General features: G+C 39.7%; 2 protein-coding genes across 2 annotated transcripts; one reads left to right on the top strand and one right to left on the bottom strand.

Annotated features, from left to right (window-relative positions):
* The first annotated feature begins 15,756 nt into the window (after window positions 1-15,756).
* hey1.S (hes related family bHLH transcription factor with YRPW motif 1 S homeolog) lies at window positions 15,757-19,944 on the top strand. The gene is given in 5 exon segments (NM_001090457.1): window positions 15,757-16,030; window positions 16,352-16,415; window positions 16,581-16,664; window positions 17,128-17,209; window positions 18,467-19,944. Coding segments are annotated over 5 exon segments (885 nt in total). The 5' UTR covers window positions 15,757-15,944; the 3' UTR covers window positions 19,036-19,944.
* Window positions 19,945-45,876: 25,932 nt separating this feature from the next.
* stmn2.S (stathmin 2 S homeolog) lies at window positions 45,877-69,410 on the bottom strand. Its single transcript, NM_001096760.1, is given in 5 exon segments — window positions 45,877-47,118; window positions 49,960-50,151; window positions 51,823-51,995; window positions 55,093-55,188; window positions 69,339-69,410. Coding segments are annotated over 5 exon segments (537 nt in total). The 5' UTR covers window positions 69,358-69,410; the 3' UTR covers window positions 45,877-47,061.
* Window positions 69,411-72,089: the final 2,679 nt, after the last annotated feature.

The raw sequence follows: 72,089 nt of genomic DNA, 5'->3' as shown, positions 1-72,089 counted from the left end.
ATCTCAGATCATTCAACTCTTTAAAATAAACAGTAATTTAGTGCCTAATTGCAAAGGCATTTGGTGGAGTGTATAAATGGTGTTATTAGGAAAAAATGGGTCCAATGGAAACCTAGGGCCATCTCTATACTGTTCTACTGAAATCTTAGTTAACCAGTTAACCTCGGTTTATATGGGAGATAGAGGTAGCCTGAATGAGATGTGGAATCATCTTACCAAACTGTAGGTAAGGATGACATCAAACCTTGACATTTGTTTTCACCCCCTGCACACACCCACCTATGAAGCACCAGTTTATTTTGAAATCTACTGCATATTCCCTTGTTTGTTTTGAATGGGTATCCTACCCAAACTCTAGCCTCTGAAGATGTTCAACTTGGGTTTGTAGAGTATCACAGAGACCCGATGGATAGTCACACACAAAAGTCCAACAAACAAACTCAAATATTTTGTGGTTTATTAAGCCGTGATGCTACTAAAAGTCAAAATAGAAAAATACTCCATCTTAAACATGCCGAGGTCATGTAGAAGTCAATAGCCGATGTCCTGTTTACCATTGAAAGATATCATGATTTGCTCCAATCTCTGATTAATTTGTGGTTTACTGGAGATAATCCGAGAAAAACTGAATTTTCAGGTGTTAGAAAAAACGTATGCTTTGGGTTTTTACACAATTTTATTGTGTCTTTTCCCCCCCCACCAGTTTTTTTCGAGTTCATTTATTAAAAAATACAGTAAAAATGTGGGTGGTAATTTGGTCCAAGTGGTTTTAAGAAAATAGTGAGAAATTTTCAGATTTTAGCAAATAACCGCCCTAATCTTTCAAATAGCCATACAAAGGGGTTTGGCAAGGAGAATAATGTAAATGGAAAAACACATTAGTCTAAATGAAAATTTCACATATACTACACAAGTATTTTATGCTGCATTTATATTTATATGCTGCAGTAGGTTATGTAAAATATAAAACTCCCATAGAATTATGAAAGTTAAAGAATATGTATATCAAAGCATTATAAAACAATAAATCATACTGATAATTATAAATGTAAGATAAAATATACTAAAAATTTTAATTTTCAGATAATCCTTGTGCAGGCCAAGCGTTTGAACCTGCTTATTTCTCCTTCAAAAAGTAGAAATCACAGCAAAATACAATAATGTAGACCAATGCATGATAAACAAGCAAATATGAAGACTTTATTGTGGGCACATAAAAAAGCATGTAGACATTCGTTTGTTTATTTCAACCTGTGAAAGAAAATTCCTGTGTCCCTCACTTGAAAGTCTAACCCCAAGTTTGTAAACAATTTGCTTGTTTTGCATATGGTTGGACTTAAGCTTTGGTTTTCTCCTTAGGGATTGGCCAGTGCTTGTTTTGCTTTGGCCTTTCTCACTTCATAGGTCAAATTATACCCGGGGCTATAAAATGATGTTTCCTTTTTGGACTTGAGTGAATGTTAGCTGTCACTTTTTAGCAGTACTTTTGGGAGGTCTAAACGAGATCAGAAGGCATGAGCTCTCAGACAAGCCTACTTATGTGTTATATTATATACTTCTCTGATATCCAAGGTCCAAGGTGGTTTCCTCATAATGTGAGCTACATTATTTAGCAAATAAAAAAAAATGGACCAGTTTTAACATATTCCAGTTTTGCGTTAGATCAGGGCAAAACTAACCACAGTGTGACCAGTGAAATTGCATGTGGGTCTAGAAGATTTATGGGATCCATAGAGCATAAAGGTTTGGCATAATATAATGTTCTCTGTGAGTGAAGAAAGTGGGCTTGGACTACTCTATGGAACGTAAGGTCTACCAATATTTAAATCATTTTTTGGCCTTTTTTCCTTTGGGTTATGGCACATGTGGCTCTTCTCTGCCATCTTGCATTGGCATTACTGCCACCCAAATGTCAGTGCACACAAGGGGAGGATTTGGGCCTGAAAATGCTATTTTACTTAACCAAAGCTTTTCTCCCAAATCCCAAGTATGGGATTTCTTATCTGCAATCATGATATGCACAAAGCAGCAAATTGATAGATTGGGGCCATCTCCCATAGAATCCATTTTAAGCAAAATAAATAAATGTTTTAAAATTATTATATTTTATTATATTACAGGACCCTGTACTTGAGCCTAACTAAGCTACTTCAATCCATATGGATGGCAAATCCTTACAATTGGATCTAGTTAATGTTTTAATGTAAGGTGAAAATGTCCCAAGAATTCAAGATACTACAGACTACATATTACCACCCTACTGACCATATTCCATAACCCCCTTATTTGCCTCTAACGACCTCATCCTATCTATTGCACTAGTCTGGAATCAGGTTTGCTCCAGCATCAAAGATGGTGGTCTAATGTGTTTGCTGCTTACCTGCCAGAAAAGTAACCACCAGGAGAGTAAAGTATTTGTGCATTTTTGATAACAAAACTTGTGGCAACCAGTTGGAGGGAGAGTACAGAATATCTGCGAAATCTCCGCTGAAGTCCACGGCCAGAGACCATCAAGGGCCAACAGATGCCTTTCATTAACCAAACTGCTGACAAAGCTTGACTTGTCCAGCCTTGAGATTCAACAGATCTGAGGGCGTTGGTAATGTTCTCCTCTGCAGCAGTCTTGTGTATCTTAAATTACAATCCCTTACACCAGCCCTATACCTTAAAATAAGGTAAACAGTCTAATAAATGCAAGTTGCTGAGCTGCACTGATTATGTCTAAATTAAATGCAATTATTTAAGCCCCTCTAGCTGAATTTTCTAAAAGCAGCCCCAATTTTTCACACTGTTTGTTAATGTCCCCTATGGCAATATCCTTACCTACTGAGCACAAGTAGAGTAGAGAGTGGGGCAGGGTTGAAGGGCGCAATCCTACGCCACTTGCAGAATGCTGGCATAAAGTTCAGATAGGATACAACTTCTCTTACAGGAGAAGATTCAGCAGCGCAACATGGTGCTCTTCAACCCCACTGCACTACTCTGCTTGTTCTCAGTAGGAAAGGAAACAGGGCAGATTTTGGGGGGGCAAACTGGATTGGGTGGAGGGGTCACTCCAGAAATATTACCATCTGAGGCTTTCATTTTCCTTTAGGTGCATCTCATAAATGCTGTTCCATATCATTTCAATGTTTTGTTCCTTTCTTGAGATATAGGAAGAATTTAAGAAGAATTTAATTGACATAAATTCTTATCTCCCATGATCAGGAACCCCTATTTTCTCTGAAATGGCGTCACTGTAATAAAATAAAATAAACAAAAATGAGCTTACAGCACTGGGCTCCAAGGTCCTGTTTCTGTTTAGTTATAGGCGAATCTGACCTGTTTCTCTTCTGCAAAAAATCACTAACAGCAAAAAATTTGACAAACGCATTGAAGTCAACTGATCAAACCGTGCAACATTTCTTCAAACTACACAATCCATTAGAGTCTATGGGGGTTTTTTTCTTGGAAAAACTCTAGAATATTTCACTCATCCCTAACAGGACTCTATTCGCAAGTAGTTTTTAAGTTCTTCCTTTGCTTATGTAGGTTTCCTCCAGGTATTCCAGTTTCCTCCACAACTTCATAAACATACAGGCAGGTCCGGATTTACATAGTGGGCACCCCTAGGCCTGCTGCCGTTCGTGGCCCCCATCCCCTTCCTTTTATTTGCTCAAATTTTTATCATCGGGACCGGAGCAATGGGGATTGGCACATAGGAAATGTAAAAAAACTATTGTATCTCCCAGTATTTTTGAACCAATGTCGGTGTGATTGGGCAGCATGCCACCCTGGGCCCAGGTCCTGGGTGGCCTTTCCATAAATCCGGGCCTGCAGGCAGGTTAACTGGCTCCTAAAAAAAAATCAACCGGGGTGAGAGTGCTAGCTAACTTAAAGTAGAAGGAAAGTTGTTTAGCACTTGGGGGTGCCAAATGTTAGGCACCCCCAAGTGAATGTATTTACTTACCTGAAACCCTGGGCCAGTGTTCCTATCAGCAGAAAACTGCATTGGTGGTCTTTATACCACTGAGCACCACGGAGCGCTTCTCTTCCGGCCTCTTCTTTCTTCACGCTGCTGCGCATGTGCATTAAAGTACAAAGCCGAACTTTAACTAAAAATTCAGCTTTTTCATTCTAAAGAACATGCGTCTTCCCCAGGAAATTTGAAGAAAGAAGAAGCCGGAAGAGAAGCGCCCGTAGTGCTCGCTTGAATAACCCCGGGCCGGTGCAGTTTTCTGCTGATGGGAGCACCAGCTTGGGGTTTCAGGTTAGGGATGCACCAAATCCACTATTTTGGATTCGGCCGAACCCCCGAATCCTTTGTGAAAGATTCTGCCGAATACCGAACCGAATCTGAACCCTAATTTGCATATGCAAATTAGGGATGGGAAGGGGAAGCATTTATCTGACAAAAAGTCACGCGATTTCCCTCCCTGCCCCTAATTTGCATATGCAAATTCGGATTCGGTTCGGCTGGGCAGACGGATTCGGCTGAATCCTGCTGAAAAAGGCCGAATCCCGAACCGAATCCTGGATTCGGTGCATCCCTATTTCAGGTAAATAAATACTTTCGCTTGGGAGTGCCTAACATTTGGCACTCCCAAGTGCTAAATTGGGGCAGGGAATGATGTCAACCAAGTATAATATATAGGTTCATTATAAATCAAGTGCAGTAATCAGTAAATTACTGATATGTTGGAAAAGAAGGGTAATCATGCATGCAATGTTTGGGACATGCATGGAAGAGTCCTTCTGCATCAGTCAGTATATGATAAAAATCATAATTGAGCTTAAGGGCACGCAACAAGAGATTAAATAGACAGGTGGATAGATGGACAGACAGACGCAGAGCAATGACCATCTTGCTATTGTGCTGAATGCAACCTGACTTCTTTCAGGGCAGACACACGCCTCCCAGCCAGCCAGCAGCTCTAACTAATTAGCACACGTGATGGGAATAGGAACCACAGCAGCAAACAATGGTAGCGTGGGAACCCAGTGTAAACTGCAATTACAGAAACCCCCTTTGCAGAAAATAAACAAATAAATAAGAAAGCCTATCTGTGAGAGGACTGGCAGCATGAGAAAGTAGCCTGTGCTGGAATGTAGATGTTCCCTTATTCATCCAAGCACAAGCAGTTCCTTTTATCCTTACATTCAAGTGCCCCTGATTCCCACTTCTTTCCGTTTGCTGAAGTCCAGAAACTCAGGGGAGGGCGGTGGGACGTGTTTTGGGAATCTTAGCACTTGCCAGGTCATCGGGGAGGTCAGTTTACTTTTGTTGAGGAGACAGGGGTAAAGAGAATAAAAAAGGGGCAATGAAATATCCTGCCTGCGACAGCTTACAAGCACATGTCCCATGCTGTCAGCTCCATAGGCCGCCACTAATATTTGCAGCTTGTTGTCTCGTTGCCAAGCTGAACGGTTGGTGGGCATTACGTGTGTGAAAAGATTTATCCTCTTCCTTCCAAGCTGCCATTTGTGACTGAGCATAATAGGGCTATTGTGAGAGAGGTTTCCTTGTCGCTAGCTCAGCACCTCACCAGCGCAATTTCGGTGTAGGTAAAATTACATCATGTAAGTCAATGAATCTGCAGATCTTACACTCTCCTTTGAAATGCACAATCTCACTTGATTATTTAAATAAGGAGGTTAAATGAGCAGAAATGCAGCAGAATTAATCACTGCTTACATGTTGCCGAATATTATTATTATTATTATTATTAACGCATGTTTATAAAAAGCAAATATGTTCAGCAGCGTTGTAAAATAAATGAGTGTATACATTAAACATAAAAAAAAGGACAAAAACAACCCATAACCAAGGTAAAGAAGGCCCTGCCAAAAGAGCTTACAATCTGAATATACTCATTCCTTACCCCATTGGAGCTTACAATCTAAGGTCCCCATCATATTCACATACGCTACTCACAGTGGCTAAATGGGATGCTGGCCCCAGCTTGGCCCTATAATAAGTAGTCAGTAGTCTGCATAGGGAGCTCATCATTCAAGACTATGATCACTGTTATAGGCTGCATTGACACTATTGCAATCATGGGCCCCTAATGATGAGTGACAGATAGCTCAGTGTTTCGACTCAGACAAGTGAATGGCACTAGATGATGTTCCCACCAAGCTGTATCTTTGCACACTAACACATGGCACAGACAATACTGTAGGCACATATATTTTTATACATGTTGGGACCCACACACTGTTTGCCTGTCTTCTGCATTGTTGCAGACACAAGTAGAACCTGCAGCCTATTTCTGACGATTAATAGTGAAAAATGCCCTGTCTAGGGTTCAGCTTAAGCACCTTTACATGTATGATTGATTTCTAAAGCTACTAGTTACAGTCGCTTTATCCCTTTACAACTGCAGAACACGGAATTATGGTTCACATTTCAACCCTTAGAGCTATGGCACACATGCAGTTGTCTCTGCCAGTGTATTTCAGCTGGTGGAGAAGCTCCCGAGACTGCCCCTGCTGCCTTCTATTGACTTAACTGGGAATGGACTTGTATGTATCACAGCCCTTCACATTATACATGAAAAAAATGGTAATCTATTCCATAAAGCTTAAAGAGGTAGTCCACCTTTAAGTTAACTTTAAGTATGTTATAGAATGGCCTTTTCTTAGCCACTTTCCCATTGGTTTTATTTGTTATAGGTTTTGAATTATTTGCCTTCCTCTTCCAGTCTCTCATGCAAACCAATGCCTTGTTGCTAGAGTATACTGGGCCCTAGCAACCACATAGCTATTGACATTCCAAGATGGAGAGCTGCTGAATAAAACAATTAAAATTAAACAAATAAAGACCAATTGCAAATGGTCTTAGAATATCACAACAAAGAAATAGTTTTTAGGTCTCAAGGTCCTAACTCACCAAGTGTAGGAAGAGGTCCAAGTGCACCAGAATGAACCTTCAACCGAGGGAGCGGATCAAAACCATAATGTAGTAGAGCAGGCACTCAATGAGCAATCTTCCGGACGACGTGTAAAACGATTGTTATTTATTAGGTACACAAAGGTTGTCTGGAAGATTGCTCATTGAGTGGCTACTCTATTACATTATAGTTTAGAATATCGCTGTCTACATCTTTTAAAGGGGTCATTCATACAGAACCTTGCTAGTTGTTTAGAATAAAGATCAACTTGTAATTTCACCCTAATAACTAAAAATAGTATTTGAATATTAAATAATTACAACTGAAAGCAATGTTTACTGCTCTACTCTCTGGATCTGATTCATAAAATTATGTAACAGGAGTCCGAACTCATTGTCTCCTTGCAATATTGTTTCAGGAGTCAGAGCCAGGGGAGCAGAGAAAATGGGTGAACTACCCCTTTAACTTTATTTTATTTATTAGATTACCAACTAGCTGTTATATATTTAGCTGGGCTTTGATGCATAATTCCAAAAACTACCATGTATAGTTGCTTACACCCTGGCTTCTTATCCCACCAACATAGTGGGCCATTTATAATCAGCTGTTCCCTGAGTGACCTACAGGGAAGGTTTGAATTTAGTTAAAAAAGGGAAAGTGTCAGGGCTCCCTGGGTTTTATGGAATGCTTGGGTCATCACCTGTGCTGCATTGCCCCTTTGCTCATTGCTTAAGGCCCCCATACACTGGTCGACAAAAGCTGCCGACAGGCCGAGTCTGCAGCTTATTGGCCCGTGTGTGGGGCCATTCGTTGGGCGTCCCTGATCGATATCTTGCCGAAAATCCTGCAGATGCCAATCGGGCAGGTTAAAAAATCCCGTTGGATTGTGGCCGCATCTTTTCGTTGAAGTGGTCCCACAATCTGACCGCCCATTTGGCCTCCATTCTGATGTGGGCATATCAGGGAGAGATCCGCCTGTTTTTCCAAACGAGCGGATCTCCCTGTGTATAGCCACCTTTACTGAAGAACAATTGTGTGGCACTCTCTTTGCTGCAGTTAATAATTACTCCCTAACAAACATAGAATAAACAGATTAAGAGAGAGTCATGATGTTAATCCAGTTTAGTAAGAGAAATAATTAGAAAGTGCAATTTTTCATTGTAAGTTATACATTGTGTATAATATGTCATTGTATTAATCTTATTCTGCATACTATTTGTTATCATATTGATTTTTATGGTTTATTGTGAAAACCAAATAAAATATTTCAAACACCAGAAAGTGCAATTTATTGACAGTATCTCATACAGAGTCATCTCCATACAGTACCCTAAAGAATTAGTTGTCTCCTTGGCCGTACACTGGACATGTCATATGTTACCACCTCATTGCTAATGAGCAGGGCTTGTTGGGATACATAGCCCAGAAGTACTTGTGTGGAATGTGTAAGAAAGGGAACTACAGACAAAGTGTGTGTAAATATTTGTAAGAATGCAATTGGAAGAAAACTGATAGAATATGGGTGAAAAGTTAAACATCAGGGGTGTTTATATGGGGGAAAGAGGAGGCTGTTTCTAAACTTGTGAGGGGCAGAGAGGTGTTAATTAAGGTGAGAACCATAAGGGAATGGTAATGAGGCTAGAGCAATGTGTATGAAAGGAATGGAAAGTGCATATTGAGAAGAGCTGTGTACTAGACATGGATTGCAGAAGATTTAGCTGAGCAGTACAGTGCTGATCATAGTGTGGTAGTGTGTGAGGTTGATCGCTATGATCAAACCCGAAGCTTCAGGTCTGGAAACCTGTAAAAACAGAGACAGAAAGATATACGTGTCTACTGATGGTATGTTTGCACAGATATTTCTGTTAGAATTACTGCTAGCATGAAAACCACCTACACAGCGTTATCCAGGGTGGCTGCAACTGCACACCTGTTCTGGCCTCCCCATGTGTTGAAAGGATGGAATGTCCTATATCTAGCTAAGGATTCCTCCATGGCTCATACCGTCCCACTAATTGCAGAATGCACTCGGAAGCAATAGTTTAACAATGGGAAAAGCAACGAATTTCTAGAATATTTTATTTGAAGCTGTACTCATAATATACAGTACACCAAAGGGAAATACCAGATCTCTTGTTCTTAGAGATTAACTCTTACACATATGAACGTCAATCTACTTGTGGGTTGCTGCAATCAAAAGGTCCTCAAAATACCTTTCAAGTCGCCAGCCAGCCATTCCATTCCCACTAGCTCCTTTTCCAGTTCAGGAGAGGTGGAGGCATTTTGCATTGTAGGATGCCAACCAATCCCCATCTTGTTGGTGGGCAACAAGAAGCCTGGCACACTTGGCAAGGGACTGTAATATATTTTTTTTATTTGTGCATGCAATATATTTTAACCTGTGCTTCTGGGGAATTGGTGTTAGGCAATATTCATTTGTAACAGGAACCAGAGAAGGTCTATGGGGGGCTCGAATATAGGTGTATAGTATTTGTGTGCTGTTTTTGTTGAGCGAGGGAGTTGCCTTTCTGGTCTAAATGTGATAAAAACAGTAAATGACCCTTTAACATGAGGGGAAAAGTGTGATCATATTCCACAAGCTTAATTGTGTAAAGCAGGAGCGTGACTGAAATTTCCCAAACACGTTCTCTTTTTCCTAGAACTTATCACTAAAAATACAGCCCACACTCACTTCCTTTCTCACAGCAAGGAGCCCTGCACACTCCAAAATTATTTATGTTTAGGTTCTATAGAAAAGCCTTGACTGCTTCTTAAAATATGCATGCAATTTGGGTGGAGAATGGGAATGTTAGTTTTATATACATAACCTAAAAAGAACTCAACCTCACTCAACTGGACTTGTCCTGTTTTGGTACCCCACATCCAAAAGACTACAGGAAAAATTATGTAACCGGAGTCCGATCTCATGGTCTCCTTGGGTCAGGAAAAACTCAAATTGCATCTGACCCTAACCCACAAAATGTTGCCACTGTAGGACCCCTGCCCAACCTGTACCCATATCTTCTTGCTTGGTGCGCTACTTCTGTGTGCTCCTCTGGTTCAAACACAGGGAATCTTCAGGAGCGGCGGAAGAGTATAGTTCCCCAGTCTGACCTGAATCTGGCCAAATTTCAACCAAACCAGTAGTCAACCTGTGGGTCAGCGTGGGTTTTGGGTCAACCCATACATCACTACTACACTGGGTCAACAGGGATGAGGGCAATGCCCACACATGTTTTAGATATCAGACTACATGGCCTCTCAGTCATGATTAGACACTGAGGCTGATTTAAATGCCTCCATGGGTCCCCACTTAAGTTGGGCACGAAAGAAAATATCAGGACAAAACAGGCATGTCACAATTCTTGATGAATTCTGGGTGACCATCACTATGTGCCTACTGGGACTTATGCAAATCCCAGGACACAAATAGAAAAATTACCATATGTATCCAGAATTGTATCTCCCTATATGTATTAGTATAGTTAGTAGGAACATAGGGGCAAATTTACAAAAGGGCGAAGTGACCAAAGCTGGCGAAAATTCGCCAGTGTGACATCATTTTGGGACTTTGCCGATTTACTGACGGCCCGCTGGCATAACTTTGCTAGCGAAGTAGATGGAAGGAGATAGCGTTACTTCGCACTCAAACGCCAGGCGAATTTTCGATTTTGGAGAATGGACGTAACTCACTAAGATGCGGATTTTACTGAACGTTACCTCTTGCACCCGACTTGCCTTCACCACCTGAGACCAGGTGAAGTGCAATAGAGTAGATAGGACTTCCTCAAAATTGAGTCCCAAAAAACACTGGCGTATTTTCCTTTTTTCAGGGTGATAGGCTGCAAAAGTCTGTAAAAAATGTTTTGGGTACCCGGCTCCCCCCTACATTTCCTAACATATGGCACATAAACTATACACTGGGCACATGAGTAGGGCAATATAACAAATCTATTTTCTTTTATTAAGCTTCCCTGGGCTTGTGTAGTGTAATGTATTTGCTGCAACATATACATCCATTAAACTCTAACTTGCCATCAAATGCAAATTAGCCAATGCTAGCACAATTTCAGTTTGCTTGCCGAATTAACACTAGCGCAACTTCGCCAGCGTTCGGCGCCCTGGGTGCAACTTTGCATGTTAGAGAATTAGCATTGTTTGAGCAAATTTTCGCCCGGCGAAGTGTTGAGCTGCCTGAGAAGCCGTCGCTGGCGAATTTACGTCGCTTAGTAAATTTGCCCCATAATAAGGGAGAGCAAAACACATTCCTAGATGAGATAGATTTGAGCTATATCAATACCTGGTGCCTGCCTGCATCTGTGCTAGAGCTGAGTTTGCGTAAGCAACTGTTTACTCTACTTATTGTCCGTCCATTTTGGTTTTTTTGGAAAGTGAAGAGCACTTGTGATTCTGATATATATATGGGAAAGGACAACATTTTGCAGAGTGAATGACACTTGGCAACTCTGTGAAGCAGGATTAAGGAAGCGTGAGTGCGTGAAAGTTTGAAAACTACTTTTTATATATATTTATAAAAGTGACATTTAATATATTTCTTATAGTTATTTTCATCGCACTTTCTACCAGTCCCGACACTGGCATTTTATCAATACCAGAGGAATTAAGTGACAAACCTTACTGCCTCATTTATATACAGAAAATATTGCCTCCATCTGTTGCTGAGAACAGTTGAGATGGAGCGCAGGCTATATCCCAGATATCTTAGAGCGCTAGATTTTCTAAAACTGCATTCCTGGGGTAATTGCGAATCAGACGACTGAAGGTAAATGGGATACTTATTCCTAAAAGTTCATCATATTTGAAATAATTGAGTCAAATTAACCCCAGCTTAGGAAATCTATCTGGGATATGCCAAGGAATCATTTGGGATAGACCATTCTCCATCTGTAGTTGCCATTTCGGTAAAGGTCAGTGTGTTGTTCCAGACACGACAGCTCAGCAGTTCTTGTTTCTAGCGCACACTGTATATCATTTCTGCACTGGGACATTCGAGTCCTGCGAGTAAGACATTCCTTCACCCTTGTGACTATGGGCAGCAGCTGCCACTTGCCATAACTCTGTGCGCTGAGTGGGTCTCGTTGACTTGCAGGTAGAACACTCTCCCATGGACTCAACTGCTTATTTGTAATTTTAGGATGGCGGCAGCTGCAAGAAAGGAATTTCCATGCTCTGTAGGGCAGGCTAAGTGTTCTGTGTATCTCTTGTTGCGCCCACCCGGTTCCTCTGATCCTTTGTATGAAAGAAGCTGTGAGTACTTAGCAAATACCACCTTTATCTCATGCTGATTGGCTTCCAGCTGTTCTGCCACCTGCAGCTCCTGGCGCATTTCCAGCAGAGGGCAGCGCTAGGCCGGTGCAGTTAATAGTGGTTAATGTTTAATCATTCAAATCACATCGGCAGTCTGAATTCTTTGCTAGTTACTATTTCTGATTCCCAAAGATTGATTTTCATTGGGAAATTCCCTTTTTTTTTTGTTTGTACGAAACGTCTGCTTTATGAGAATGCTGGGTAACCTGCGAGTATGGAACATTATATTCTGATACAATTCATTTATTTGGGAATTTGCAAACGGGTGCTTAGATCAACAAGCATTTATTATAGGCACATTAATTCCAAGTGCTTTGCTACCAATGTCCTATCCCAGGCAAATGTTTAGTTAAAGGAACAGTAACACCAAAAAATGAAAGTGTTTTAAAGTAATGAAAATATCATGTAGTGTCGCCCTGCACTGGTAAAACTGATGTGTTTGCTTCAGAAACACTACTAAAGTTACTGTAAACAAGCTGCTGTGTAGCAATGGCAGAAATTGAAAAAAAGGCTTAGGGCAGAGACACACGGTAAGATTCGGGGAGGGTTTTGTCGTCCTGCGACAAATCTCTTCTTCTTCTGAGCGACTAATCTCCCCGAACTGCCTTCCCACCGACTAGAATGTAAATCGCCGGCAGGATGGCACTTGGAGCACTTTGTTTTACGAAGTCGCCCAAAGTTGCTTCACGAGGAAACTTCGGAAAAAGGAGCATCAAGTATAATTTTTATCAGCCTTGTGGCAATCAAACTAGCAATGCTCGGCCACTGGTGTGAGGTGAACGAGATTTTATGTAGAATGCCCAGTTTAATAACACTACTCATTCAAAGGGGTGATTCACCTTTAAGCTAATTTTTAGTATGGCTGATTCTAAGCAACTTTTTAACTGGCGTTCGTTTTTTCTAGTTTCTGAATTATTTGCTTTCTTCTTATGACTCTTTTCAGCTCTCAAATGGGGGTCACTGACCTCATCTAAAAAAAAACAAATGCTCTGTAAGGCTACAAATATATATTGTTATTGATACTTCGTGTTAGTCATATTTCTTTTCAGGACTCTCCTATTCATAGTCCAGTATCGTATTCAAATCAATGCATGGTTGCTAAGGCAATGTGGGTTATAGAAATGAAAAGAAGTAAAACCCCTCTCTATTCAATTGACCACCAATTAAAGAAAATTCAAATATTAGTGCAGCAGTGTCAGAGTTTATTAACAGTTTCGTTAACGGTTACTAACCCAGTGTTGCTTCAATTATTGGGCAGCCATTGCTGGGTTATCCAATAAATTGCTATGTGCTAGGTGCTAATAATTCATTAGCAATTAAAAATCATGTAACAGGATTAATTAATATTGTGCTATAAAGTGCTAGTGCTTCAAATAAAATTAAGAAGTTAACTTAAATAACCAGGATTAAAGGCAATGTGGGCCCTAGCAACCAGACTGCTGAAATTGCAAATTGGACAACTGCTGAATAAAAAGCTAAATAACTCAAAAACCACAAATAAAGACTGAAATGTAAATTGTCAAAGAATATCACTCTTTACATCATACTAAAAGTTAATTTAGGGGTGAACCATCCCTTTAATTAAATGGTGTCCCACTTTTCCTGTATGCAGCATAGTGAATAAGCCCCTTTTAGGTATTTCTTTTACTTGGTGTGAAGGTACCCCAGAGCCTGGGTGAAACTGGAACCCAAGACAAGCAGCAGGGCCAGCGAATAAATTTGTAAGAATCAAAGTTTCGGAAGATTTTTGGACCATGTGTGGATCGTCCGGACATTTTTCGTACCATGGTGATTGGTCAATCAGACAGTTTAAAGGATTTCTGTTGGCTAACAATATCTCTGCATGAATTATCAATGGGTGACTGTCACTAATATTTGTCGGACATAACTTTCATACACTTGCTGTAAAGACCAGAACATTGTCTGCTTTATTCTATTACTACTTTATTTAATGTGAATGGTTAGTGGCAAGTGGGAAAATTGGGACGTCCGATACAAGGGTTAAATCTGTAAGGTGGCCATACACAGAGAGATCCACTCGTTTGGTGACCCGATATGCCTACCTTGAGGTGGGCAATTTCGGGCTGATCCGATCGAGGTTCCTAGGACTCAACAATCGGATCATAACGAAGGGTAAAAGAGTGGTCGGATCGCAGGACCTCATCAACGAACAGTTGCCGTCTGCGAACTGACAGGATTTTTAGTCCTGTCCGATCGACAGATATCGATTGGGGAAGCCCATCGGAGGGCGCCATACACAGGCCAATAAGCTGCCGACTCGGTCTGTCGCCAGCTTTTATCGACTTTTTCTTACACATGTCCAGTAGCGTTCCTAGAGAGGGCGGGCCCTGGTGCGTGACGCACAGCCGGGCCCCGCCTCCTCCGTACGGCCCACATTTTTAGGGGTGCGGGCTGCCGGGGGGCCCTGAGGGGGTGCGGGCCCTGGCCCGCTCGCACCCCCGGTAGTTCCGCCACTGCACATGTCCAATGAACCTTAATAAAGACAAGAGAGTTAATATAATGCCCTACACATGAGCCCACTGTGAAATGAATGTTCCATATGTTATGAAATGTCTGGAGAAAACCGGTTACCCAAAAAAAAGTTTTTAAGGGCCGCCAAATCCTGCTTAAAAAAAAGGAAAAGTAGCCAGTGTTTATTTTTTTTAACTTTAATGTATTTTTGGCAAAGTCAACTCTGGCGAAAGAGTTAACGTTCAGTAAAATCTGCCCTTTGGTGAATTTGGGAGGAACAATCGTTCGCCTGGTGATAGAGTGAGAATGAACGCTAGTGACGGTCTCTTTCGCTAGCGAATTGGCGCCTATCCCTGCGGGTGGCAACTTTAGCGAATTTCGCTCTTTAAATCTGCCCCTATGGCTCCTGCCTCATGGCAACTGCCAGCTGAGCGTGTGAATGCCGCTTTCCTGCACAAGAGGTTCTGCAGCAGCTGGTAGGGCCGGAGTAAAAGAACAAGGGTCCAGGTATCACAGACACGGACTGAAACACCACCTGAGGGATAATAACAAAGGAAACTGAAGAACTAGGCAAAGGCTACGGCAGAACTGCAAGTCTCACCCCAGCCCCGGGTGCCACCGCATTACATGAAAACTGCCCTCTCGCCAGCAGCGGAGAAATGAAAGGCCCAGACTGGTGCCAGTCTCCCCCCGCGCTCCCCGGGGAAGCTCCGTAGCCAGAACACAGAGCCCAGACTCGTTCCTCCTCCCCCTCCCTGAGCCGAGCTTGGGTTACACGACAAACTCATACAGAGAAGCCGCAGACCGCCCGCCACCCCGACCAATCGCAGTCCGGATCACACAGCGCCGGCCGCAGGCTGTCACCGCCCGAACCAGTAACTTTCCCACGGCCCCGCGCGTGTGCTCACAGGCGGCACTGCAGACTCCGGCCTGGCCCGTCGCCCAGCCAATCAGAAGGAGAAGGAGGGCGGGTCCGTCCTCGCATGCACACTTGTCAATCACTGCCGAGCCTCTTTAGAAACTGGTGAAGAGAGAGCAGGTTCGAAGGCGCCGCTGTCAGGTGTGACGTCACGGAATGGGAGGAGTCTGGCTGGCTACAAGGAGGTGATTGTGTTCCAGGAGCAGGCGCCAGGCGAACCGTGGGAAAGGGATGGCTTAGCTTTTAACCAGAGGCAGAGGCAGCGCAGGGAGCACAGTGTCAGCAGCCAGTCACGGACACACAGCGGGAGCAGCAGACGCACGGACACACACGGACACACACACACAGCAGCCATGAAGCGGGGACACGACTACAGCTCCTCCGACAGTGAGTTGGACGAGAACATCGAGGTGGAGAAGGAGAGCGCGGATGAGAATGGGTAATGCCCGCACTGACACTACTTTCTGCTCATATCCAACTGCCACTGAGCAACTGCCACACAGTCACCTGGAGCTGACAGCCCTCTCTGTACCAGTCTCCTCTGTACCAGTCTCCTCTGTGCCAGTCCCTTCTGTGTCAGGCATTACTGAAAGCTCTTCAGCCACAGGCTCCACTGGGACTTGCAGTTCAGCAAGAGCTGGGGAGCTGTGCATAGCCATAGAGGTGCTGCCATGGGGCAGTGTGCCTGTCCTGTGTGTGTGGCTTTTGGAGAAGTTCCACATTGAGTCACTAACAGCAGCTTTTTATATATTTATTGCAGGAATCTGAGTTCCATGTCTCCATCCACTTCTTCCCAAATCCTGGCCAGGAAGAGACGCAGAGGGGTAAGTGTGCCACTGTCTGACATCCCCTATATGCCCAGCCTGTACCCCCCGCAGGAGGCTGAAGATCTAGTTCAGTGGAAGCTGGGGGGATGCAGTTTAGGATTCACCCATTGAGGAATGTGCTTTGCTTGTCTCTAACCCCCCGATCCTTCCTTTCCCCATCAGATTATTGAGAAGCGCCGCAGGGACAGGATTAATAACAGCCTATCAGAGCTGAGGAGACTGGTGCCCAGCGCCTTTGAGAAACAGGTAATTCAAGCCGACTCTCTTTTATTATATGGAATGGCCCAGCAATCAAAGCCTGGTGTGGGTTATGTTAGCAATGTACAAAATAGGGGGGTGTGGAAGCACTCTAAAGGCTAAGTTATAGTATATTTAAGTATAATGAAAGTTCTAGTTTTAATGCACATCCCCTGGTCTCCTGTCTCAAAAGTAAGTTTACAAAACAGGGTTTTTTTTTTTACAAAGTTATGATCATAAAGTTGAAAAGCCACCATACCACGTCTGGGTTATGTTACCAACCAGAAGGGCTCACTCAGCAACACTTTAACCTGATGAAGGCGTCAATATTTCAGTACTTCTTTATTGCAGCTGCGTAGCTCATCTCTAGACCTTGTATATACAGCTCACAAAATCTATAAAATGTTGCCTTGCTGCCTTTCTTTTCAAATTATGTCTTTTTTTTTTAATCTAAATTTTAATTTCTCTACAGGGATCAGCTAAACTAGAGAAAGCTGAGATTTTGCAGATGACAGTGGATCACCTTAAGATGCTTCACACTGCAGGAGGCAAAGGTGAGAGGGGCTCCATATATTCCACAGACTTCTCCTATGTATATATATAATATGATGGGATATAAAAAATAGGGGCACTACTCACTGTGTCTGTGCTACAGGGTTTATTACACATACAGTAATAATATTAAAGGGAAAGTTGACCATAGATTACATTTAAGTACACTGTATACAGAGTACACTGTATACACTTTGCTATTGGTCTTCTTTTATTCTGATTTCTAATGATATGCTTGCCCCATTGGTAACCTGAGGGAGAAAAAAAGGAGACTGTGAGGCTATATTTGTATCATGTCTTGTCTTTGTATTGGTTCTCCTAATTATGATCGATTCTTACTTTCAAACAAGTGCCTGGTTGCTAGGGTAAGTAAACCCTAGCAACTAAACAGTTAACATTCCAAACCAAAGAGATCAAAAGAAATAATGAAATGCTTAAAACCCCACCAAAGTAAAAAGATGAAGATCAGTTGCAAATTGAATTAGGATACCACTGTCTGTATCAGCTGACTGTATGGTGATCTGAAAACCTGTTTATACTGTCGTCTTTATTGGATTTAGCACTTGGCTCTCTCAGAACATTGTGTGGCTCTACAGCTGTCAGTGAAATACATGCTTTTGGGATTCTGTTGTAGTTCAGTCATAGCTGGAGATCCACTGGTTAAAGTTCTGGAGAATGTAGATTAAGGAGACAACTTTCTCCAGACCCTAAGGGCAGAGACACAAGCTGCTATTTTAGGGAGATTAGTCGCCCACTAATCACTTCTTCTTCGGGCAACTAATCTCCCCAAACTGCCGGCTAGAACGTAAATCGCCAGCGGGATGGCACTGGGAACGCTTCGTTTTCTGAAGACGACCGAAGTTGCCTCACAAGGAAACTTCAGGCGACCTTGGAAAGCCAAATCGATCTGAAGGCAGTTCGGGCAGATTAGTCGCCCGAAGAAGAAGTGATTTGTTGCTGGGCGACTAATCTCCCGAAAAAGCACCGTGTGTCTCTGTCCTAAAACCTTCATTCAAATTTTAGCTGCAAGACTGTAAGACAAGGCTTGATGTGCATATTAAACTCTATATAGAGCCTAGAGAGATGACCATTCACAGTGTGTAAAGTAAATAACTCCTTCAGCCCCTTAAAGTTTCGTTTGCAGAGTTCCCTAGTCTTTAGCTTCCTGTATCCCAGCTGACATTTGGGGAATGGAGGGGTTCTTGATTTGGAGATTTACCTAATGACATCATAACATTTGTAACTTCTTTCTGTTCTAGGCTACTTTGATGCTCATGCACTTGCCATGGACTACCGCAGCTTGGGATTCAGGGAATGCCTGGCAGAAGTAGCCCGGTATCTGAGTATAATAGAAGGAATGGAGACAGCAGACCCACTGCGAGTGCGGCTTGTGTCTCACCTCAATAACTATGCCTCTCAGCGAGAAGCAGCCAGCACAGCCCATACCAGCATCGGACACATTCCCTGGGGTGGAACCTTTGCTCACCATCCCCATCTTTCTCACCCACTGCTCCTGGCACAGACTGCCCATACAAACAGCACATCATCCTCCACAGAAGCTCATCACCACAACAGACTTCGTGGGTCCCCACATGCTGAATCCTCCTCCCTGAGAGTTGCTCCTAATGGGAATATTGCATCAGTGCTTCCAGTGGTTGCCTCTTCAAAACTCTCTCCTCCGCTGCTCTCCTCCATGGCCTCTCTGTCTGCATTCCCCTTCTCTTTTGGATCTTTCCATCTACTGTCACCCAACTCTCTCAGCCCTACAACACCCACTCCATCAGGCAAACCCTACAGGCCTTGGGGCACAGAAATCGGAGCCTTCTAAGACCCCAATGAGAACTAATTAGCTTTTTTTTTTAGAAAGAAAAGCCGTATAGGGTGTGGGGTGGGTTGTAATGTCCAGCTGTGCTGGCCTTTTATTAAAGACTTTTACAATGTATTTGCCAACCAGTGTGATCCAATGGTACCGTTGCAGATTATTATTATTTTTTTTAGACATAACATTTTTTTTACTAGTCTCCAAAAAAAAAAAAATCTGGTACATTAGCAGCGTAACACAGAACTGTTCCTAGATCTGCTCTAAATGTTTAACTTGCGTTGTAAAGTAACAATTCCACTTCCTCTGAAGTCTCTGGAACATTTAACTGATATTATCGTTTTTCCCTATCTTCCATCTGTAAACCTGTTTCCCAACATTGACATTTTTTGTTTTGTTTTTTTAAATCTTATTCTGAAATATCCTTCTGGTTTGCTAATATTTTCAGCTATAAAGCTATAGCTTACTTATGTTAACCTGTTTTTTTGAATTTTATATTTCCAAGCGTTGACAAATCAGATTTATCAGCTCTATACAAGAATCAACAGCAATGCCTTCAGTAAAGCTGTGCATGGAAGGGGTGTGTGCTGAAAAGTGGGGCCACAAGCATTCAGAGGGTTAAACATAACACTGAGTGCACATACAGTGGTATAATAGATGCCTATAGCACATGTATTTTGCACATGAACCCGGACTATACAACATTTCAACAGAGTTTCTATTGTCTAATGTATTTTATTACCTGGCGCACTAGAACTTTATTTAACAAGGATACTAATTTAAATCAGAATCCACTACATCCCTGTATATAATACACGTTGTGCTTGGGTGCGACATCACCCGAAATGATGGACTGAATTTAATCACTGTTATCCTGGTCCTTTTTTGATGAAATAAAAGAAAAGTGTGTTATTTTGATCAAATAGCATTGTTCTTCATTTTACCATGTTCTCGAACCATCCAGTCAAAATGAAGTTGATCTTAGAATAAAGCACATATCTGATTGGTTGTTGACTTTCGTTGGATGGTTTTAAGGCATTGGTGGCACTGCTCCAGTAAACACCTGTAAGATCTGATAGCAGAACGTTACATCAAGTTACACTTTGGTCTGCATTTATAATATACACACATTTCTCACGCTCACTACACTTTTGCAGCTTTTTTTCCCATTCACTCCAATGAACTCTGCCAAATCCAGGAGGTGTACATTTTGGCGTTTACGCTGGCATTTGCACTTCTATAGTAGTATGTAGCTTTTGCCAATTTACATTGAAGAGTGCAAAGTGTGCACTCACATTTTTGTATACAACAGATTGTAGAGTGTGCAAAAAATCCCCCTGCAGCTTTATAAATATGAGCTTAATTTTCAGCAATATTGGGCCTAATTTGGTGTAAAATCCCTAACTTGTTTATACATTTGGCCTTGAATCTGCTACTGCAATAGCCTGTGGTAGTCAAGCAATGAGCAGTGTTAATATTAAATGTAACACACACACAGTTATATAAACAAAGGTTAAAGGTTTAGCAGTAGATTCAGTTATCTATTTTTTTATCTGTGCCCACAGAACACTCCTGCTCTACATAATATGCTATTTTACATGTGAGACAGATCATCAGTTCAGTAGAACAGCACCACTAGCTTCTTTACAAGACTACACAAAATGCCTTAAAGGAAAACTATACCCCCAAAATGAATACTTAAGCAACAGATAGTTTATATCAAATTGAATGACATATTAAAGAATCTTACCAAACTGGAATATATATTTACATAAATATTGCCCTTTTACATCTCTTGCCTTGAACCACCATTTCGTGACTCTATCTGTGCTGCCTCAGAGATCACCTGACCAGAAATACTACAACACTAACTGTAACAGGAAGAAGTGAGGAAGCAAAAGGCAGAACTCTGTCTGTTAATTGGCTCATGTGACCTTACATGTGGTTTGTATGTGAGCACAGTGAATCTTACGATCTCACGGGGCGGCCCTTATTTTTTAAAATGGCAATTTTCTATTTATGATTACCCAATGGCACATACTACTAAAAAAGTATATTATTATGATAATGGTTCATTTACATGAAGCAGGGTTTTACACATGAGCTGTTTTACTCAGTATCTTTTAATAGAGAACTTCATTGTTTGGGGGTATAGTTTTCCTTTAAGCAATATGGCAACTCCAATTAATCGCGACAAAAGCAATTTTGGTAAGAAGGACATATTTGCCAACTTTGCTGCCCTACCTTGCTGTATGTTATGGGAAACTAAATGAAAGGCAAATACTAGTTCTAGAAATATATATACAGGTATAGGATCCCTTATCCGGAAACCCGATATCCAAAAAGCTCCGAATTATGGAATGGCTGTCTCCCATAGACTCCATTTTATCCAAATAATCCAAATTTTTTAAAATGATTTCCTTTTTCTCTGTAATAATAAAACAGTAGCTTGTACTTGATCCAAACTAAGATATAATTAATCCTTATTGGAAGCAAAACCAGCCTATTGGGTTTATTTAATGTTTAAATGAATTTATAGTAGACTTAAGTCATGAAGACCCAAATTACGGAAAGATCCGTTATCCGGCAAACCCAAGGTCCCGAGCATTCTGGATAACAGGTCCCATACCTGTATATATATTATTTCCTGCAGTGTTTTTTTTTTTTTTACATAAAATTGTTATTTTATTTATTTATTTTTTATATTCTTTATTTGTATTATTTTTTACAAGTTAACATGCAATAGGAAGGGGTTACAGAATGCAAGAAGTGTGGGGTCAGGGGATGGGGAATATATATAAGTAATTATAAAAGTAGATATAAGTATAATCAGAAATAGCACTGGTCAGAAAATCTTTTATAACAGCAGTGCTTTAATCAGCACAGTATGGGACCTGGTATCCAAATATACTCTGGATCTGGGGTTTTCTGATAAGGGAACTTTCCGTAGTTTGATTTCCTTACTTTAAATTTACTAAAAAATCATTTAAAAGAACTAAACCATATAAGATCCTTTTGCCTCCAATAAGGATTAATTACCGTATATAATAATTGGGATCAATAAAAGGTACTATTATATTATAACACAGAAAAAGGAAATCAGCTTTCTGGATAACGGATTTCCAGATAACGGATCCCATACCTATACAATTTTCCAGCAAATGAATAGGGATTGAGTGAGAAAATGACTGCTCCCCTACATGGTAAAATTCATATTAAGGTTTAGATGTATAATTCCCTTTCTTTCTATGCTATTGAAATATTCTTTCATTTAATGCAAATGAGCACAGTGAGACACTTTGTAATTGCACGGAATGGCATCTCTCACATATATAAATGCTGGATATTGCTACAGAGGGGGCGACATCAAGGGCTGATTAGCTCTTTCACGCCTAGTAGTTTTAGGAATGAATTGAATCCAACAAGGGATAATATCTGCATGATTTACACTGGCTGCCGTCCTAGAGTCTTGCATTCCCCTGTTTATTTTGGAACTATAGCAAGTCGGCTTCCCTTGGTATTATATATATCCACACACAATTAAAGTGACTGACACATTATTAGGGAGTGCTAAAGCAGTCAGCCTTAAGCAATACCTGTGACCTTTCTCATGCCCCATTTGGAAAAAGGTCAGCATTTTAACATCTTCGTGCCTTCAGACATTCGCAAGTAAAGGGCGAGATTTACTCATTTCTGAACTGCTATTTGCAAGTATATGTGGCCTAAATATATAAATCATAGACTGGAAAAAGAAATGAGAAGTATCTTAATGAAAATTTAGCCATATAATCTACTGACAATAAGACCTCAAGCACACAGGGCGGATTCGGGGAGATTTTGTCGCCTGGCGACTAATTGCCTCTTCTGCGGGGCGACAATCTCCCCGAACTGCCTTCCCTTGTGCCTGCCGCCTGCTATAATGAAAAAACGCCAGCGTCAATGCACTCACGGCGCTTCGATTTTCTGAAGTCGCCCGAAGTTGCCTCACGAGGAAGGCAGTCCGGGGAGATTGTCGCCCCAAGTACAAGTATGGGACCTATTATCCAGAATGCTCAGGACCTGGGGGCTTTACGAATAATGGATCTTTCTTCATACCTTAAATCTAATAGAAAATCAACAACATTAAATAAACCCAACGTGCTGGTTCTGCTTCCAATAAGGATTAATTATATCTTTGGATCAAGTACAAGCTACTGTTTTGTTATTACAGAGAAAAAGGAAATCATTTTTAAAAATGTGGATTATTTGGATAAAATGGAGTCTATAGGAGACGGCCATTCCGTAATTCAGAACTTTCTGGGTAACAGGTTTCCGGATAAGGCTTTCCATACCAGTACTACAACCTTTCAGGATATCTTTTTCCAGGAGAAGTTGCCTCTGTAGTGACTACAGATGCCAGTGGTGCCCCCTGCAGATTGGGACCAGTGAAGGCTTATGCTCTTCTTTATCCTGCCAGGAGTCTGAGTGGAGCCTGGCATCAGAATGACATTGTTACAGAATCATGTCACTCGGGTGCCCCAATCTTTTGAGTGAAAAGCTCTTCGCAGACAGATGGGGCAGAAAAAGCAGCGGCAGCCTATTTAGGGTACATAAAAACCTGTCTTGGAGAAGAATCATGGTCATTATACTCTCCAACTTGGTGTATTTTGTGCAAAGCTGATTGTGCTGTATTATTGGCCTGTCTGTGGTAATATACATAATACCCACTGTTCTCTATTGCTGGTGTATCCGATTAATATGCATAATTCTCATTAACCTGGTGTGTCTAGGACAGTCATTTTTTAATCTATAATTCTCAGGAGCCACATTTAAAAAATAGGTCACTAATAACTCTTTAACACAGTTCCAACAGTACATAGGGTTACCAAATCTTTGTATGCAAAGCCATGGAGCACGGAGGAATAATTCATATTTCTACAGCAAAACGACTGATGTTTGAGCCCAATCACATGGCAAGCCCCTGCAAATGATCTACCCCCAATTGTACAACAAATGTATGGGTATATGAATGCTTGCAGTGTCTGTCGTAATGATGTTTTCTTATTTAGGATCCATGGATAATATGACAAAATATGACATTATACTGTAAAACGTATCATCGGTTATAAATGGTGCATATAAATGTCACTTGTGTCACAAGGCCCATGGAAACGTATCTATTATAAGAAATAATGTACCTTAACATATTGAGAACAGCCTCAACGTTCCATGGCCTATATATAAAGTGTGGTCATGGATCACTGTGGTCCTTGTATTATATAACAGAGGGAACATTATACAAGAATGGCTGACTTGCTGAGTTGATAACAGTGCTTACCATCAGGGGTTTTACTTGCTTCTTAAAGAATCAGGGCATGGGCCGGCAAATGAGGATGATTTTTAAAAACAAGGGTATAGCTACGTTTTGCATTTAGCACAGTAACACAGAAGTGGTCCAAAAAAGCATCAAATACAGTCTGAAAGTTAAAGGAACAGTAACACCAATAAATGAAAGTGTTTTAAGGAAATATAATGAAACTATAACGTACTGTTGCCCTGCACTGGTAAAAATACTGTGTTTGCTTCAGAAACACTACTATAGTTCATATAAACAAGCTGCTGTGTAGCAATGGCGGAAATTTAAAAAAGGCTATATGGCACAGGTTAAATAGTGGATAACAGATAACACCATTATGTTCTACAGAGCTTATCTGCTGTGTAACCTGAGCCTTTTCTCCTTTGAATGGCTGCCCCCATGGCTACACAGCAGCTTGTTTCTATAAACAATTGTAGAGTTTCTGAAGCAAACACAAAAGTTTTACCAGTGCAGGGCAACTCTGCATTACATTTGTATAACACTTTAATTGTTTGATGTTACTTTTCCTTTAAACTCAGTTTCCAAATGCAAACTTGAAGATACATGTAAAAATGCCTAATCTTCCCCTGTACCACCCTTTGGCCCTCCAGTTTTCTCATAGTGACTAAGAACAGAAGAAAATATAGATCAAAACAACAATTTTCCAAGCCCTTTTCTTAAAGGGACCAATCTCACAACAAGCGACTGGGCATATCATCTTGCCAGCATGACCTTTAGTTATCTGGTGGGCTAGCCCTCTATCTGTCATCATCTGCCTTATGCTATTGCCTGTCTAAATGTTATCACTGGTTTTTATCTCAGCAAGCTCTTTGTGTAGTGAGAGCAGCGTCTGTCTGGCAGAGGGCAGGCAGGCCTGTTCATGTTGCTAAGAAGGGGAGTCCAGGTTTGGTAGTATAGTTTGACCAGACGTTTGATCTCTTTACTCCTAATGCAATGGCAATTAGCATCCAGAGGCTGGCAGTCAGTCATGAGAGTTGCATTATGATAAATAAGCAGAACAATTGTTTAAATATTCCTGTCCTACATTGTAAATACACAGATAGCTTATGTAGTTCCTTGGCACATGCTTTTTTTTTCCTATAGAGGTCAGTTGTACATTGTTGTTAAGCGCTAAACCCCCAGATCTCCATGCAATTTGTTTAACCTGTTGCATCATGTGGGGTTGTACCCTATATCTAGCGAGACAAATGATGCATCTGGTTGCACAGGAGGCTTGTATGTTATGTACTGCCAGTCTGAAGGTATCCCAGTAATGCATTGATGTAGCACAGCAGAGAAGATAAAAAAGCATACTTTCTTTAAAATAAAGGGAACTTTGGGTTACTGTTATGAAAAGGGTTCAGTGTGCGAAACTGAGGAACTGCTGTGCCCCCATTGTCCCTCATTAAAACTTATATAGAAAGCTAATGAGCAAAGTTAACTTGTACACATAATTCTGTAACTACAGGTATGGGGCCTGTTATCCAGAATGCTCTGGACCTGGGGTTTTCCAGAAAGCTGGAAAATTTGGATCTTCAAGTCCACTAGAAAATCATGTAAACATTAAATAAACCCAATAGGCTGGTTTTGCCTCCAATAAGGAATAATTATATTATGTTTGGATCAAGTACAATGTACTGTTTTATTATTAGAGAGAAAAGGGATTTGGATAAAATGGAGTCTATGGGAGACAGCCCATATTTGTAGCTTTTGGAGAATGGATCCCATGCCTGTACTACAGGGAGGTAGTACATCTTCCACTGTACACAGTACAATAACTACATGCCTAACAATCAGAATTTGCCATTTTTACACCCTTCTCAGTGCACCTGCCTCACAGGATGTGTGGTTTCTACTATTTTGTGCTCCCTTTCTGCGCTCAGTTTCGGCAGTGCACCCCGGGACAGGTGTATCGGTTATACTGTAACAGTAGCCCGTGAATAGCAAGTTTCCGCCACTTTGTGTACAATGCAGAAGTTTTTCTATGGCAGTTTACAGAATTCATTATCATTCACAAGGTGGATAATGTAATACAATATTTAGCCTTTCAGGGTGATATGAAAGACCAACCAGTTCTTGGGCTATTTCTGAATTTTATAAGACAGGTGAGGTTACACTCGCAACTGTTTCCGGAAATGATACTATTTGGCTCATTCATAAGAACACAATTGTTATGAAAACAGGTCAATTAGTTTTGTATTACATTTTTTTTCCTTTCAATCACTATTTATTATCCTTGTTCTACAGTAAAGCAGATTAAAAAAGAAATGGGCATATTTCTTGTTCTATGAAGTCAAAAGCATCCGTCAGCTACAGATTGCGCAGGCTGCTGTCAGTTGACGTTCTATTGAGTGTACATGGTGAAAATAGATGTTTTATGTGCTTGGAAACAATGGTACCTACCTGTTGGCTTAAACATAATTCACTTAAGGGGCCAGTTCTTCTGCGATAGAATATAAGCCAGAACTCCATTAAAGTTTCCTGAATTCTGTCTCTGTGATTGGGTTTCCATTCACACTTTCACTGCAGCTCTGGTGCAATGGAGATGGAAGCACTTGTAGATAGGAAGAGCGAGGGATAGGAGAAACAGCAGGGCACAATGGTAACTGGACGTAGGTCAAGATGGTGAGAGTAATATTTTACGTCATATTTGTCTCACTGCAAACAGAGTTTGGGACCCCTGGTCTTCTTTTAAACATTTGCTATGACAGACCATCTATCATCATCATCGTTTATTTATATAGCGCCAACAAATTACACAGTGCTTTACATTAGTTTATAATGAAAAGGGATGTTACAAAAGTATATCAAATGTTACAGAGTATATTAGATTAGAGGGCCCTATTCGCAAGAGCTTACAAACTAAAGCAGGGTCAGACTGGTGCATTGGGGGCCCACCGGGACTGCAAAGTGAAGGGCCCTCCTGGTAGTCACCCGGAGGCCCCCTACCGACCTCCAAACTCCCTCCCCCAAAAGAAGTGATGAGCAAACGCGCAAAAAGATGAGCAGCATGCATGCTCACACAGGTGGAAGACACGTCACGTGCATGCACAAACACGCATAAGATGCGCTGCGCGCATGCACAAACACTCAGAAGATGCCAGATCCATCCAGACGCCGCCGGGTCAGCAGATCGGGGAGCAGATCTGAGCCGGCCCAGTCCGACCCTGAACTAAAGGGTACAATTGAGACATATAGATTATAGAAACAAATTTGTGCTTTATAATACATCTATGGCTGATTAATTAAGATACATTGAGAATAAGCTTCCCTAAACAGGTGGGTCTTTAGGGAGCATTTGAAAGTTTGGAAGGAAGGAGAAAGTCTGACAACTCGAGGAGAGAGAGTTTCAGAGAAAAGCAGAAGCCCAATAAAAGTCTTGTGAATGGGAATGGGTATAGAGTGAGAACAGCAGAGGGCCTTAGACAGAGCCTTGAGGAACTCCAACAGAGAGAGGGAACATACTAGAAATAGAGTTAGAGAAGGCAACTTTAAAGGAAAGTTCAGACAAATAAGTAAACCAAGAGCAGTGTCATGAATGCCAGCTGATTATAGAATGTCTGGGAGGAGTGGGTGGTCAACTGTGTCAAAGGCTGCAGAGAGATCTAGAAGGTTGAGTATGGAATAATGACCTTTAGACTTTGCCATAACATAATTTGGGCAAATTGTGGTACAATTGCAACTTGAAAAATGAATACATTTACCCCTGAGCGTCTTTCCCTGTTTAAGACTTAAAAGGCGTTTATGCACTATTTGCCACTTTATTTCTATATGTATGCATATATCAAATGAACTTTGAGGTTACTGTTAAAAATAACTGAATTACACGCATAAGGAAATATTAAGTATGAAGAACAATGTTCTCGCACAAAATAGATGACTACCTGTCTCTTTGGCCTCTTTGAATAACCCCATGTTCATCTTGTTCCTTCTGTACAGAGGAAATCATCAACAACAAGAGGATATCCTGTACTAGTATTCAATGGCCTTTACTTTAAAGGGACTTCCCTTCTTGTGGGAATGTTCTGTAATCTGGAGCAAACTATAGAGCTCACAAATGATTTCATGAAGCTAGACTTTGAAACTTTATAAACATGTCTGCCCCATTGTACAGAAGTGAAAGGCCATTGTTGTAGCTGGGAACACGTCGTTAACGGGGCATTCATTCTTTAAATAAAAAGAGAGAGAGAGAAAAAACATTTCCCCTCTACTTTTTTTCATTCAGAATTTTGATATGCTGATTCTAAAGTTTCCCACAATATTGGAGCTCTAAGGTTTCTCCATGATGTAACTGTAATGCAATCATATCATAGTAAGCAGTTGGCAAACATAACAGTAGGGAGCTGAGCTCTTCCCTGTGCTCATCCTGCCGTCTCCACTGTGAAGTGATCAGTGACCTGCTCACTTGAGTTGAACTTCTAGTGATCCCCACATATGAGCAACCCATTGATCACTTTGTTTCCGCACCAGAAACAGGAGAACTGTGACCTTGGGAAAATGCTACTTTAAGGAGAACGGGATGCAGGCTCTTCCAGTTATCACATTCATGTTGGCATCATGCTCAGTCTTATAAAAATAAGCTCTTATCTAAAAATCTACTGTTTAAAAATATGTTAAGGAGCTCCCTCTTCTTCTGGAGAACATTCTAATTATAGGAAATGGCACCAGCAATGCAAGTGGTCTGTTTCAGTCTAAAAATAAATGATTATTTCCAAATATAGTATCTAAAAGGAGTTTGCCATCAGACTGACCATGTTATTAGCCCATCCAGCTCTTGTGATGTGTAAGGACTGTGCAGCAGCAACGGGCAACCAGTGTCTGCCCCATGACCATGAGCTCCTGGGCTCATTAGAACACATATCTGGAACCATAATGCTACAGGGGATATCCTTTTTATTTTAAAATAAACCACTGATTTATTTGAGACTTCAAATTAAATTCCACCAAATGTCATCAGGTATGCTCATCATATAAGGCACTTGTCTTCTATAAGTTTAAATATGTCCCTTTATTGTTCAATTCTGCCTTGAGGCCATATTGAAATGGAATTTGCATCAAAGAACTTGTTTCATTGTCCATAGCCATTTTGAATGAATCTCCAGCATCCTGATCTACAATGCTGGAACTGTGTGAATGTAGAAGGAAACATTTGCAGACAAATATTTTTTTTTCACTTTAAGTTTGTCTGATAATTAAATATTAAAAAGCTGAAAATAAGGAACGCATACTGCAAAATGGGTGCAATGGAGAATTGACTTCCAAACATTTTTGCCAATGTGTCCGATGTGGTTGTTGAATCGGGCCCAATTGAGCAGTGTCTGACTCCACTGTGCTACTGCATCTGATTTTCTAAATGCTTGTGCTCTTCATCAACAATTGGTCATAGTTGAGCTGAATAGTTTTGCAATCAGCCTGGTGTCAGTTCAAGTGTTCGGCATGTGAATGATGTCTGCTTCTGTTTTAGGCGTAAGTATGCTGCATCTAGTGATGCAAAGTGTTGAGGGAACCTGGGAGCTACCCCTGGGTCAGGAGATGACCTCCTTCTCAGCTTGTGGTTATACATAACAGCTACAAGTGACCGTAGCCTTTGGGGGTACACCAGCTGCAATGACCATAATTGGCACTCATGCCAGATAATTTGAGGGCTGGTGGCTCTAATCAGATGTCAGAAGGGGCAGTGAATCATATAGCACAGCATAAATAAAATGAGAAATTGTGCCATACACAGAACTATTTATATTCGTATAAAATATTCATTGATTTGATGCTCTTTCACTGTCTAATAATAAGAATTTAAAGCGCTGAAGCGATTTGGTCTTTGTCTAATATCAGATGAGATGAGGCTTTGATTACGCCATTAGAGTAGCTGTGAGTCTGAGGTAATTACAGTATATATGGAAAGTTCAGTGGAAAAGATAAAATGTAGAATGTGACAGCAACAAATAAAAGACATGAGCCACAAAGGATAATACGGGACTCCTTAATTAGCATTGTACAGAAAGTGTCTTAAAGCAGTTATTGTCTGGGCAGTGCATTCATAGGCAAGTGTGCTGCGAAAAGCCAATATTTCCCATTGTTAGATTCTTGGGAAGACCTGCGGGATTAGTCTGCCCTCACAGATACACATTACACAAAGCTTTATGGAGGCTTACATGCTCTTTAAAAGCCTATTAACCTTTACACATAGGTTAGATCAGTCCAGGGTAGCTTTATTTCCTAGTGGCATTGGCGTGTGCATAATACACTGCTTTGTATGAAATGATTCTGTATTGTTAGGTTTGTTTGCTTTTCATATTTCTCTTTCCCAATTTCTTAAAAGAAGGATAGAGTATGGGGGGGAGTTATATTTTCCATTGAAAGTGTAAAATTTAGGGAAGTAACAAACTGTAGAAATGTGGGGCTCCTTCTATTTGAGCAATTATCAATGTCATTAGTAGCACTCATTCTATTGTCCGTAGGCTCTGGGAAGACTGGAAGTTGCATGTGTAGTTAACCAGAATGTTTGAAGTAAGAAGAGTGCTGCCTGCACACTAAATTTCAAGCCTGTAGACATTGTGCAAAGCACTCCTGCCTGGTATGGCATCTATATACCAAAATCTAGTTGAGATAGGAAGGGGCATTTGCTTATGGGCATTGTGTGATGTTTTCCACATTGCAGGGTTTATCCCCAAAATTCCAACATTTTTATAGCCCTGCACTGATTCAAGCCCAATCAATTACACTCACATCAGAAATCACGGGGCCCTGTACAACTACATTTTCTGGTCTCCCTGGTCCCCGCCCATCCAATCCCAGTCTCCTAGCCCCACCTAGATCCCGCCCACACCACAGCCATTGGTGGTCAGGACCCCATTATAAGTTAAAAAGAAAACATTGGTGGCCAGGGTCCCACATAAACGTTTTTAAAAAAACATTAGTGGCCAGGACCCCCCTGCAAGTTAAAAAAATCATTGGTGGTCAGCCTTCCCTATAAATTAAAAAAAAATCAAAAAACATTTAAAAATAAAAGTTTTTAAAAAAACTGTGTGTGGCCAGTGGCCTATGTAGCATTAAAATAATACATTGGTGGCCAGGAGTTTAATAAAATGAAAAAAAAAGATTGGTGTTCAGTGGAACTTACCTTAGGCCCCTTTCATGGCTTTGGGTCTTTTTGCAGCTTCAGGACTTAAACTTCAAGGGTTTTTGTGGCTTTGGGTCTTTTCGCAGCTTCTGCTCTGTTTGCGTCTTCGGGTCTTCAGGACTTCAGGACTTTAAAACTTCAGATCTTCAAGACTTCTGCAGTTCGGCGCTGTCAAGGGGGACCTGGCTAAATCAAAAAGTGAAGCACAGCAGGGCCCCCCTGTGCCCCCCTGATGGCTGCCCTGATTGCACTTGTATCAAAACCAACGCAATTGTGCTTGCAGTGTTTCACAAATTGGGTGCAAGTTGGAGCTAACATCTTCAGAAAGAGTATAGTCATTATTAGGGTGGTGGTAGCACAAGGGTGTTTAATTGCACTTGATTCATTAGAAGAGACAGAACAGATGCTATGGCACAATATTTGCAGCCATTTTAGCAAGAGTACATTTGCACTTGTGGTGATAAATGAAGCGTAAGAACGTTGCATGAAACATCTTCAATATTGAGCATCCAATGGAATATCCTGTGTATATGGCACCTATCTCTACCAGATTGCTCTATTAACATTCAGCTACTTGAAATTCCCAGTGGCTGAATATTAACATTAGCAATAGCAGTACAAATGTGGTCATGCTTAAATAGATGCAAATATTTTGCATATTGAAGTCATTCATTAATACACTGATCCTTGCACTTCAGAATATTTAGTCGGAGCACCATTGTGTCTCTTCTATGCATTATGATGTATAATAAACCAATGTGTCTATTGACCCTAGAGCTACCACCTTTTTCCTGGATTTGGTCTTTATGGAGACGATCATTTACCCAAAAGCAATAAAACAATCACGTTGTGCAACTAGCAGATCTGTATGGGTAACCTTGGGGCTGGAGATTACACTTGGGTATCAGAAATTTCTTTAACATATAAAGTGGGTGAAGTATAGGCCATGGCCTACCTACTTGGCACCTCGATCCACCCATAAATAATTTGCCTTCATAGACCCTATAGTGGCCCTATACTCTTTTCCTAAGGGGCACACAACTGCAGCTATTTAGGTTAAGAAATAACTCACTTTCAGCCTCACTTCCAATCTGTATACTTTGCCTTATATTTGATTTGCTATAAGTGGAACTGGAAGTGCAAACCTTGTGCTGGACAATATAATATAATTCCAATGACGAATGATGTAATGAGTAAATAAAAAAACAGGAATCATATATACAGAATTATTTCTGTGCTGTGTTTCATCCATCGACTGAATTGTGTGCAGAAGCAAAGGGGGGGGGGAGTCGAAAAGAGAAGAATAGGTAAATCTTTGCAGCGTTACAATGACATGGGCTACAGCCAAGGGTGTGACTATTGAAAACAATTAGTCAGCGGGACAAAGAACTCTTCCGTTCCCATATTGCTCATAGCATGTTAATCTCTTCCTTAAAGGAAGATTGCTGCTATAGCACCAGCCATTCATTGCATCTTTTCTCATTAATGTGTCCTAAATATTAGTGCCCCAGGCTAAACTCCTAGTATTCGACTTTCATTGTTTGACTTTTAAGATCTGCAGGGCTCTCCTATCAGGTCTCTCAGTAACAATAGAGGGGTGGCCATATCTGTGGGGCAGAACATTCAATTACCATAAAGAATCACAGTCACCTTTATACACAGCAGCCCAGAAAGAGGAAACATAGCTGCAATGCAAAGGTCTCTGCTACTGTGTATAAAGATGGCAGAGATCCTATGTGGTAATTGAATGTTCTGCCCCACAGATATGGCCACCCTTGTATTGTTACATTGGTTCAGGAGTGATTGGACGCTGCAGCTCCTCTTCAATTCCTCACCAGCACTGTACACTGGTAGGTTGGCAGATGAAAGTTTCACATTTTGTGGACCAATACCTGTGGTATAGGATCGGGATAATCCAGCCTGCATACGTGTATGGTACGTGTATGGCCATCTTGTGCTTAGATGCAAGTCCAGACAATGGGAGACAGTTTTTAATGGTTTGCTCCATCTCTGCTTCTCTGTTGGTATATTTGTTTAGTCATTACACTTTCCTCTCTTGAGCACTGTAAGGCCGGGGGCACACGGTGCATTTTCTCTGCTGGTGTAGATATGCCACTGGCTTCTGCTCAGGGTGAATTTCAGGTGAAAATATATATTTTTACATTGTCGGACCAAAATCTGCACCATGTACACATGCTGGTTGGCTGTGGAAATTCATCATCCCTCTCTTAAATGCAGCTGTAGAGAAACCACCAGGGTTGGATTTTGTGAAGGGCATTTCGAGCAATTCAACCAACGTCTGGGCCCCCATAATGAAAGCAGTTTGGTAGAAAATACAAAAGAAATGCATATACAGTATTTAATTGTAAGCTGTTTCCCCCCTTGGATTGATGCTACAGCCAACACAGTTGCAAGCAGATCACTTTCAGAGTATCTGAAGTTAAATTCAAAGGCTTTGTTGCACTAAACAATAACCCATTACAGATTAAGACCTCTGTTAATTAAGTTGTGTGAGGCCACAGCAATCAGTCAGCAATTACATAATTTAATGAGCCTATCTGGCTGCCTGCTGTGGCTTCTTACACCTGTACTTAGGGTGAGGACACACAGGGGTACGGATTGCTTTTCTTTTCTGCGTTTTGCATCAGGTGGAGAGAAGTGGATCCGCTCCTATATGCTCCTGTGTGTAGCTGTCCCGGGAGACTGAGCATCAACCTGAGTGCAATACACTGATTGACCCAAAAATGCATGCTTTTGTTTTTTATTTGGCCCAATTTTCTCTATGAGTAGCTGCACTGAGACGCATATAGGAGTGGCTCCACTTCTCTGCATGCCTAGAAATCACAGACGAAGAGAAGAGGGCCATAGGCCCCCTCATCGTAATAAGCCTATTCTAAGTGCAAATAATGAACACATTTTGCCCTCCTGACATCCAGCATTTTGTCCACCTTAATTGCCACTTCAAAACATTACCAAAAATGTCACCTGGCACAAGCTAGACCAGCAGGTTTCAAATCCATATCAACAGTATAAAAATGGCTAATGTTTTTACTAAAAAAACTAAAAAAAAACAAACCAGAAGTAGGTCATTTATTACATTATAAGACAAAGGAGTGATGGAGGAGTGATTACCAGTCTAAGTAACAATATTAAACAGAAAACTTGCTATTTATAAGAAAATATTGAATAGGTCATTTTGCACAGGTTATTTATCTGCATTCATATGAGCAAATGTGTCATAACAGGGATGGCTCAGTAATTGAGTTATTGTCACAAATTAGCTGAAAGACTTGCTATAATCATTTTATGTATTACATCTCCAATCACCAGCGCCACCTTTAATCCTGGGACTACACAAGACCCGGATTTCTTTTATAGCCATGGGATGTTGTTCCTGATTTAAGTGGAGCAGCAACATTGCACTGCACCCCAGCTTAGCCAGACTACTCCATTGGCATGATGTGTCCTGCTGCAGCTTATTGTGACATCATTGCTGCACCAATGTGGTACACACAGTGTCGGAATGGCCCTGCGGGACACCGGGAAAAAACCCGGTGGGCCTTGACCTTCATGGGCCCCTGCCGGGCTAGACCCCCTCTCCAGATGCTGTTTTTTTAAAACAATAAAATAAAGGACCTTCGGCGACACGCAGTGTGCACCGATCGGGCGCAGTGTGTGCATGCGTGATGAGGGGGCGCCGCAGTAGGAGGACAGGGGGCCTGTACGGGGGCCCTGGACTGCAGTACCAGTGGGCCCCGGGCCCCCCCAGTCTGACCCTGGGTACACAAGTAGGATTTTGACCCTAACAGTTCGGTTTTCTAAGGCCTGTTTGGGTCCCAAATTTCTGTTTGGTTTTCTGCCTTGTGAAAACTGAACAATAATCTGGCCAACCATTGAATTATCAAATGAAGTTAATTTCTTATTATCAGAAAAAAATATTCCAAAACTGCAGCTAGACTTGCAACATTCATATAGTTACCCAGTATATTTTAAGGGAAGTTCACTGGAACTCTCCCCCCCAAAGTAAAGTTAAAATACATTTAAGAAGAAAAGAATCCATATAGCGGAGAATTACTTAAACAGGGGGTCTCACTTCTTATTATTACAGAAACAAAACAATCAAAAAATAAGAAATGTTTTTTCTAAATTAGCATTTCAGAGATTTCTGGATAACTGATTTCTGTATAATAATAGATCCCATACCTGTAATTAAAGGATTGGGCTTACCCATCAGGCAGAATATAGATAAGAGATAGGGCTGCCATGTGGTTTTGAACTGACCATCAAAACTTTCTTTTTTTGTTTGGTTTAAAACATTGAGAAAAGTGGATGGAAATCCAGCCAGTTGTGTCTAAGTGATGCAATAAACTGGCCGTGGTGTCATAACACCATCTACTTCATTGGGCCAGCCTCTGATGTCATCATTGCTCCACCCCCAGTGCTATCTTCCCTGCCCCTTTGTTTGGTTTTAGCCGCCAGTAAAGGTGGCAACCCTATACACAAGCCTGCTGATCCTACAGTAAATGCTTCAATTACTGAATATGTTGTATAATAGCAATATGATTTTCAGTCTTGTATGACAGCGGTCCCCAATCTTTTTTGGCCCAGGGACGGGTGGAGAGCAGGCCCGGACTGGCAATCTGTGGGTTCTGGCAAATGCCAGAGGGGCTGCTATAAGGTCCCATAGAAAGTCATTATTTAGAGGGCTGGTGGAGGCTGTTTGGGGCTCTGTGTAGGCTGATTGGGCCTCTGGGAACCTGAAATGCCAGGGCCTATTTTGATTCTCAGTCCGGACCTGGTGGAGAGCCAAAGGACTGGGGGGGTCGTTAGGAGTCGGAAAGGGGTCGGCTTCCAACTTGGTGCGCCGGCATCCAATTCGTTAATTGGTCGCTAGGCGCGGTGGCCCGGTTCAAGACTGTCCGCGGTTCTGGGTTGCGGCCCCGGCAGTTGGGGAACCCTGTTGTATGACATATGTGATGTCCCCCAAGGCAAATATTAAAAGAAATATCTCTGAACTGCCATTAAATATCCAGAATTATAAAAAAAAACAAAGCAAGTGTTTATAGTGGAATAAAATCCCCCATCAATGCACTTAATAACTGATTCTTTCTGTTGCCTGGTCTGAGTCCCCAGAACAACAAAGCCCTCCTGCCCGTGACAGGTAAAACGAATGAGTGCACATGTGCATTTATCATGTAGTTATGTATATTTTGATTTTTATAGTTCCACTAGGTTTGGAGCACTTTGAAAAGGTTTCCGTTACGGCCCAGGAGTAAATACAAGGCAGAAGATGAATGAGGCGCAGAAGTGGATAAACACATGGAGCGGGAATGCTGCCTCGGCACAGGCTTACAATCTAATTAGGAGCAAGGAAAACACCCAGCAAACACAAGGAGTGCATGTGTCTCCCTGATAACCAGTCACCCTCAAATAAACAATCAAATGAATCATTTTATGGGCACATTTATTATCAAAACCAACAAAGTCACATGTAGGCACGCCACAGTCTGGCAGGTATTAATCACATCATTTGCCTTTTATAAATACAACTGGATATGAGCTGGGCAAAACTTACAAACTTCCCTGTGACAGACACCCCAGCTGCTGCTGCTGCACGGATATATTACACAGGCATTTTACTCACTATACCTTAGTGCAACACTGGATGACATTCCTTAATTACAAAATATTTAATTAAATTGGGCTATTTCAAGGTATTCCTTTGCTTCATGCAGAAATAACAGTATTTGGCCACATTGACACCAGTTTTTCATACCACTTTGTTATGATTTATATTATGCGCCTACATTATAGCAAAATGGAATCTGTCATTATTAGTATGTATTTAAACCATATCTAATGAGCAGATATATGTATAATATATAATAATAATATATAATATATATATAATAATAAATAAAATAATATATATAATAAATAAAATATATTATATATATATACAGGTATGGGACCTGTTATTCATGCTCGGGACCTGGGGTTTTCCGGATAACAGATCTTTCCGTAATTTGGGTCTTCATGCCTTATGTCTACTAGAAATTCATTTAAACATTAAATAAACCCAATAGGCTGGTTTTGCTTCCAGTAAGGATTAATTATATCTTAGTTGGGATCAAGTTCAAGCTACTGTTTTATTATTACAGAGAAAAAAGAAATAATTTTTAAAAATTTGGATTATTTGGATAAAATGGAGTCTATGGAAGACAGCCATTCCGTAATTCGGAGCTTTCTGGATACTGGGTTTCCGGATAAGGGATCCTATACCTGTATTATAACATGATATATATATATATATATACATATATATATACATATATATATATATATATATATATATTTGTACCCTAACCTTTTAGTTTGTAAACCCTATTGTACTCTGTAATCCTTGTCTGTTAGCCACCATTTATTCCCTGTTTGCTATAACTGCAGTAAAGCACTGCGTATCTTGACAGCGCTATATAAATAAATGATGATGATATATATATATATAAACGTTGGATGCACAAGTTAAAATAAAAACCTTTTTTCACGGAAACATTGGAGTGCGGGTCCCTATCTAAACATTATATATATATATATATATATATATATATATATATATATATATATATATATATATATATATATATAAACAATAATAACTTATGTATGGATTTGTGAATTAACATTTTATTTGCCAGAGATGTTCTTTTTAGAAAAAGGCAAAAATAAAAAAAAAAGTTTAAAATGATGACAGATTCCAAACAAAAAAGCAGAAATAAAAAGAAACAAGTCCTTGAATTTTCAGCAGTATGATTCTGGTTATAGACTGGGATACTGGTTATAGACTGCCACCTAGTGGGAATGTGAACAAAAGGCAACACAAAATTACTGAGAAATTGCATTCTGAAATCTATTTTTTCACTGAACTTTAGCCAGTTATACAGTATAAAACATATTTGACTATTATGGATTATAGTGACCCTTCTGCTATTTAGCCCAAAGGAGTTCCTGTATTAAATCGCACCATCATTTGTGCTTTAATATAGTGAGATTTTCAGTAATTTAACGTCCTAATACTTTGCCAAGATGAGTTCAGTTTATGAGTGAGTGAGATTCAAGGGTAAATTCATTCAATTTATATTATTATATGAATAATCATATCTAGAGAACTCTCCAGCCTTCTTTGGGGTTTGTTCACGAATGCGGTACCATGATTATATAAAGGCACAAGGCTGAAGGCCAAGTGCTTTTATACAGGTCATGGAACTCTAAGGTGACTTCTGAAAATCTTCATATTTTACAGCAGGGGAATATCATTTATTATATTATGCAAGTTTACTTTTGACATCACCAAGTACAATTTACAAGGATATGGTTTACAGGATGTTCAGGGCTCAAGTGTTTTATATATAAACAAGTATGTGACCTGTTATCCAGAATGCTCGGGACCTGGGGCTTTCTGGATAACGGATATTTCTGTAATTTGGATCTTCATACCATGAGTCTACTAAAAAATCATGTAAACATTAAATAAACCCAATAGCCTCCAATAAGGATTAATTAGATCTTTGTTTGAATAAAGTACAAGGTACTGTTTTATTATTACAGAGAAAAAATAAATCATTTGAAACAATTTGGATTATTTGGATAAAATTGAGTCTATAGGACACAGCCTTTCCGTAATTCGGCGATTTCCGGACAACGGGTTTACGTATAACGGATCCCATACCTGTACCTGTAAATATATGTTCCTGAAGCATCTCCGCTCAGGTGTAAGCCTAGTTCTGTTACTTGTTCACTCGCCCCCTGTCTCTGTAGCATTGGCCAGATGACTCTGGAGTTGACCAGCTGATATAAACAATATACAGCCACTATATGCACAAAAGGGAAAAAACATTTTGGCCAAAATACGAAAGCTCACATGCCATGTCACGGCCCCTCATTTAAGTCCTACACTGCCTACTGTATATTAAATACTGTGCATTATATGTGACTAAGAGGCAGAACTGTGTTCATTTAACATTTTTATTTAGGATTCTACTCATATGCTCTGTGTCTCATATCCAAACTGATCCCTGACTCGTTGGTATTTGATGAGCCTCTGCATTCATTGTTGGGGTTTGGATCACCCCAAATGAGATCACTACAACACTTGATTCGAACGGATAGATGCTTCAGACATTATCATACCTCCCAACATTTTGGAAATAAAAAGAGGGACCACGCCCAATTATGTGGCCACATCCCCTAATTACCATATTCATTTTACAAAATTTGGCAGGTTATGAAAGTTTGAACATATTTCTGTTTTTTTCCAGTTATTATAGTTTTCTAATGAAGGTGAATTGCCCTTTAAGCTGTGAGTCTAACATTTCCCAAGGGACCTGTTATTTTATATTGTTAAAATTACTTATTTGCTCATCTTGAAATTGTTAAAAAGTATCTTATCTGCTGCTCTGGCTGTTCTGGGCTCTCTGCCAAAAGCCAATTAAATTAGAAACTTTGTTTCCTTTTGTTGCTGTTCGGTGCAGAGAAAAACGGGACTTTCCAGTACAAACAAGGGACTGTGGGTTGAGCTGTCAAAAGAGGGACTGTCCCTCTAAAAACGGGACAGTATATACACATTATAATATATATACATTATAAAGATCCCAGTCCAGCAGCACAATGTATAATTGAAAAAAGCAAAGGCAACGTTTCAGGCTTTACACCAGCCCTTTATCAAGCCTTATTCAGTGTAATAAACTTCATTAAATTCATGTGCAAAAGGGAGGGTCTTCCATCTATGGGGGGTCACATGATCTAGGTGAACTAGAACTCCCAAAAATCACAGTGGTGTGGTATTAAACATTTAAATAGTATCTGTATGCATATGATTAAAAACAATTCAAAACCATGCAGTAGGAGCAAAAAAAACAAAAAACCTCCTGTGTAAATCACATCTATTGAATGAACTACAGTTCCCATGATCCCTTGTGGTAATCAGTTCTACACATTAACGGGCAGATTTATCAAGGATCAAATTTAGAGTTCATGGGAGTTTGTAAAAACTCCCATAGACTCCCATAAACTTGAAATTTTTTTTGTTTTTGAAACTTGAAAAATGATCGAAATTTCTCAAATAATTCAAATATTTCAAACTCGGGTGAATGGGATTGACCCGCAAACTCGAATCTAATTCGAATCCAATTAGATTCAAGATTTTTCTTTAAAATTAACTTAATTTTCAGGAAGGCTGCAAACAACTCCAAATTGATCCCAGGAAGTCCCCCATAGGCTAAAACAGCAATTTGGCAAGTTTAAGGTGGCGATTATTCAAATTTGAATTCTTAAAGGGCCAGTACACAATACATTTCGAAAATCAAATTACATTTTTTTTATAAACTCAAATTGAATTTTAACTATTCCCTAGTCAAATTTCACAAAAAAAAACCCCTTACAAATCCATTGCTTCCTTCTGTTGAGTTACATGATTTAAGTGAACTACAATGCCCAAAAATTGCCAGTTGTATAATACTGGCATATAAAAAGTGTAGTTATACATATGATTAAAATCGATTTAAAATCACCCAGTAGGAACAAAAAAACTCCTGTGTATCTCTCTATCCTATCTCTATGTATCCTAGGTACCTACCTGTATAGAACCAGGGTACCAACCCTTTTACTCTCCTTTTGGAGCACTTGGCTACTTGCTGTTACAAAAACATCAAATGGTGGTTAAAGTAAATGTAAACCATCAAAACAAATGAATGTAAAAACTGCTCTGAGTGGTCTTCTAAGCACTTTTGCAACTGACATTTTATTTGAAGATATTTGAAGGCTTACACTTCTTTTTACACTAGCTAGATAACTATTCCTCCTGCCAGATCTTTTCCTGAAGGAATAAGCAACCTCCTGGAATAAACTATCACAGTCACCCACAACCAGTGGCTCACCAAGCTCCTTAATGTTGCTCCTAGTGGAGCAGGTGCACAGTTTTTGGATTTCTGACTTGGAAGCAAGTTTTGGAGCATAAAGACCATACGTACCATGTGCCAAACAGACTGACCTATAGTCTGCCAGTCCACATAAGTGCCACCAAATAAGCACTTATTTGACACCATCTAGGATATTTCTTCATGCTAGTATTGCTCCCCAACTATTTTTTATATTTAAATGTGGCTCAGGGTAAAAAAAGGTTGAGGACCCCTGATCTATCATATTCAGGAGTACATTATAAAGCAATGAGCTGTGAGAAACAAATGAGATAGATGTAAACACCCCACCCCGTCCTGCTGTGTCTCGGTGAGTCTCTTGGGTTTTTGTTGTTGATTTTCTGATTTGTGCCTTTCCTATCGAAATACCACCCTTTGTGCCTTTCAAATAATAATCCCAAATTATAACGTTACATATAAGTAAAAAGGCAACATATTGGTGCACTGATAACAGAACTAGTAAGCTTCTTAGTCTTAATAATATCAAAAAGGCTGAACCATAAAACAAATGTTTTTTTTACATTAAATTCATATTGCAATTAAAGTAGACCCAAGATATTAAATATAATGGGACTGGCTGACTCAGGAAGAAGGTAGAAATAGGATCACTTTGAGTTTCATAAAGGACCAAGGCCAGATGTTCTTCATGGTACTTGGGGAGTTTAATCAAGGCACAGTCAGACCAATAGATTTATTCTTCAGGGACACTTTGATGTCTGGCACCGTTCAGAGAGACGGGCAAATTGCACATGTGGTGCCACATAAGAAGTGTTATTAAGAGATAATTTTCAAGAGTATATAATGGATAGCAATCATTTATTTTCTTAGAGATTAGCTTTGCTATGTTAGTTTTATAAGAGAGAGATCATGCAAAACAAACCAAAAGCATCTTACAAAGAAGGAGTGTTTTGTTCCTATGTCACTATGCAGCCAAGTTTAATCTCATTCATTTGAGCAAAATGCTGTCTGACACAAGGCCACCATAAACAGCACAGTATGGGGCTGACAGTGGCATTACAGGCGTGGATGGTTGTTTAGCTCAAAGGGATACTGTCATGGGAAAAAATTTTTTTTTCAAAATGCATCAGTTAATAGTGCTACACCGGCAGAATTCTGCACTGAAATCCATTTCTCAAAAGAGCAAACAGATTTTTTTATATTCAATTTTAAAATCTGACATAGGGCTAGACATTTTGTCAATTTCCCAGCTGCCCCAAGTCATGTGACTTGTGCCTGCACTTTAGGAGAGAAATGCTTTCTGGCAGGCTGCTGTTTTTCCTTCTCAATGTAACTGAATGTGTCTCAGTTGGACATGGGTTTTTACTATTGAGTGTTGTTCTTAGATCTACCAGGAGCTGTTATCTTGTGTTAGGGAGCTGTTATCTGGTTACCTTCCCATTGTTCTTTTGTTTGGCTGCTGGGGGGAAAAAGGGAGGGGGGGGGCGATATCACTCCAACTTGCAGTACAGCAGTAAAGAGTGATTGAAGTTTATCAGAGCACAAATCACATGACTTGGGGCAGCTGGGAAATTGACAATATGTCTAGCCCCATGTCAGATTTCATTGAATATAAAAAAATCTGTTTGCTCTTTTGAGAAATGGATTTCAGTGCAGAATTCTGCTGGAGCAGCACTATTAACTGATTCATTTTGAAATTTTTTTTTTTTCCCATGACAGTATCCCTTTAACATAACTGGTCTTCTTTGTGCCTTTTTAACACCATTGGTCTTTTCTGTCTAAAACATGTACCTGTGCTGTCCTCAAAGAAGTTTTCCTTTAGATGTAGATAGACCTGTACTGATGAGTTAGCCCTTCTATGTTGGGTCATTTGCTTATTGAGACTCCCCAATGTATAGATTTGTATACTCCTTACTACATTGGACAAAATATACAACATTGCTTTGCTTGTGCTTTGGTGTTGGGTCTTTGGGAGTACCACTTTCTGTATTAACTTGCTGCATGGTTTGAAAAATACAGGAATGTGGTGTCTGAAAGTGTAGAGTAGAAGAAGATAGAGTTTTTCTTATACTCAGGATAACTATTATTTTGACTGCTTTGCAAGTGGGGAGGGGACGTGCATATTGTTATTTATTTGCATAAGCTGACTTATATTTTATAAAGTGAATTGTCTTTGAAGGAGGTTGGAATGTTGCAGCCTTGGGAAATAGTGGGAGGAGACTGGGAATATAGTCACCATGTGCGTAAGAAATAAAGTTCTAAATCCAACCAAGTTGAAAACCAAGGAGAAGGAATATAAGAATTTCATGGACACTTTGAAAGCACATGGATACCAAGACTGGGCTTTTGATAAAACACCATTTATGTTGAACAGTTTCGCTCTTGCCATGTACCCCAACTTGAGGCAATAGTTGACTATTGTTTACCTGTTGCACTTTTCTGTAGCCTATGTCTGATCTCTGCCCTGTCTTCCCATATTAACCTGTGCTGTCTGCCTCTGTCCAGAACCCCATGTTTTACTTTATACCAGGTTATTACAATGTCTAAAGCACATTGTCTAAAGGTAACAAACCTCCCAACACTGCCAACTTTACAAATGAAACTTTCTTAGTAACAACCTGATCTGCCCAGACTAAACCTAATGGCATAGTTATCCAATAGATGGGTTTAAAAAGAGATCCACATCCAAGTTCAAGATTTTCTCCAACTGAAAGCAGTTTAGGGGCCCATTCACTAAGTTAGAGTGAAGGAATAGAGGAAAAATAGTTAGAATTTCGAATTTTTTTTGGCTTCTTCGACCATCGAATTGGCTACTTCGACCTTCGAATCGAACGATTTGAACTAAAAATCATTAGAATATTCGACCATTCGATAATCGAAGTACTGTCTCTTTAAAAATTTCTTCGACCCCCTAGTTCGCCACCTAAAACCTACCGAGGCCAATGTTAGCCTATGGGGAAGGTCCCCATAGGCTTGCTAACAATTTTCTGATCGAAGGATAATCCTTCGATCGATGGATTAAAATCCTTCCTTCGATCGTTCGATCGAACGAATTGCGCAAAATCCTTTGACTTCGATATTCGAAGTCGAAGGATTTTAATTCGGCAGTCGAATATCGAGGGTTAATTAACCCTCAATATTCGACCCTTGATACATCTGCCCCTTAATGTCTGATCCAGAGGATGAAGCCGTCTTTTTTGTCTAAGAGGAATTGGCCATTTTTTACTTGCCATAAAGGCATCCAACCCCTTGCTGACGTGATCTAATGTATCTTTCAGCTTCTTCAGGGTGAGACTTCCACAACATCACAGCCCTCACTGTAAAAAAACAAACCCTTGCACCATAAGATGGAACCTAATAAATATAAAGTATTGCTGTGGTGCCTCCATTTTTCTGATGGTAGTTCAAAGTCCAATAAGGTTCAAAAATTTCTTGTTCAATGGAGTCAAAAAAGTTATCCACAGTAGGGCCCATTCACTAAGTTAGAGTGAAGGAATAGAGGAAAAATAGTTAGAATTTCGAATGTTTTTTTTGGCTTCTTCGACCATCGAATTGGCTACTTCGACCTTCGACTTCGAATCGAACGATTTGAACTAAAAATCATTAGAATATTCGACCATTCGATAATCGAAGTACTGTCTCTTTAAAAATTTCTTCGACCCCCTAGTTCGATCGAACGAATTGCGCAAAATCCTTCGACTTCGATATTCGAAGTCGAAGGATTTGAATTAGGCAGTCGAATATCGAGGGTTAATTAACCCTCGATATTCGACCCTTGATACATCTGCCCCTTAATGTCTGATCCAGAGGATGAAGCCGTCTTTTTTGTCTAAGAGGAATTGGCTATTTTTTACTTGCCATAAAGGCATCCAACCCCTTGCTGACGTTATCTAATGTATCTTTCAGCTTCTTCAGGGTGAGACTTCCACAACATCACAGCCCTCACTGTAAAAAAACAAACCCTTGCACCATAAGATGGAACCTGATAAATATAAATTATTGCTGTGGTGCCTCCATTTTTCTGATGGTAGTTCAAAGTCCAATAAGGTTCAAAAATTTCTTGTTCAATGGAGTCAAAAAAGTTATCCACAGTAGTCACATCAACCCCCAGCCCCTTTAATACACATTTTGAGACTGACTTGCTAAATCTATAGTTAGTATAGGTATGAGTATATAGAATTTAATTAAAAGTAGGGAGGGGTGTGTGTATGGATGCTGGGTTTTCATTTGGAGGGGTTGAACTTGATGGACTTTGTCTTTTTTCAACCCAATTTAACTATGTAACTATGTAACTGTGTAACTATGTAACTATGTAACTATGAAACATGTGGCAAGTCATTTTCTGGCATCACAACTAAGAGAAGTTTTTTTCACTTCGAAATCCGACCCTTGATAAATTTGCCCCGAAGTGTGAGTATTCCTGAAACATGCGAAAACAAATAAATAAAAATACGATACATTTATCAGTTCACAGAACCCCGATTCTTTATTTATCACAGCTTGCTCACAATGACATACAGGAAATAGCACTAATGAAGAGTAGAATAGGCAGGCAGAAACTTCCATAGTTAGGAACAACTTCAAAAACTGGAACTAGGTTTACGTCGTGGTAACTTGATTAGGAATTCCGTACTTGGCACGTGCACCCTGTCTAATAATCCCTGTAGATTTACTGATTTCAATTTTTTTTTTTTGCTGAAGAAGAATTAGAACTGTTGCTCGGACGTGGATGTCCAGCCTTTAAAAGCTCAGCAGTTCTCTTACAGACTCCATTATTAAGCCTACACATGATCCCTAGAGCGCATTAACAGGAAACACAATGTTGTTTCCAGAGTAACAGATAGGCTAACTTGATTAAGAGGTACAATAGTTTTAGTAGGCATTGATGGAACTCTAAAGCCATTATATTTGTAAGACAAATTCCAACTGATTGTTTTGTGTTCTGCATTCAGCATCCAGCTTAATAATATATTAACCTATACTTAGAAAGCTCTAGAGCCGGGATAGACTGTCTAGAGTTCCACAGCTTGGCTATACCTGCTTCAGAGACCTGACAAACTTGGACAAATCAGTTGTGGTTACGCTAGTTTATTTTATCCTGCGGACACCAACGAATAACTGCGGCAATTCAGATAGAAAGATGTGTTTAACAAAGTGTGAAGCTTACAAAATCGATATAATGGCGAGTTAATGGCTGGCATCCCTCCTATTAATTTCTTCTGGCGTCGTGTTCTGAATGCAAAAAAAGAAGGCGGCAGGGAATGAGATTAGACATGGGCATCTTGGAAAGGTTCGGCAAATTCATCGAAGAGTTAATAGACAACACCAAAAGCCTGTTACAGGGCATGGAAGATTATGAAATAACTTGCATAATGCAATACTTGTATTTTTTAACAAAAATGTAAATATTTACAAAAAAAGACCCAAATTTATTTATTTTTAAACATCAAGCAAATCATTCTGCAAAGAGACCGCAATTTTTTTCTTTTTGTTTTTTTTTCTTTTGTTTTTATTTTATGAGTTCTTGTATTTTTTTTTTTTGTTTCTTTTTTAATGTTTAATTTTTTTGATGTCATACATTTTTCCATACTGATATCGCATGATCCGTAATTATATAGGCAAGGAAGTTACTAATGGCGGTATGGTTTTCAGCCGGAAAGTTCTAGTTGTTCCTTGTTTTTGCGCACGTCGGCGGCATGCCTTTCCTGTGGGAGAAATAAGTTTGTATGTTAGAAAGACCTAAACACACGGTCAAAGACATCTTGAATGATCGTTTTTGGTATAAAAGAAATGCATTAGGCTGAGTTGTGTGTTTAATAACAATAATAATTTTACAGACTATTTTACAGGAAAGGGCCAAATTAATAAAGTAAAAGGATTTAGGACAAGCGGAAAATGAATCAGACCATCCTAACATTTAAATTATTTCCCAGACTGATGTAAAAAGGGTGTAATTTAATTTAACAAAAAAGTAGAAGGCCAACCCATCAAGAGGTTTGGCTTTCTTCTGTTTTTTTGTTAAACTGAATATAGTGTAACGAGGTGATGTACAGAGGACTATGGTGTCCCCAAGCAATAAAATCTTCACCCAATGTCATAGATATTTGAGCACTGGAGAATTTAAACCAGCCATGAATAATAATTGTTTTGAGGTTACACTTTGAGAAAACCTTTGAGGGGTGGTTCACCTTTAAGTTAACTTTTAGTATGTTATAGAATGACTAATTCTAAGCAACTTTTCGATTAGGGTAAGGCCACACTAAGCGATAGCGCGGCGATTTGACTCGCCGCGACTATTCGCCGCGACTTTTAATCCTCAATCGCTGGCGAAACTTTGGCGCTGGCGTCTATGGGGAATCGCTGCGTAAAAACACACGCGGCGATCTTTTTTCTATTGTCGCTCGAAATCGCCTCGCTAGGCGATTTCGAGCGACAATAGAAAAAGATCGCCGCGTGTGTTTTTACGCTGGCGATTTTGCGCGATTTCCCATAGACGCCAGCGCCAAAGTTTCGCCAGCGATTGAGGATTAAAAGTCGCGGCGAATAGTCGCGGCGAGTCAAATCGCCGCGCTATCGCTTAGTGTGGCCTTACCCTTAGTCTCCATTATTTATTTTGTTTTATATAGTTTTTTAATTGTTTGCCTTCTTCTGACTCTTTCCAGCTTTCAAATAGGGGTCACTGACCCTATCTCAAAACAAATGCTCTGTAGGGCTACAAATGTATTTATTTATTACTCATCTTTCTATTCATATTACTGTCTCTTATCCAAATCTGATGCACGGTTGCTAGGGTAATTTGGACTCTAGCAACCAGATTGCTGGTACAGGTATGAGACCTGTTATCCAGAATGCTCAGGACCGGATAATGGATCGTTCTGTAATTTGGATCTTCATAGCTTGTCTACTAGAAAATTATGTAAACATTAAATAAACTCAATCGGCTGGTTTTGCCTCCAATAAGGATTAATTATATCTTAGTTGGGATCAAGTACAGGCTACTGTTTTATTATTACAGAGAAAAAAGAAATCATTTTTAAAAATTTGGATTATTTGGACAAAATGGAGTCTATGGGAGACGGCCATTCTGTAATTCTGAGCTTTCTGGATAATGGGTTTCCGGATACCGGATCCCATACCTGTATTGCAAACTAGAGAGCTGCTGAATAAAAAGCTAAATATCTCAAAAACCACAAAGAATTAAACATGAAAACCAAATGCAAATTGTCTCAGAATATCGTATACTAAGGGGCAGATTTATCAAGGGTCGAATTTCGAACTCAAAAAAACTTCGAAATTCGAATAAAAAAAGACCAACCGAAATTGATTAAAAAAATCTACGTTATTTTTCGGGTAAATAGGCCGTTTTTGTTTGAATTAGAATCATACGAATCAAAGTAATAGAGCATTCGATTGAATTTGAATCAAAGTTTTTTCCAAACAAAAATTAGATTTTTCAAAGTCCACCAATTGACTCCAAACAGGTTCTAGGAGGTCTACCATAGGCTTAAACAGCAATTCGTCAGGTTTTAGATGGCGAATGGTCAAAGTCTAATTTTTAAAGAGACAGTACCTGATATATTTTGAGATTCAAATTTTGTAATTTTTTTCAAATTCAAATTGATTTTGGACTATTCCCTAGACGAAGTACACAAAAAATAGCTTGAAATTAGAATTTTGTTTCATTCGAATTTTCACTTTGACCTTTGATAAATCTGCCCCTTGATAAATCTGCCCCTAAAAGTTAACACAAAGGTGAACAACCCCTTTAATTCTGATGGAAATGGACAGAGCCCGAAAACCTTGGACATTTGAATTTATGGGTTTATGCAGTAACAAAAACAATGTTTTAAGCCTGCAAGCAATAGCAACATATATTTTTCTGTCTGTTATGTAAACTGTGTGTACACAAATGTTATTCTATATAATGGATAATGAATGCATCATTTTCAGGCTTAAAGGGCATGTAAAGGCAAAAAAAAATAAAATCCCATTTTTACTTTCTTTAATGAAAAAGAAACCCATCTCCAATATACTTTAATTAAAAAATGTGTACTGTTTTTATAAGAAACCTGACTGTATGTAGTGAAATTCTCCCTTCATTTACTGCTGTGGATAGGAATTGTCAGATGGTCCCTAACTGCTGAGCTGGGAAACAATCATATTGTTTATGACGATACCTAAGCAGCCCAGACCACACTGAGCATGTGCACAGTCTTAGTCTTGCAAAGATGTTTAACAAAGTTACAAGATGGTGACCCCCTGTAGCCAACTTTGAAAGCATAAATTATTTGTTTGATTAAGCTTGTGGTGCAGTAAGTTTATGTTTATATTTAGTATAATAAGCATTTCTAGCCTTATTCTATTTAAGACTTTACATGCCATTTAAAGGGTTGTACCATTATTATTGCCTTATTAAATGCATATATTTACTTCTAAATGTGCAGGTCTGTTGCTAAGAACCCAGGTGGAATATTGTATAGGTTATCATAGATGGGGCAGCTGGTACCCCCACACAAATGATATTCATCATATAAAAATATTCTCACCTTCTCCTTGAGACGTTCCATTAGGGAAGCTAAGTAGTATTCACGGTTTTCTTTGATCTGTTCCATTTTGAGTACTAGTTTCTCCTCTGCCATTCTGCTGAAGTTGTTATTCTCTTCCAGGGCCTTTTGGAGCACTTCTCTCTCATGCTCTCGCTTCTCTGCAAGTTGCTTCAGGATTTGGGCTTCCTGAGACTGGTAAATAACAATCAAACATATAGCAGATAAGGAAACGTTGTGTGGATCTACCAGAGATGAATTTAGCCCAGAGGCAAGATTTTAACACAGTGATCTCCAACCCGATCAAACTCACATAGCACCCATTTCTCTAATTCTAGTCTACTGTTTTTATTTGCCCAACGACTGCTTGCCATCTTAAATACAGTGGAAACAGAAGCTGGTATGGGCCCAAACATAGATGGAAATTCTTAAATTTGTGCGACAAAGACAAATTTCTTGGGGACAAACCCTATTAGAAATGGTTATGGGGTTCATCACGTCATGTATCAGTGATAACACCGCAATCACTTACCACCATAAAATATGTGGAAGCAACTGTGTAACAGAACTATACAATTAGTAAAGCTCCTTCCTCTCCTTAATTACTACTAATTATATATAATTTTTTCCTGATGTCATAAAGAAGGAGCATAGGCTGAATTTATAACGTTATACAATTTAGGATGTTATAGAACCAATAATGAAGGTGATTCTTCTAAGTAAGCCCTTTAGTTACATCTGCTTTGATGCACAGATGCCAGGCTAATTGTCTGACACCATCAATTCTATGTATAAGGGCCACCATCAGCGGGGGCACAGTTGTCCTGGACCGAGGGTTTTTGTGTCTTAGGGGGGCCCAGCCATGCTGCATTTACTTGATTAGCTGGGTCCCCCTGCTGTGAGAGAGCTGCAGACTTCAGAAAAGAGGGTGGAGGTCACGTGCGGCATCATCTTTACTGCAACAACTTTCTCTACTTTTCATTGGTCACTGAAGTTTAAGTCCTGGGAAAGCTGCATGGGGATTGGACAGGCTGGAAGGGAAGTTCAAACTTGACCCATCCAATGCCTGTGCAGCTGTACCAGGACTTAGACTTCACTGACCTATCGGCAGAAAGAATATGCAGGTGCCTGAGCTTCTGCACCTCCCTTCTGAAGTTTGCAACTCCCTAATAGCAGTGGGGGGCTGGAAATCAAGTCAAAAAACTTTCACCAATTTCTTTTTTTTTTAACTTGTAGTGAGGGAAGCCTGGCCACCAATGTTATTTCTTTACTCTTGGTGAAGGAGCGCCCTGCCACTTATAGTTTTTTTTTAAAACTTATGTGGGGGGGACTGGCCATTATTTTTTTTAACTTGTAGGGGGGCTGGCCTGGGGTGTGTTGAGCCTAGGGGGTCCAGAAAATGTTGACGTACGGGGGAATGCCAGCCTTGATTGTATCTAAGCTTCTCTATATGAAATACAGACCACAAATGGAAAGTATTAGCAGCATACAGCTGTCTGATATGTATAGTCTTAAATAACTAATAACTTTAATAACTAATAACTAAAATACAGTTTGATAAATGTTACTAATTTAATGCTACAGTTGATTATTGGGAAGGTTTGTTCTGACTGATTTTCTGAATAACATTTCTGTAAATAATGCCCATGAGGCACCAATAGCCAGAAGCCTCTACAAAAGGTTCCCTATCTTTATTAGGGTGCAGCAGTGGCTTAATGAGTTAAGAAAGACAAAATATAATCGGTTGATTGCCCATGAGACAACAATACCTGGAATCTGCTACAAAAACCTTATAATCGTCCTATGATGAAGCCTAGGTTACAGGGCCAAATCAACTGATTGCAATTCTACATGTTATCAATGTACCTTTCGTCTTTCCTCTGCTGCTTCCAGCTTGGCCTGAATCTCTTCTAGAGAAACATCCTTCTTCTTTGGAGAGGCAAGGGTTCGGGGAGCTTCAGAGACTGGAGATGGCGGTTTCAAAATCAGTTCAAAAGCCTGGCCCGATGCACGCTTGTTAAGCTGCTTGACTTCCATGTCTATAAGATACACATTAAACATAAGCCGCATGAACGAGAGACATATTTTGCAGCCTGACTCTGACACGATTTCAGTGTTTTGAAACAATATATCATTAATAAAGACTAGGCAGTTGGAGGCTTTAGATCTTATACAGCTACAACCCCCAAAATACAACAAGGGCCAATGCCGGTTGCACATCATTGGAACCAAGAATTTTTTTAATTAAATACCATGAGCAAATCTATGTAGCGATGCAGCCACATTAAAATGCAAATTGAATAAAAGGATTAACACAAACAAAAGGAAACAACTTTACACATTCAAATGGTTATTTAAACAAACATAATCATGTCTTTAATCATTGCTCACAGCTCCAGTAAAATATAACTTATAAACAGCATCACTGTGCTACTATCTGTCAACCTTCAATTTCAATTTGTATTAGATGGAAATGCCAATGTATTTTTATTTCCCTATCCTTTGTTTTCTCCAGCCTAGAGATGTTATTGACTCAGCTTGCAGTTTTACAACATGCTCAGCCAAATCGGGATGATCCCTGATTGTTCAGCCATGGATCGGATCATAATGGAGCATACAGAGAATGAATGTTCTGATGCAGTTTTTGCTTGATGGGATTTTCAATCCTGTCCGATAGATATCTCGGTTTAGATATCTCTAGGAACAAATTATATTGTAATATGGCCCCAGCAGATGCATGTCCTGGCTCCTGTTACTGTGAATGTCTTTAGGCACCACAGGTCTGCCTATATGTAATGTCAGATAGCAACTCTATGTTATTATACTCAAATCAGCTCTACACTGGGACAAAGTAATAACAAACAGAAACACACTTGTTATTGTGTATATGAAGTTATTTACATAGCAAACCAATGTTGGAATATTTAGAAATATAGCTATGTATTTTTCTCCTGAACTCCTTCTGGCTGATTTGGATGTATCAGATCCTTCTAAATACCATCTGGACGATATGGTATTCAGAAAGATCCTTTGGCGTCATTTGCCAATAATAGAATCACTTTGGAAATATATGCCGCTATGCTTGGAATTCCATCTGGCTGATATGGGATTGCGATATTTATATTTATGTAAGCCATGGAGCAGGGCACATAATTCTAGATCATAAAAGAACATGCTTATAGTTCAGGAAATGTCTATCAGTTTATGGCACTGGCAGGGATCCCCAAATGTGTTTACTGGTGAGCCACATTCAAACATAAGAAAGAGTTGGGGAGCAACACAAGCATAACACAATTTATAGGGAGTGCCGAATAAGTCCATTGATTGGCTATTTGGTAGTACCAAGTTGACTGGCAGCCTACAGAAGGTAGTGCACATGGTCTGTGTGCCTTAAAAACTTGCCTAAAAGCCAGGAAATCAAAAATGAGCTTTGAGGCTGGGAACAACATTAAATGGGTTGGTGAGCAACATGTTGATCATGAGCCACTGGTTGGGGCTCTCTGGTTTATGGCAAAGGTCTGTACTGGTGTCATTATATAGTGGGACAGGGGTTTATGTAATAAAAGGTACTAAGTTTGCCCGGGAGCTATAACCCATAGCAACTAATCAGCATGTAGCATTTACTAGTCATCGACTTAAAAGCAAACATCTTATTGGTTGCCATGGGTTACTGCTTCTGAGCAAACTTAGTGCCTTTTATTACATATGAAGGCTAATCTTCAATTCAATGCCTCTACGTTTCCTATTACAAATATAATATTTGATGCATTACAGTTTTTTTTAATGTAACCAGAGCATTGGCTGCAGCCTTAAGCAGAGCCACATGGATTCACCCTCATTCAGAAAGGCCAAAATAAATGTCAATCTGGTCAATACCTGAGTTAAGTAATGGGTAATTGTCAGTCATCTACATGTACCTTTGCTGCACTATATGTTAACTAGCAGCATGTGTTAAACTACCAAAATTGGATGTAGCTGGGGTTCAAGTTACCTACTGTCTGAAATAGCTCAGATCACAGACGCTTCAGCAATCCTTTTTCATAGCTATGCATGTTTTTTCCAATTATACATTTTTCTGGGATTTCCTTTTTTTATTTCAAGCAAATGGGCTAAAAAAGAATTCAATTTTGACAGATACTGGGATTTCTTAATAAGTGTATGAAAATATTTATATAATAGAAATGATTTTACATTAGGTAGGTAATAAGCCTGTGTGCTTTCTTTCCTGCAATATGGCTATAGCCAAGTAATACTGTGCGGCGAAGCTGTATCTAACGTGAGTGTAGGCAAGAATTTTCCCAGAGGAAGCTGCAGTAAATGAAAGGGCTCCTTATTAAACCTCTGCTCCTTGCATCAGAGCACAGTGTGATTACTTTCTGGAGAATGCAAAGTTTTCTGCTTCAGGCTTTTCATTGGAATTTAAATTAGCCAATTTTAATAATTCAATTCCAACCCAGACCGGTAGAACTCTAAGTAGGGGACTTCAAATACAGCTGTTTGGGCTTCGTTAAATGTACAAATGGAATAATAAATACGCTGAGACCAATGGGAGCTCTAGGTCCCAACAGCTTCAGGTATCTAAAACCCTTATCTAGCTATGGTATTTGCCTGGTGAAAGGGTCTACACACATCATCCAATTGCTATAAGAAGGGGCGATCCGCTAATTAGGCGAGCTGAGGCTCAGACGGCAGTGCCAGCTAGGTTTCCAGGGGTGGAAAAAAGCCGCTCCTGGTGCCTTTAACCGGAAATTCGGCTTTACTAGGGCGAGAGAGTGCAATTGCTCTCTCCGCACTATCGTTGCTGCCTCCCCACCCGGAAATATAATCGGGGTGGGGGGCGGCATTACTGGAGCTGCTTCAGGCGGCAATTACCACAGGATCGGCGCTGGCTATAAGGAAGCTTAATGTACAATAGGAAAGAGAAAGTCTTGTCACTCATCTTCTCAGTAATTTAATTTTTTCCCCTCTACCCTCTTAGTTTTCATTCTATATGCATCATTTTGTATTGCCAGGAAGGTGCTCCCTTTTTTAAGCTGCTGCAGCCATTCTGTGATGTCACATCAATTTGGGTAAAATTGTATCACACAACCATATGAACATAAAAGTATAATGTGTAAATGAATAGAAATCGCTTACCATCAAACGTGTATGCAGCGATATTGCGGGGTTCAGGGTAAAAACAAGAACAGATCAGAGACAGCATGGACAGTTCCTTCATCTTCTCCTTGTAGGCTGAAAAAGACAAAGTTAATAAGCTGTGGCTTTATAATGCACAGTTTATACATGTACATATTAACTCAAACATAAAAAGCAATCCTTTCTGGAACATAATATATGAAAGTATATTTATTATTATTATTATTATTAACATGTATTTATATAGCGGCAACATATTTCGCAGGGCTGAAAATATAAATGGCAGCGTGTCCTAGTATTTCACAATAACACAAGCAGTAATCACAGCATGTTGTCATACAATGAGGGGTGACAGATGGTGTAAGAAGGTGATCACACTGATTTGATTTATCTACATTTCCCTCACAGCCTGTTACCATGGCATTATCCAAGATCTACCAAAAAATGCCTTTAGAAACTGAAATTATAATGCTGAAGTGTTGGCAAAAGTCATCCAGAGTCTAAAGATTGTTTTCAAAAGCAAGCACATATTCTTACTTAATATGGTAGAACAAAGCAAAAAAAAATGTTTTCAAACCTTTGGCCTCTTCATGCCTCCATTACTTTTGGGTGGTTATCTAGTACTTGCCAAATGTTTGCTCCATTGGTGCGATTAATAGCACGGAGCTTGTAGTGGTGTAGAGTGGTTAGAATAAGCAAACATCTGATTGGTGGTTTTTGGTTACTGGACAAAGATCAACTTATGGCACCATTCTTACATAGCAATAAAATATTGTATTACCGCACACCTCCTTCCACTTTTCTGCGTGGTGGTGCTGGTCCTCCGTTGACCAAGCCCGGTCTCCTTACTGCTGTGCAATTTCAAAAAACGGTCCGCACACACCAATGTTGCAGTCGGGGATTGTACCCCTTTTATTAATGCCACCAACAATCAACGTTTCGGGGGAGGCTGTGTTCCCCCCGAAACGTTGATTGTTGGTGGCATTAATAAAAGGGGTACAATCCCCGACTGCAACATTGGTGTGTGCGGACCGTTTTTTGAAATTGCACACCATTCTTACATAGATCCTTGTATGTTGCAATGGGGGGCCATACAAATCCATTGAAAGGTAACATCGTGTCTGTTGGGAGCACCCTACCCTATGGCAGAATTTGTTTTGCATAGTGGGGACTTACCATTTGGAGAAGCTGATGCAGAGAAGGGGTCGATTTAAGGCTAATGAGGCTAAATGATGGTGATTTTTTTTTGTAAACAAAAAAACCCAGTATGGTGCATTCCAATATGTTTTTTAATGCCATAAACCTCATAGAAAGTTAATCAGTCTAAATCCAAAAACAAAGACCCATACTTTGAGGCATATGCACATAAGGCTTGGGCCACCTGACGTGAGCTCAGTGAGCCTTGAGATGGAATCCAATGTGTAGTATGTATTGACTAGTGATTAATTGGATACATGAGCTGCCAACGCTGGAGCAGACAGGAGTTGTTGCAGCCGGCATGGACACCACTTGACAAATGTTGATGCAGCGGTGTTTTTTTATCTTCCAGTTGCCCCTTCAATACTGTATCAAAGTGTGAGATGCAAATGTAATAATAATGGCCATGCCATATGGGTATGGCTTCCTTAGCTCAGCAACAAAACTGGGGAGTTTGTAGAAAATTCACTAGCTCAGAAAATTGTCATTGCTGTGCTTTCACGATTTTGGACTGCTGGGAACAGTTCCAGTGGTTTGGAAAAATGTATCATGATAAAAAAAATCAAATAGAAATACAACACAAAGAGGCCCATTTATCAAAGGTTGAAATTCAAATTCATGTGAGTTTTTTTTTTAACTCTAATAAATTCGAATATACTCAAATTCGACTGGGGGGTTCGTTAACAAATAAAATCAAATATCTAAAACTCGAACGAATATTACTGACCCGAAAACTCGAATCGAATTCGACTAAACTGGAATTGAGTTTTTTCTTCAAAAAAAACCTCAAATGTCTGGAAGTCTAATAACATCTTCCAATTGGTCACTGGAACTCTCCCATTGACTTATACATAAACTCAGCAGTTTAAAGGTGGCGAATAGTCGAATTCAAGTTATTCCCAGGGTATAGGTTTGAAAAATCTCAAAATTCTAATTAAAATTCAAATTAAGTTTAGATAATTCACAATTCGAATGGGAGAGTTTAAATACACAGTTTAAATATCGCAAATAATAAAACCATGGTATTCTTTGTAAGCTGAGTGTTAGTTTAAAGGGATACTGTCATGGGAAATCATTTTTTTTTCAAAATGAATCAGTTAATAGTGCTGCTCCAGCAGAATTCTGCACTGAAATCCATTTCTCAAAAGAGCAAACAGATTTTTTTATATTCAATTTTGAAATCTGACATGGGGCTAGACATTTTGTCAATTTCCCAGCTGCCCTGGTCATGTGACTTGTGCCTGCACTTTAGGAGAGAAATGCTTTGTGGCAGGCTGCTGTTTTTCCTTCTCAATATAACTGAATGTTCTCAGTGGGACATGGGTTTTTACTATTGAGTGCTGTTCTTAGATCTACCAGGCAGCTGTTATCTTGTGTCAGGGAGCTGTTATCTGGTTATCTTCCCATTGTTCTTTTGTTTGGCTGCTGGGAGGGGGTGATATCACTCCAACTTGCAGTACAGCAGTAAAGAGTGATTGAAGTTTATCAGAGCACAAGTCACATGACTTGGGGCAGCTGGGAAATTGACAATATGTCTAGCCCCATGTCAGCTTTCAAAACTGAATATAAAAAAATCTGTTTGCTCTTTTGAGAAATGGATTTCAGTACAGAATTCTGCTGGAGCAGCACTATTAACTGATTCATTTTGGATTTTTTTTTCCCATGACAGTATCCCTTTAAGGAGGCTACCAACAGAGAGCTTTCTATTACATATGATTATACATGCATATATATAGAACATGTTTTTTTTGGAAGGCTGTCTCCTTAAAAAATCCTCATTTTCTATTATGACATAGTTATCTTGTAGGTGATTTGCTTGAAGAAGCAATAGCTTCCCTGTAATGCTTTCTCCTGAAACTGAACAGCAGGTTCCCAGCCCCCCTATGCAAATAAATTAACTGTTAAGATAAGTGTTAACAAGACTGTATGTGAAAACGCTAAAATAACACCAGCTTGAGAATCGACATGAGAGAGTGTGATTCTGGCTCTCCTGTGGGGATTTCCATGTCTAAAAAGCAGAATTTCTCAGCTTGTCCCTTGAGGATCTCCTTTCTATGTCACAGGAGCGCCAGCCCAGGCAGTAGAACAGTTATTCTGGTGGACTCATTTGTGCTGACTATATTCAGCTGACTGAACACAAGAATATATTAAAAATATGCACCACAGGGATCCATGAGAATACATGGTATAAAATGCAGCTATTTACTGACTATAAATTTTATTTTAAAGGAGAACTAAAACTCATCAAGGAATTGGGCTTGCATTAAACCTTATGTTTCGGGTTACTTTACTACCATTTGGCCTCCATGTGTCTGTACCCCAGTAGTTTCCTATCTTGTTTTTTGCTGATTCAGTGCACATTCTGTGGGCTGCTGGCAGTTGCCTGAGCTTGGGGACTGCCTCACAATATACTGTATATATGCTATAGAAAATTTGCAATGCAAGGCTAATTAGTAATTTATTTGGAATAACATTAACGGCATGTAAAGTCTAAAATAGAATAATCTAGAAATGATGTATTTTGTATACTAAATATAAACATGAATTTACTGCACCACAAGCCTAATCAAACAAATAATTAATGCTTTCAAAGTTGGCTACAGGGGGTCACCATCTTGTAACTTTGTTAAAATCTTTGCAAGACTAAGACTGTGCACATGCTCAGTGTGGTCTGCGCTGCTTAGGGATCGTCATAAACAAAGCTGCTTGAGTTCTGCATGGCTGGGAAGTAAGGCGGGGGCTCCCCCTGCTGTTCATAAGTATGATTGTTTCCCTGCTCAGCAGTTAGGGACCATCTGACAATTCCTATCCACAGCAGTAAATGAAGGGAGAATTTCACTGCATACAGTCAGGTTTCTTTTAAAAACGGTACACATTTTTTAATTAAAGTATATTGGAGATAGGTTTCTTTTTTTCATTAAAGAAAGTAAAAATTGGATTTTATTTTTTTGCCTTTACATGCCCTTTAATTATCAGTAAAGAAACCAATGGACTCATCAGACCACTAAAGCTTAAGTTTTTCAGCAGTTGCCACTGAGCATGTGCCCTGAGACCCAAAAGATGGGATAACATGATCCAAGATGGCGCGCTCCTGCAGACATTGCTGAAGACATGGATCATAACTGTTATAGGGCTGCAAACACTTTCTGTTGGTATTTTCACAGCATTTCTTTTCGCCTTAATTTGGTTAGCCCTATTGTCCAGTAAAACAGATACAGATAATAACTTGCAATTATAAGAAAGGCTGGTAGGCTTGAAGAGATTGAACCATTTGGACAGATTTTATTACCATATTCTTATTTTTTTATAAACTGCAAACTGAGTTGAATTGATTTGTACTGTAATTAGCAGTGATTGGGCAAATAATGCAAACTTCATTTACATGTGGTTGGCAGGATTTAGATCAAATGAAGTCTTTGTGTTTAAAACTCAGCTGTTGTAATAATATAATAATATAATAGAAATCCTCCTACAAGATATGCCAAACTCTATTAGCCACACACAAAGGTCACATTCATAATTTAGGGGAAGAACTGATTTATTATTCAAGAGCATAGCAAATCCTTTTAGCCCCTCCCTGAAATCATTAAAGAGTGTCATTTAAATAATTAAAGAAAGTGTCATTTGGATTCTCTAATTTATCTTTTATTTAAAGTGTCACCACTGAAAACATACCAATGCCTAGGTATTAAAGCTATTGTTCTGATACCAGATAATGCAGAATATTGGGAGTCACATGTCATATACATTTCCTAAGGGCTGTCAAATCATGTTTAGTACACGTTTAGTATACATATGCCTGTATGTTTTACTGTAATAACGACACGTTGATGAAAAACCACAAATGATGAGTATGAAAAATGGAAGGGAAAAAAACTTTTAGAATAATACCATGCCCAGCATATGATCATTATTTTTGGTGCAAGAACAAATATTAGATTTTGTCTAGTAATGAATATACAACACTTTTTCCACCACCCCTACCATTACGGGGTGTAGTACAAATAAAGTTTACTTTAATATAAGAATGGCCTATTTTGGCGACTTTTTCACTAATCTTTTTTTATTTTTTTTTTAAATGATTTGCATTCCCCTTCTGCTTTTTCCAAGCTAGCAGTTTAAAATGTTATCTGTTTGTTAGGGGTCACTGACCCCAGCAACCAAAAACTGTTGCTCTGTGAGGCTTCATTAGAGCCAAACTGATTGGACTGAAAAAAAAATCTGATTTAAAGATTAAAATTATTCAAAAACCAAAATAGTTACAAATTGTGTACCCACCATTCAATATATTGACAAAGGTAACCCACGGTGTATTATGGGTGTAATTCAGGGGACCCAAGGCTTAAAATTCCAGTGGTCTAGACCATGCTAAAAAATTAATACTGAGGATAAACTACCACTGCATCCCTGGGGACTTCTTTTCTAACTAATGGTATGTTTATTTTATGGCAGATTAAGAGCCGCAAGATCATTATTATTGCTCAAGACACATACATTTGTTTATGTGGCCATGCATATGGTTTCATGCAAATAATTATTGGAAATCAGCACTAAAACATTTGTGCCTTTCCCTAAAAGGGATTTCTGCCTGAAATATTTCTCCGGGTTTGGCAGCTTGTGTAGATGAACCCCCTACCACCTCTACCCATTTATAATTACTCAGAGAATCTATTTTCGGTCTGGAATACTGTGCACGGCTGCGCAAGCAATCCCTCAGGTTAACCCAGTTCTGTCACTTATAAAACTTTATGTTTTATAAGATCTTAGGATATTGTACTGCAGAGTCTCATTATTTTCACAAAGTGCTCTTGGTGCTGGAACATGAATCTGATTATTCTGCCCTCATCAGCCAGAGTGAAACAGACATAATTCAAGTGGGAACTCCTACGTATTTAATGAACTTGCAGCCGGAGAAATGTATTTAGTTAAATGCGGTCTTTCAATAAATCAGAGGGAAGCTGAAATGGAATTAATCTGCATGTAAGGTGACACAAGGCTGTGTGGAGGAACCAACAGAACGACATGTATGGAATTGTCACTGCAATAGCCACGAAAGTGACTGCAACTCATTATCAAGATGTTTCAGCATCTCAGTTGGATTTATAAGCCAAATGTATTATTCATTGTCTGTTCCAATGTCTTATAGTGAGCACAAGGTATCCCAGCGCTACATATTTCCATTCATACTTTCAGGGGGTCTTCAGATTATACCTCCTAGTGGGCATAAGTAGTCAATTCCAATCCAGTTTCTTCCGCTGCCGATATTGTTTCATTTGTGCATTGTCTTAGACATTGGATCATATACTTTGTGTACAATTGCTGCCACCCATATCATCTCAGAAAATACCCATTTAGCATAGGGTTATGTGAACCTGGCTTTCAGATGGCTGCCATATTTATATTCAAAAACAGATTTTTATCTCTAATGTAACCTTTCACACTCCCACGATTTCATGGAAACACACCTTCCCCTGCCAATTATTTACTGCCATACAATATCCTCAGTCAGAGCTGTTTATCATGTTTTAGGAAAAAAGGGTAAACTCCCAAGCTTAGAATATAAAACCTGGTGCAGCAATATCTTCTGGTGTCCCACTAAATGTAAAACTATGTCATACAACTAGGGTTGCCACCTTTTCTGGAAAAAAATACAGGCCTTCCTATATATTTGTCTTTTTTCCCTATTAATAACATTGGGATCAGCCATCATTTTTACCTGCCAGTCCGTTAAAATACCGGCCAGGTGCCCACCCTACATACAACACAGAAGATCTCCAATTTTCCTGTATTGCCGTACATAATATATTTAAAAGAAATTACCAAATGTGTTTGTTAAACATTGTACACACATTAAAACAGTACAAAAAGTGTCCTAAGGGCAGAGAAAAAATGAATCCATTTATGGTGACCATGTAGCCTCTATTCCAATGAAAGGATTCTGGCCATATACCATGGAACTAACTCAAGAGAAGGGATTCTTATATACATTTACTGTACCTTTTAAACCTTAAAGCATTTACACCTTTCTTAGATATGAAATATGAGATAATATATGATTCAGCAACACTGTATAATGTCATTTTAACCAACTTCCTATATTCTTTAATTAACAGTTTTCAATTGAAATACTGCTTTCAAACACAATTGCATTTAAAATTCAATTAATTCATGAGTAATTAAATAATGACATAATTCATGTATGTTGGAAAATTGCTTTTCTTTCATTATGCCAGCTAAAAAACATGGATGAGGTTCTGCTTTTGAAAAGCATTGACAAAGAACCAATAATTATTAGTATAATTTTCTCTTGAACACGCCCAATAGCTTCTCCAGTATTATGTGATAAGGAGCAGTGATTGGAAATGACACAAACCAATGGTACTGCTTGAGAGAGTTTATAGTACAGAACCTATACGACGGATTTATGCTCTTTGCTGTTCCTGTTGTTATTGGTTTCATGCTCCCTTCATGCGTTAAGAGTGAAAGTAACCAATGGATGGTTGAGTTCCAATAATTAGGCACTGGTATCAAATTCATCCCTTTTAAAACCCATGAACGAGAAGGCAAATAAGCAAGCAAGCTTTACTGTCACCATCACTGAGGGGAATTCCAGTCTGCAATAAAGAACCAGCTGAATGGTGCAAAATACTGGCAACAAAAATGGAGTAAACTTTGCAAATATTAATTTGCCAAAATAAGAACCAAAACAATGCATGTTTTTATTCTAATCCACATTTTCTACCATCTACCCCTGATGTTGCATAATATATCGGCTATATAAACTTTACATTTTCCTCCAGAGGGATAAATTGCCCTGAATCATAATACTTGAACAGAAGTTGCTGAAGTCCCTACTAATTATATATCTGCCAAAGCTTCATGAACTTGCAAAGAAGGAGCATTGCGTTTAAATATGGAGAATGGTGCATATTTCCACTGGCACAAGGTATACACCACTGATTAGTAGTCGTTTCTGGTAGACCACAACATACCCTGATACTGCAGATAACAGAGTCATGGTGGCTGTGTTTGTTTCCTGTAAAGACTGTTGTGCCAACTCATGGTGGTCTTTGAGAAGTCACAAGTCAAGTTTGGTACTCAGATAAGTCAAGCAATCAGCTCATGAGTGGGTCAAAACAGCCAGTAGAAGTCCAGATCACTTTTATTTTAGGCTGAAACAATATCACTTAGAGAAGACCTGCAATTTGTTTGGAGTCACTGGAACTAAAAAATATTTGCTAGTTTGACAAGTCATGGTATATTTTACTATATATTTATTCTTTATTTGTGAAATAAAGACCATCTAGTGAACTGAAACATTCCTCTGAAAGGGATACAAAGCACATCCAGTTTGCTAAATTAAATCAGTATCAAAGCCATTGCCATTAGTGGAGTTGAGGGGTGTGCAGTCAGCTGGATCCATACAATGGGAAAATATGCTTCTGCACATGATGGTTATGTGATAAAATACACTAAGTTTGGCCGGGAGCAATGACCCACAGCAACCAATCAGCAGGTAGAATTTACTGGTCACCTGTTTAAAATCAAATATCTTATTGGCTGCTATGTGTTACTGCTAATTGGCATTCTCAGGGCATTTTATTCCATAAGGGGGTTCTGGAAGCACAATTATAAACAGTGAGAGATATAAAAAAAAGTTTTGGAAGGATAATGACAATGATAGAAAAATGGAACACTTCAGTGAAGCATATAAAAGAGCAATAATTAAAGGGGTTCTACCTCTGCTGGCCTGTACATTTATTTCAATTGCTATGGTGAAATAGGATATGTATGTGCATTATTTATGGGATTATTTCATTTCAAGTAAAATCTTCAAAAGTTTAAATTTCAGTTCCTCATTTTAAGATCTTCCTTGCTTACAAAATATTTCCCAAATATGTCACAGTATTTCACAAATACCAACCTATTGTGTAAACTTAGTTTGTATATAATGTCACAGCTGCATAGATACTATGTCAATGCTTGCACCCACTCGTGTTTCTACATAAATGCATTCAGTGCTAGGGTGCAAGGGTTCCCTGCACTTATTGCATGTCTTAGTTGTGGAAAATACAGGGCCCCTGATACTCCTTGCAGGTGCTCTACTTTGCACCTGATGAATGCTGCGCTAGTAACAACAGTGCAAGTGCACCCCTGCAGCTTGCCCATGTGCAAATTGCACCACCTGTGCACTATTCAATGCAAAGATTTGCTAGTTGTGGAATCAATTTAATTGCATAATGGGAAAGAAAGGTGAATTGTTTGCAGAAAAACAAGATGATCTGCTCTATGAACTTTGCCCATCAGGATTATAAGCCCAATAATGTTTAGTTACTTTGTACCAGGGCTGGTCCTATCAAATGTGGGGCCCAATTGGGACCATGTTGGCGGGGCCCCTAGAAAAAGTTTTGCTGGCTCCCGACACACCAAGTATTTAGGAAAATAAGGGCATACAGGCACAAAATAGAAAGGAAAGGGGCAGACAAGGTAAGAGAGTGAGAGGAGTTGGGGGCAGGCCAGGCAGCATCATGTGCTGGGGGAAATATTACCTGTGCTGCCCTCTGGTGCGGGGCCCCCAGAGGCGCGGGGCCCAATTGGGCCCAATTGGTCCAATAGGCCTAAGGCCGGCCCTGCTTTGTACCATTCCCAGATAGCATATATGTATTTGGAAGTTCTTTTAGATGCATGAATATGTATGACTAAGTCTCCAGTGAACAAAAGAACAGGTGGGGCTTTATTGAGAGAAGAGATAAAAGATGACTGAGCACACTGCAAAACAAACTAGTCGTTGAACCACAAGAAATTACTTTTACATTAAATTAGTAATTTTTCTTTTTGGTGCCACTAGTAAAGCTCCATAGTTACCAAATGAGTGTAGCTTTACCAGATTTGTCCACTCAAGGGTTGGGCAAAATTAAAGTAGTTTAATTGCTTAGCACATAGTGTGCAGGCCTGTTAAATTAGGTTTACAGCTCCAATATGGTTCTTGCCTAAATGGATTTCCTCAGACTCAGACCGTTGTTTTGCTTCTATAGGCTGCCAAACTTTGGACCATCACCATTATTTATATTATGGATGGCTATTGAATGTACAGCTCTTCAGACACTGTTGAGTTGTACTTCATCAACTGAAGGGCCACAATTTTACTGTCACCATAGTCTCTTTCTATATCTAGCACACCAATTGTACCCGCTAGCTAACAGCCCCAACCTGTTATTCCAGCTTCTCCCATAGGTTCAGTACTATGCTATCCATGCCCTCATCTTACCAACAGCTGTGTGGACCCAGATTATTCTGGTTGGTCACGCTGTATAAAAATAAACCTCTTAATGTGATATTCAAGTTAAAAAAAATACTGAATGCAAATCCTTTTAATCTATTACAAATATTATAGTTTACACTAGATATTTTACGTGTGAATACTGGGAATACAATTCACAACAAATGGAGGTAGAAAAGTTTTTATTTTGCATTTGGACAAGCATGGAAGCCCATTTTTGGTAGGTCATAATGATTTGAGGAGGATATTTAAAGCATTGTCTCTAAACTGACCCAAAGGAGGTAAAGGATGCACATAGAAAACAAATAAAAAACATAGAACAGGGATCCCCAACCCTTTGAAGCCGTGAGCAACATTCAGAAGTAAAAGGAGTTGGGGAGCAACACTAGCATGAAAAATGTTCTTGGGGTGCCAAATAAGGGCTGTAATTGGCCATTTGGTAGCCCCTATGTGGATTGTCAACCTACATTGAGACTCTGTTTGGCAGTACACCTGGTTTTTATACAACCAAAACTTGGCTCCAAGCCTGGAATTAAAAAATTATCATCTGCTTTGAGGCCACTGGGAGCAACATCCAAGGGGTTGGAGAGAAACATGTTGCTCACGAGCTACTGGTTGGGGACCACTGACATAGAACAATAGAATATTTTTTTCTGTACACGTGGGCATGGAAACGCCCACATTTTATTGGATTAGGGGGTGTGGCAAGTCTCTTAGTCTTAACGGTTACAACAGTCACCAAAAAAACATTATTAAGTATATACTTGTAATATATCTTAGTAAAATACCTTGGGCAATTTATTTAATTAAGTCACATATCTCCTTAAATGCCATTAATGCTTAAATCATTTTCATAAAAAGTAATATATGATGCAAATGCTTTTGTGTGCTCTGGAAATGTCATTCTAGTAAGGATTTTTTTTTTACCCCGTAAGACAAAGTATTACAACAAAACAGCCATGCTAATATTAACAATGGTGAATGCCTGTGCAATAATACAGTTGCACATTCACATGCAACAATGGTAATGGCAAACAGGAATTGCCTGAACTGCTCCCCAAAACATTCATATCTATATAGCAGAGGACAGATGGAAGGAATTTACTAGTTACAGTGGCATCCCTTGCAGTTATATAAGCTGCAGTACAATGTGAGACTCTTGTATATAAATGTATTTTTAGTATTCAAGATATATTACTTAAATCAAAAGGAAAAGATAATGCAGCAATTCATTCAGCTATATCCCCTGCTATAAAATGGTGCAGAAAAAGGCAGCTGTCCTCTAAAGCTTTTCCGTTTTGGGCATTGTCTACCAAGGCGTGGCACATCATGGTTTGCTTTAATCAAATCACGTGTGTCAGCAGCAACTGGGGAATTGTCTGTATACAGACACCGTATAACAGCACAAAGGTGCAAAAAACTACACAGGGGGTGATGCTCTATGCCTATCCAAGAAAACAATGCTATATCATAAAGATGCATTTTCCATATGCAAGTATGGTTGATTCTTTTTTTATTAAAAGCATCATTTATATATATATATATATATATATGTATATGTATATATATATATATATATATACATTCAGCCTCACAAAAGAATGCTTTTAGAATGATGGGCAGGAGCTGTATTCCAATATGTGATAGCCATTCTTTACATTTTTCCATAGATGTCACTCTCTGTTAATCTCAAGATGGAGCACTTTTCCCGATTCATCCATGTGGTACTGAGGAAGATCACCCCCAAGAGCAAAAAAAAAAAGCAACTTTCATAGAATTTGTACAACTAATGACCATTAGCACATACTCCCATCTCATGGAGAGTCTCAATAGATACAATATATGGATAGATAAAATAAAAAGTAATTATAATATTTTTGGGGGAGCAAAACAGTCTCTTTCATTTAGAAAACACCAAGGAGAAATCAACTATCTGACATAGGAAAAGAATGACTGCTATACATAGTAAGATGTATTTTCAATTACATTGCTTTCATTTTGTTAATTATTTTAGTGCTGAAAATGAAAGTTGGCAGGAATAATCTAATTAGCAGGAATAATGTGCCTGATCATTAACTCCAAGTGATAATCTCAGTGGTTTGAAACAACTTGATGAAATGTTCATGACACCTTTATGAATGAGCAAATGTGAACCCATCAGTCAAAGAATGGGGATCACTCATGTTCCCATCCAAAGCAGTGGCCTTCTGCAGCCATCAGTCTCCCTTTGGCTAAGAATTATCAATACTGATTACCAGATTGCTGCAATAGGGTGGGGATGCTATATCCAGCTCTGCAGGGTTGGCCATAATCCCACAGATCAAGTTTCTCTCTCTCTCTCTCTCTCTCTCTCTCTCTCTCTCTCTCTCTCCCTCTCTCTCTCTCTCTCTCTAAATATAAATATATATATATATATATATATATATATATATATATATATATATATAATATATACTGCGTGTGTCACAAGGCATTGCCCTGTGTTGGGAACTGATGCGTTTAGAAACTACCAAAGAGACTTGTTTAGACATAATTGGGCATATGATCCTGCAAGATGAAGCTGAAACTGCCATGAATTTGATGAATATTGCTGTATATTAGAAAGCACGTCATTGCACGGCATTGCTTTTCCTTGTTGACTACAGTCAGCTTGAAATTGCAGTCTGTTCTGTGAACCCTTCCAAGCAAATGGGAGGATGCCATGGATGTTAATCAATTACCCACAATACTGCAATGAAAAAAGACTCACCTATCAAAATACCTCCTGATTTGAAACCCTAGCAGGGGTACTAGATGAATATAAAATCTAAATTGTCACGTTATACATCTTAGCTAAACTATTTAGAAAGATTTAAAACATGAATTTGATGTAGGCACAGCATAGAGCAGTTCAATAGCTATTTAAGCCCTCGGATACAATTATCCGTGTTTGCTCTTTTTTATTTAAAAATGTGCAGAATAAAAAAAATGATATAATTAGTTTGAATATGATTATTAATTAATATACATTTTATAACAAAGTATGAGTTAAATAGGAAGAAATGAACTGATTTATCAGCAGGATAAATAAATAGGGAATAAAACAAGATGTAATATGTGTAATATCCTCTGGGATGTGTCTCGTGCTGACATATACAGCCTCCATGCATATGAGATTCTAAGATGACTGTGAACAAAAAATAGCAGGAAACAGGGTGGGGTCTGTCTGCATTGTGCTGTAGTGGGCTCCAGATAGCAGTGCAGGTATTGCACATTGTGCAAGGTCTAATGGCAAAAAATAATCACAAAATAACAAAGATATGACTCCCCACATCAGAAACATGTATAAGCTGTTTAACAGCATAAAACAGCATACAAAGGGGGTTTATTAGAATATTCATTTGATTGCAATTTAGGATTGAAAATCAATGCACTGGGCGTGCCCTGCTCATCCATACAAGGATTCTTGCAAAGGGTATAATAACACAATAAAGATGCATGTAGATTAATTGGACACAGTTTTATACACTCACATGCTGGGAATTTATGTATCATCAGTAAAAAGAAAGAAACACTATTATTATACATGAGTAAATTGGAGATGGCAAACAGAAATTGTCATACAGACATAGATCAGATTCAGTGCATCTTTCTGTTTCAAAGATCATTTAAATGAAATGTCAGCAGTGATTTCAGATTTGCAAGGTTGCCTGTCTGGTGTTTCCCCACCAATGCAATAGACAAAGACAAAGGAAGCTGTATCTGAAGGATATCAGCATGTGGCTCTTACCTATTGCTGTTTTAGCCATGGTGCTGGGAAGAGATGCTCAGGAGCTGTGAATGTGAAGAAACCAGCTACAGCAGTGGAGAGGGAGAAAAGACTGAATAAGGCACTGAGTCAGCAGAGTGGGGCTGAGCAAAAGAAAGAGCAAGAGGCAGGAGCCCATGAATAATTAGCAGACCTTTGCTCAAGCAGATTGGCTACGGCGGTCCCCTGATATGACTCATCTGGAGCTTCAATCTCTAAGCATTAAATATTGATCTACCAGTAGGATTTTGAAACAATACTGAGCCATGCAGTTTAATTGGAAAGATTCTATAAGCAAAAAAAAAAACCCCTCCCCCTTCTCTTGCAATAGTACAGTCCATAGGAGATGAAATATACCAAAAGGATTTGGGTAATAGGAAAAGGGGACTGTGGGCAAGGCTACAATGTGCATTTTGGGGATGCTGGAAGTTGTAGTTCAAAAGCAGCTTAATGAATACTATATGTGTATTATAGGTCACCATTATGCTCTTTCTCAGGGCTCTTCTCATTCTTACAGCATGCTATGTTTCACCCATCTATCTATTTACCTATCGCTATCTATTTATCTATAATATATCTATCGCTATCTATCATATCAATTATATGTCTATCTATGTAATTTATATATCTTTCAATGTGCTCTATAGAGGCTTGTAGAGTGTTGTGCATGTGTGGGGGTGGCTGCAGGATTAGGAGCAGTATAGCAGAGCTGTCTATGGTGCTGAAAGGAGTTGCCTATCCCTGTGCTTTCCAATGACAAATAAGAGATATGGGGAGCATTACTTACACTCTTTAGTTGTTGTTGCAAACGGTGGTGCTATTCCTTAGACCAGTGATCCCCAACCAGTAGCTTGTGAGCAACATGTTGCTCCCCAACCCCTTGGATGTTGCTCCCAGTGGCCTCAAAGCAGGGGCTTATTTTTGAATTCCAGGCTTGGAACCAGATGTTCTGCCAAACAGAGTCTTCCGTAGGCTGCCAGTCCACAAAGGGGGATACCAAATAGCCAATCAAAGCCCTTATTTGGCAATCCAGGAACTTTTTTTTTGCTTGCTCTCCAGCTCTTTTTACATCTGAATGTTGCTCACGGGTTAAAAACGTTGGGTACCCCTGCCTTAGACATATGGCCACGTCAACATTAACCAAAATTTCACAGTAAAGGCAAGCACTTCAACACTTCTTGCTGTGCAAATAATCCTTTATTTTAGCCAGTTATACCACTCCAAGTACAGAACAACCTTTTGGAGGGTTTTGCACCTCCCTTCATCGGGTTACACAAGTGAGCCCAATTAGTCAGTTTACACAAGTGAGCCCAATTAGTTTAATTTGGCTCTTTTGTGTAACCTGACGAAGGGAGGTGCAAAACCCCTGAAACGTTGTTCTGTACTTGGAGTGGTAAAACTGCCTAAAATAAAGAATTATTTGCACAGCAAGAAGTGGTGAAGTGCTTGCCTTTCCTGTGAAATTTTGCTATCCCTGTGCTTCACTTTATAGGCCGCTGCTGCATTTATTGCCAGTAATTAGAAATACAGCAGCTCCTGTAGTCAATGGACGCTGTGTTAGGAAATAAAATTGATCCAAAGCAACTCTAAAGCTGGCCGTAGACGCAAAGATCTGATGTACGATTTTCAGACCGTGTGTGGAGAGCCCCGACAATTTTCGTCCGGCGGAGATCGTCGTTTGGTCGATCGGACAGGTTAAAAGATTTCTGTCGGCTGCGGGTAATATCTCTGCATGTATTGCCAATCGTACCATTTTCAGAGGGAGACTGTCACCAGCTTTGGTCGTACATAACGTTTGTTCGATTGCTGTCAGGGGCAGAACATCAGCTGATCTGTTCTTTTGTACTTTATTTGATCGGAATGGTTAGTGGCAGGTCGGGAGATGGGAAAGTCCGATCGTACGATGATTTTGCGTCTATGGCCGGCTTTAGACATTCCACATGTAAACAACAAAGCAAATGTATGCATTCCACTACAGTGGGCCCTTTACTGGAAAGGATATTCACATCCATACAGGATAAAAATAAATAAATCAGTATGTACCTATGAGGAGCTTACACAGTGTGACTGGGAAATACATTTAAAGGAGGGGTATCCCTGCCAGTGACAGCAGGACAAGTGCCATTAGCAGCTGTTTGTCTGTGTGAAAGGAGGTGAACAAATTCCTGTTGCAAATACGCCCACAGGGGCTGAAGGAGCAAAGCTGTAACTGAGGTTTAACATGGCAGCTGAGTGACAGTTATTCTCGCTGTAGAGAACAGGGTAGCCACAAAGCGCTGCCGTGCAGTTTCCACCGCATTGTTTCACTCATTAAAGGCCCCCGGCCGCGCCCACGCGCCTGCGCACTCAACCTGTCACATTGGAGAAAGTGATGCTGTCAGACAGCAGGGCCGCAAGGAAAGGCTGCACGCCAGAGCCCGCCTTTATTTTTCACTTCCTAGTACAACCGTTACTATGTGCGCCTAATGGCGCTCCACTAGTGTGCTGTCTTGTAAAGCCTGCCCCGTTACACCTATTCCTTGTCTCCATCTTTAATGTGAAAAGAAAGACACTCCCTTTCGTCCCAGTCCCCTCTGGGGCCGCCACAGGTGGAGATCAGGTTGATCAGGGTGTGAGGATTAAAGAGAAACTCATTTAGTGGACAATCACACAACCTGTGTCCCTCCAGCTGTTAGGGAAATCATTCCCAAAATCCCCTGCTGCCTTCCTCTGACCTGTAGTTGTAGTTTAGCA

Source organism: Xenopus laevis, chromosome 6S, assembly GCF_017654675.1.
Source record: "Xenopus laevis strain J_2021 chromosome 6S, Xenopus_laevis_v10.1, whole genome shotgun sequence".
NCBI classification, from domain to species: Eukaryota; Metazoa; Chordata; class Amphibia; order Anura; family Pipidae; genus Xenopus; species Xenopus laevis.
This window is presented reverse-complemented; position numbering and strand designations above follow the sequence as displayed.